The following is a 65,756-nucleotide window of genomic DNA, read 5'->3' on the forward strand; positions in this document are numbered from 1 at the left end:
CACCTGCTCTTGCCTCCAGGAAGGCAACAACTGGCTAAGCCTGGGAGGAAAAACAGTCCTGAGAGGGTAGAAAAGAAAACCAATTTATTTGAGAGCAATGTATTTAAGTGCTTTTGCCCTTTCTTAACAAGACCAGCTAAGAAGAAGAAAAAAGGGGGAAAGCAAAGTCTTCTTCTTTCCCCCTCCCCCCTGCAAAATCCTACATGCCCTTTTGGCAGAGATCCATCATTCACTTAACGTGTCCTGCTGAAATCAATTCATGTGTCAGGATTTGGAGAGCTAGAACAAAATTTGTTTGCTGATCCCATCCACAGATCACTCAAGAGGATTCATAAAGGTTGGCAAAAATTCCCACAAACCCACGTTCAATTTGCTGTGTAAAGTAATGCATTAGGGAATGACAGATTCCAGCAGGGAGGGGGGAAGTCTGATTGTACAAACCTGTTGGTCAAAGTCCACAAGCACCTTGAAGCACATGCAATTACATGAAAGGGGACTTGCCTCCTTTGGTGATGGAAGAAAATGGACTTTATAGTGAGAATGTGACCTGGTGAGTGAGGAAGGGAAGGCATGAGGAGGTGTTCTGGGGCTTGGGGCTGTGTGACACCACAGGCTGGGGTGGTCACACAGCTCAGGGGGGGAGTAGGTCCCTTGGCCACTGCACTCTGAGACAAAGCCAGCTCCGTGTCCCTGCTGTCCATGGGGTTTGGTAGCACTCCTACCTCCACATTTAGTCATGTGGAGAGAAATAAGCACTACCTAACCCCTCCAGGGCAGCTGAAGGATTTTCTCCTGCAGCTCCTCCACTTCACAGACCTATGAAGTGGCTCCTGGTTTGGGATTCCCTGGTCTCTGTCTGGGCTGACATAGAATCACAGAATCAGGACTGTCCTGAGTTGGAAGGGACCTCCATGGATCATTAAGCCCAGCTCCTCAATACACATCTCCAAAGCTCCTGTTCAATTCTCCCAGCACAGAACCAAGCAAGAAAGAGTCCAAGTGCCTGTAAGGGCTAAGGAGGAGTTCTCAAGGCCTGGCCACAGCCTGCTCTTCTGTCTGCCAGGGTGCTGGGAGCATTGTGTTCTTGCAACAGATGCAAGTAGGACCTTGCTTTCTGAAATTATTCCTAGCTAAAATGCAATTAGCTGCATGAAGTAGAAAGTGCCTTTTTCTAATCTCCCATCTGAATAAAAAGAAATGCTGTGGTCATGCTGTGGTTGGTCAGCAGTGCTCAGGTGCTCACCTAACAACAGCCTCCTCACTTTCCTGGGCTCACAGAGTGCAGCTTTGTGCAGAACATGAGGCTGGGAGGGCAGAATTCTCCTGATTGTAGCCGAGCCCACACCAAGTGCATTAACCCACCCACAGCTGATGTGCTGCTCTGCAGCCTCACTGTGTGTAGTTCCTGTGGTAAATAGTGTGGGCCATGATGTCACTCTTGCTTAAAGCAATTTGTTGAGTTGTAAATACCAATCAATTGCTGTGACTGAATCCTGTGACCTTGGGTGTAATCCATGACAATGCTGACTTTAATGTATTTTCTAGCCTTAGAAAAACTACTTTTAGCTGCACTTTCCCATTAACTTCCCATGTCACTAATAAAATACTGAGAGAATTATATTCACCACTTCTGCCAATTTTAACCGGAAGCAATTCTGACTAAGGAATATTAAATGTTGCACATTGACAAATCTGATCTCTGCTCATCATCGATGGGGTCAGCAGCCTCCTTCTTGGCCTTTCCCAAAGCCAGACATACTTTGCAGCCCAGGGTCACTTGACCAGTTTCAAACTCAAATTTAAAGGGCTTTTTATTTTTGCCCAAAGCAGGAGGGGCTATGTGATCCCTGTGGGTGTAAGACTCCTCCAACTTGAAAACTTCCTTCTTTGCGCCCAGTGTCTCCTTCCTGCCTCTCCTGCCCTCCACCAAACTTCTGAAAATGATTGGTATTTGTTTCCCCTCGGTTGTCTTCTAAAGCAGAAAAAATCACTGCCCAGACTGAAGGGGTTTAATAGGTTTTGGAAGGGTGGTTTGGGGAGGATGGTTGAGGACAGAACACACAAACTCTCTGACAGGAAGGATATTTGCACTCAGAGGATATTTCCCTGACATCTGAGATGATTCCAGTGATACAGACCCACATGCTCTGAGCTGAGCTGCTGTCACACAGAGCCTGGGAAAGAGCAGCTGAGCTGGGCAGGTTTCTGTGGCTCAGGGCTGCTAAGCTCTGTCTCCACTGCAGTGCCACAGACCAGCACCCTGGGTCTGAGTGTGGGACAGAGCTCAGAGGCAGAATGTAATCTGACAAAATCTCTCATCTTTCTGTCATGACATGAGGAATCTCTGCATATTTGGCTTTTCTTCTAGAACTGTGACAGAAGCACAGGCACAGCCAGCAGCAGAGCAGATGCAGCCTTTTGGGGCTCTAAATCCCTGTAGTCCCCATGGAGATTTTACACTTGTAATTCTCACTTCTGGCTTTAACAGCTTTGCTGGCTGCAGCAGAAATCCTCATTGTTCCAGCACGTCAGGGTGAGAGCTTGGTGTTGCAGAGTTGTCTTTCATCTCTCCCTGTGCTGCTGCATCCCCAGCCCAGCCCTGCCTTTCCTGCCAGGTGCCCTGGCCCTGCAGGCTCAGCAGAGGCACCAGGCTGCTCCTGCCCTGGGAGCCTGGTGGGCAGAGCTGCAGCTGGGTGACGTGGGTGCGTGGACAGAAGGGCCTGCAGGGCTGACAGTGCTGCTGGAAAGTTTGTTCCCTGGAATCTGAACTTCAGATAAATAGTACACGCTGGCTGTAATTTAAATTCAATCAATATTCAGTTAAAAAACAAATAGAAAGCTTTTTAGATGGGTGATGTAAGGGAATGTTGGTTCAAGGAAGTAATTACATATTATGTAGAAAAAGTCAATTTAAGTCCTCAATAATTTACTTAAGTGATTTACTTGACTGATGTGTTGTCTTGACCCAGTAGGGCAGAGTGACAGACACTGAGCTGTGGCAGAGTTCCAGCAAAACCAGCCGTTGTTACCGTCCAACATAAATCATTAGCTACTGTCTTATTCCAGGTGTACACAGGTGCTATTTAAAACAAAAAAAAGGTGATAAATTTTATGTTTGTAAACATAACTCTGTCAAAACTAATCCTGTTTCTGGCAGATGAAGATGTTATCCATACCTCTTGCTTAGGCAATATCCATTTTCAGGAAATAAAGTTCCTAGTGTATAATTAGCTGAAATTGGCTGACATTAGGGCAGTCAGGGTACCTGGTGGGTTTAACTGGATAGATGGGAAAGGAGCTGCCCTCTGCCAGTGCTGCACAGACCCGTGGGGACAATGACAGAATGGCTGCTGGTGGGGCTCCAGGACCTGCTGCTTTCTCATGGCAGTGGATTTTTAAGGATGCTCTTTGGACTCTTCCCAGATGACATTCCATGCATGTGGAAGACAGAGATTGCCATTTGTAGCCATGACAACAATGCTGGCAAGTGCTGCTGTTCCCTGCTTGCTGTACCTGAGACACAAGGGTCCTTTTAAAAATTTCCTTTTGTGCTGTGCTTGTCCTTTAAAGCTGAGAGTGAGCTTTGGCCCCTGAGGAGATGAAGCCTGGGGCACATTGGGTGGGTGTGCTGAGCTCTGAGCTTGGTCTTGAACTGCACCGAGCCTCAAAGAACAGCACCCAGTCCCATGTGCTTGCTCCAGACAGACCTGAGAGCAGCTGAAATCCCAGTTTAGGATTACACAGAAATATCTGCTGGTGCTTCTGGGGAAAGCTGTATGATTCAACAAATTCAAAAGCTTCAGACAACCCATTAGTCCCCTATTATACCTATTTCCCTGTTCCTTGCTGCCTTGAGTGCTTGTAGCAGCAGCTACAACAAAGCAAAAACACCCTACTAAAAATGCCAAAAGACCCCAAAAGCACTCCTCACCTGCACTCTCTTGAAAATTAGTGGAATATGATTCAACTAATACTGCTCCATCACTGACACTAGTATGTGTGACATGCCTTTAATTCCCATGGACTGAAGATCATCAGCTCTAAGAAGGATCTCTGGGAGAAGCAGGACCAAGGGGGAAAACCAGACTGATGGCAGCTGGACAGGGCAGAGGTGAGCAGCAAAACTCAGTAGCTGAATTCTTCATTAAACCATGTGGCTTTGCAATTATAGCATGAAACGGGGGCAGATAGAACCCAGGAAACCACTGTGGGGAGGGGACTCCAGAATGTGTTCAGAATGTAGCAAAAAATGGCTCCTGGCAATTTTTCACATATATTCTTCCAGTAATAAATAGCTTAACAAATTTTGAGCTTGGTTATGTAAAAAGATCATTAGATCAGCATTTGGGACCTATTTACTGTGACAGGAAAACAATACACCTATGATCTATTGTGGGCTGGGTTGAGCTTTCCAACTTCAACAGTAGTTATATATGGTTGATAAATGAAATTAACGTGATAGCCTTGACATAGTACTAGTAGTTTGTGTATTACAACTCCAATCAGGTGTTGAATTTCATTCTCAAAGAATTAACCTAAACTTTAGCCCTCTCAAGTCTTCAGTCTCTTCATAAAGCCTATAAATACCACAGACAAGGCTTATGTCATTAGCCTCTTAATGTTATAAACATTTAATGAGGTTAAATTTGAAGTACAACACATTGTAAAATCGATCTGATCTTGTTGGGGAGACAAAGGGAAGAAAATTGTTAGAGTCGTTTGGAAAACAAATTAAGAATTACATTCACTTAACTTTGAAGTGGATGAAAAATTATGGCCAAGATGGATGGAGCCATTGTGTTCCAAAGGCAAAGAGGGCTGGGAGCAGGGATCCTCTCTCTCTCAGAGGAGGATGCTGCCTGACACAGATTACCAGCACCCTCAGTGGCAGGCAGCCCCCATCAATCACCTGGGCAATGGCAGGCAGAGCTTTCCTAGAAATTGGAGGAATTTCACTCCAAATATTGCAGCTTGGGCGCCTCTCCCTCCAAGCAGCCCCATCAGCAGCTGGGGATTTCTGTGCCTTTGGGCACAGGTCTGCACTGTTCCCCTCCAGGGCTGCTCCTGTTTCCAGGGATTCTCACCTGCTCCTGGTGTGGCTCCTGCCCCCGAGCACAGCCCTCAACACGGGGCTGCCTTGTCTGGTTGCAGGACAAAGCCATTCTTGCTGCAAATTCTTCCCTGGAATTGCCTTTCTAAGGAATAGGTGGCTGAAGTTCTCCCAGCCTGTCCTGAAGTGGGGGTGAGGGGCTTTGCTGGCAGCCATCTCAGTGTCCTGGCATGGTTTACCAGCACCCAGGGTCTCCTCCAAGTGCTAAGCAGGCAGGAAAGAAATAAATAAAAATAAATAAACCCCTATTAGTGAAGGTTTACTGTGTAAAACTGCAAGACAATGAACAGGAAAAAGTGAAGGGCAGCAGACGTGTTAAAATGCTGCAGACAACAACCTGCTTGGAGGAAAGTGTATTTGTTCTTTCTTTTTAAAACTCATTATTTATTTTCTCTATTCTTCAGACCTAATGTCTCACTAATGAATTCCAGGGGGATTTTTGAATCATGGTGATATCATGGGTTAAACCCCTTCTCTACTTTTTGAATGTAAATTCTTTTTGGCATTCTTAGTTATTGCAGAGCATTGACTTCTTTCCTACAACAAAACCAAACGCTCTTTGGTTTTGCATAGTTAACATTTTGCTAATGGGTAGCCAAGATTCTCTCAGCAGCTCAACAACATTTTCTAAAGCACGCTGGCGTTGTTGTAGCAACTGGTGGCTGATCTGTGAATAAAGCAGATGTCATTGTGACAGGATAAAGGGAGAATAATCTATCACCCGGCCACTGCCACTCCTGCCCAAACAAGTCATCAAAATGACAACTTTGATGCGTAGCCATTAATTCAGGTCTGTGTATCCCCTCATCTCATCTCATCTCATCTCATCTCATTATTATATCAACCAAGGGTGTGTTACAAACACCAAGAGTTTCCCAGCCCCTCTCCCTTGTCTTTCTGAGCAAGTGCAGCCTGGATGTGCTGAGGCACTGACGGTTTGCCAGCTTCCTTTTGGGCTCTGATTGATTTTGCACTGTCGTCCAAGCTGCTCTGGCCTAAATAAACACAATATATATTCTGAGATGCCTTTTTTCTTTACTGTTTAATCTGAATTCAGCTCATGTGGCTCACAACTAAAAATGGGCAAGCATCAAAATATTCTGACAGGTGCCCGAGCTGAGCACAAAAGGAGAGACAGAAGCAGATAAATTGCCTTTCTAACTTCTCAGAAAGGCTTTAATAAATTTATTTTTTGTTTTAGCTTCTGTTATAATTCTCATAATTTGTATTTAGTTGGTACAACTCATGACCCTAGTGAGTCATCTCACATCCCCCTCTTTTGGTGGCAGCAAACACCGTGTTCTTTAACACCATCCTATTAAACGCTTTCCAAAGAGTATTCCCCAACTTTTTTCTATGCCTCCAGTGCTGAGGCATCAGAGCAATGTGCTCCTGCTTTGTGGAGACTTTGAGCTGAGTTTCAGCTTGCCAGAGGCTGTTTGTTCCCTCTGTGGAACTGCTGTCCACGTCCCCTCCCTCAAAAAGCCTGCTTTGCTATCTCCTTTGCTATCTCCCAGCTTTGCTGATCACTTGACTCGAGGAGACAAAACATGAGACCAGGTTCCTTCCATTTTCCTGGTGCATGACTCATACTTAATGTGGAGGTTATATTAATTACTGCGTGCTCAGCATTTAATGAGCCTGGGAAGGAGTCTCCTCTCTTCAGCTACCCAGAACACACAGGGAAATCACTGAATGCAGTGAATACATTTCCCAAACACTCAAATCTGGATATGTATTTTACACAAGGAGACAAATCAGTCATTGCTCAAGTTCCTTTAAAAAAGGGGTGGCAGAAACTGAGAAATCTGGGCCATAATCCTATTTCTCTCACAGGCTGCCTTTGTGCCTGCTGGCCAACCCTCTTGGGCTCTGTCTCCTGATTTCCTGTCTGTTTGTAGGGATAATAGTGGCTGGCTGGGACCAGGCTCAGCTCAGAACTTTTGTTCAACTTGACATCACACCATTAGAGAAGGCCAAGAGGAATTATCCTGAGGTTTTTTTAATATGTGGATTTTTTTTTAAATAAATGACCTATCTTCCAGTCCTGTGTGATGGCGTTATAGTCTAACATGACCGCCTTTACTGGATCTTCTGTGTCTTTCTCCATTGACTTCTTTCTCAAGGTGATGGCTATTTAACATCCTCTGAAGGATTTTACACTGAAAAATACACTGTATGTGATGTCCATAATGCATATTGTACAAGAAAAGTTGCTAAGTAAAAACTTTTGTGTGAGAAACAACTCACAAAACAGGTTTCTTGCTGGTTCCAGGGAACAGATACTTGGATTTGGCTTGATGTGAATGAAATTGGTCTATGAGCTGTGCAGCAGCAGGTAAGCTCAGCTTTGCTGCAATCTGGCCCTTCTACTGAGCCCTTTCTGTTCCCTGCTGCACTCAGTGGTGTGCCTTCCGTGCATTGGTTTGTTCAGGGCTTTTCCTTCTGAGGCTTTTTCCTCTGTACTCCAAAGCATTTCTGGGGTGCACCCTGTCTGTTACAGGCCATTAGTTTCTTTATCTTTCAAATGTCTTTTTCTGCCTCCTAGTTAGAATCATGGAACATCCTAAATTGGAAGGGACCTGCAAGGATCATCGAGTCCAGCTCCCAGCCCTGCACAGGACACCCCAACAAACCCACCCCGGCTATCCCTGAGTGTTCTCCAAATGCTCCTGGAGCTCTGGCAGCCTTGGGGACATGACCAAACCCTGGGCAGTCTGTTCAGTGCCCCAGCACCCTCTTGGGGAAGAACCTTTCCCTGATATCCACCCTAAGCCTCCCCTGGCCCAGCTCCAGCCATTCCCTGGGTGCTGTCCCTGTCCCAGGCAGCAGAGATTGGAGCTGCAGCCCCTGGTGAGGTCTGACCTCAATCTTCCCTTCTCCAGCTGAGCAAACCAAGTGCTCTCAACCACTCTTTGTAGGGCCCCTCCAGACCTTTCCCCATGCTGTGTCCCTCCTTTGAACACTCTTTTTTATATTGCAGTGACCAAAACTTCATACAATATTTGAGGTGCGGCCATGCCAGTGCAGAGCAGAGAGGGATAATCCCCTCCCTGGCCCAAATGGCCATGCTGGGCCTGGTGCCCCCCAGAACAGGGATGTCCCCCCTGGCTGTCAGGGCAGTGCTGACTCATATCCAGCTTTCCATCCAGCCTGCAGCTCAGACTTGGAGACCTTCTTGCTCCATCGTCTTCTTTGGTTACAGGTTGGGGACAAGGGACAGTATTGGTTAATATGCACATTTGGGACATTCACAGTGCATATTTCCTCTATTATAATGACAAACGTGAAAATATTGTCAGAAATACTTGTACAGCATCCTAATTTGAATTTGTGCATCCTGACTTAAAATTGATTTTGAAGTGTGGTCGTCTAAATAAGTTTCGTAATCCACATGAGAGTTCATTGAGAGCCTCGTGCAATATTGTTAGTAGCCATTATTTGCATTTTCTAGGTTATTGTGTCCCCTTACAATAACTTTATCAAATGAATCACATAAGAGTATATTTTAAGGATGTTTTCAGTTTAATTATCACTGTTGAAAGACATACCTCCATTAGCTTTGCACATACTTGGCAAAGAAAACTTAATCATGGACTGATTCATATTTTATGTAAGTGCTTCTAGTATCAAGCTGGGTGAATTGTCCTTTTAGAAAGGTTGAGAGGTAAAATCCTTAAAACTTACTTAGGAGGCAGAACATCCTGAGGCAGAACATCTTCATTTCCACAAACTGGGGTTCCAGTACGGGATAGGGGAGGGAGATTCCACAATTAACAGGTTCCCAACTTGCAACCAGGCTTTTCCTCTTCTGCTTCCCACTGCTCTCCCTGCCCCTGCTCCTGGGCTGTGTTTCCTCTGCCCCATCCAGGTTGTCCCTGTGCCCAGCACTGCCCGGGCAGCACACATGAAAAGATGGATTTTCCTTTGAGGGCTGCATTGTCCTGCACTTGTGTGGATTTCAGCGCCATTGTGAGCTCTTTCCCCACCTAAAAACAGAGCTCCTCTATCCCGGAACACAAAGACCAAGCTGTTGTGGGGGGAGAAATATCCACAAACTCGTAAATCTTCCTCCTTCTCCTGTTTATTCTTCGTGCCATTCAAGCCCATTTAGAGAATGACCAATTAACTCCACATTCATGAGACATTCTGATGGGCCCAATTTCTCCTATCTAAGGTGACACAACCAAATTTCTAAATACTTTCTAGTTGAATGCAGGATTTGGTTTTCCTTGCTCTTTAATTCATGGTTCCCAAATTGTTATTCAAGTTATTAAACAAATTGGCAGGGGTTTTTTTTCCTTTTTTCCCTCTCCATTTTATCATCAGCAATATTTTAAAATATAGGGAAAATGTGTATCAAATTGAATTACTTGTGCATCCAGTTTTTTTATTATTGTGAGTAAAACTGTTTAAAGGTATTTGTCCTTCAATAATTATTCTGCCAGCTGTACATGGCACATCACACAGGAGTTTCGCACATTACTTTTCTATGGTAAAGACATACTGCAAAAGTAATAACTTGTAAAATAACTCTAATTACTGAGGAAAACACAATTTTAACTATGATATGGTATTCACTAAATCAAAGCCCAATACAAACTGAGGGGCAGATTCCAATAGTAAATGTTAGATCTGAATTATTTAACCATAATACAGAATTATAATGAACCATCCCTACTGCATGTGGTTGCATTTTAAATCTAGTTGCATGGAATTGAGGAGGATTAAGAGCAGTGACTCAATGAAAATTGACAAGTCAATAAGATTGAAAGTAAATTACATTAATAACTTTATTTTGATACCCAATTCTGGTGCCTGAATTGAATAAAAATTCTATTTTGTGTTAAGTGGCAGGTCTGCAAAGAATCTGTGTATTAACCCCTGATATACATTGCTAGGATTAGGTACTGCATGGGCTTGTGTTCTTAAATAATATATATACAAGGAGTGAGTCAAAACCCGAGTCCTAACAGGCAAGTTGTCAAACTCTGCAGCATCTTTTGTGATGCTTCTGTTTCCCTTCTCAGAAATTCTGTTTTCACAGTGTTGGGTGGGAGTTTTGTCTGAGAAGGATCAGTGTACACAGGACAGAGCTGTCTCACCTACCCCTGGTGGCACTTCCTGCAGTGCAGGGAATCAGTGACATAGTCCCATCACTGATGCCTCATTACCTGGGGAGATCCTGCAGTCTGGAAGGAGCAGAGAACCTGATCTGTCCCAGACAATGTGCAATATCATCTGTAACACTGGGCCACGTTTCTTACCCAGCGAAAAACAAAAACAACAGTAGAATTAGACATGTTTTTTATCAGCCACAAATGAGCTAAGCAGTAGGAACAGAATGATTCTAAATGCAGAGAAATATTTACCACTCGAAGGTCTGAAGAAATCAGCAGCAATAAAAAGGAAATACCACAAAGAGAATGCAAAACAGCTTAGTTGGGCTCTGAAAAGCAAGTGAGTAGTCTTTAAATTTGCCTCTTTAAACTTGTCTGAATGTTTTTCTGTATTTTTGGGCTCTGGCCTAAGTGGGGGGGAGGGTTGGAGGGGTGGTGGAAGAATAATGTAAATGCCAAAAGGAGCTGGACAAAAAGTAAGCTTTGTATCCTATCTATGAGAATCAGACGATGTGTGTCATGCAAGTTATTACAGTCACAGTCTACAGTCTTGCCCTGATGGGAATCAGATTTGACAGCAGCACAAAGCAGAGGTTTAACTGACAGCACACACAGCACATTTGCGAGTCATAACGCCACAGTTTAATGACTGACGCATGTGGGAAGCTAATTCGGATTTTTTTTTTCTTGAATGGGATAAATGAGCATCCAGTTAATACCAATCATGAATTCAAGCCATGTGACAAAATTGATGCTACATACCCTGTTCTTGTTTTGCATATTCTGCAAACTGAGCTGCAGGAAAAGAGGCAGGAGAGAAAGTTCATCCTGCTTTCTGACACATCCACCAATTGCAGCTGAATGCATCCAGCTTGCTGCTGTTGTGTTCTCAAACTAATTACCCTTTCTCTGTTAAATAGCCTAAGAATTACAAATTGTATGCCTGTTTTGAGAAAAAGTACAGGTTGAACAAGCAGACGTAGTATAAATAAAATATTTATATAAAAATAGTCTCTTACAAAATATACTCTCTTATCCTATGGTTGATTTTTCCAAAAGATGGAATTTTGTCTGGATTTTCTTATTTTTAGACATATTCCAAACAGGATTTTATTAATGTTTCTTTCTTTAATAGGAAAAAAAAAAAAACAAAACCAAAAAAAACCAAATGCAAAACTGGTAAAGATTTGTAACCCCTACCACTCCACTTTTGTTCCAGACAACTAGCAGCAAACAGGAGGAAACAAACAAAAACCCCAAAATACAGTGTGTTTGTGTATATACATATATATAAAGACGCCAGCTTTTGTCCTAAACATCCAGTACTGTAGAACATATCCTGCAAGTCCAGCTAATAGAAATATCCTAGTCAAGAATAATATGTACAGCTCCAGTGTTTCCTTGCTGATCCTACAAAATTATTCCACAAAGAAAGCCAGTTATCTACTTTAATTGCAGAATAGTTCCAGAAAGGTTGGTAAAGTTCTTCTTTTAATTAAATAAATTAATATTAGTTTTATCTGAATAAATTGTTAAATATTGTTATTATTATGCCCAAGTGTCCCAAATCCCTGTGCTAAAATCTGCAGCTCACACACACATGAGAAAGGCAGATAAAGCAGTGTCTACAGAACCCTTCCACAGTTCTTCTTGCTGCAGCAAGTGCTGTGAAGAGGAAAGATGGGCAAGACCAGCAGAAGGTTTTCACGAGTGTGGAAGCCTAAATCTGTGTTATCCACACACTCCCACAGGCAATTTACGGGGAGGCTCTGTCCATCCCATCCTGTGCAAAGCCCTTTTGTAGGGATTTCTCCCCTACCCCTCCCTGCTCCTCGCACACAGAGATGTTTGACCATCCCTTTCCCAAACCAAGAGTTCACTGCCACACCCAGAGATTCCTCCCTGGCCGGTGTCTCTCCACAAGGCAGCCAGCGCTCCTTCCTCCCGAGGGGCAGGCCCACTGAGATGGTCCTTTTCTCTCTCTTTCATGTCTCTGGTGGCCCGGAGAGGGGTTTGCTTGTTTTTGTTTCTTGGCTGACTTTGTAAGAGTCTGAAATGTGTATCCACAGCAGCAACAAACATGAGGAGAGAAGAGAGGGCTCCGTTTGTGAGCGTCTCTTCAGGGAGAGCAGCTCTTCCCGCAGTTCCGCTCAGCTACGAGTGCATGTGCAAATGTATCCAGGCCGGGGAGCGGCCAGGGCAGGCGCTCACTTACAGGTGTACACCTCTGTCCTCTCGCTGCATGTGTTGCATTTCACGTAGCAGCACCAGTGGAACTTGCAGTTGCACTGCCACACCCTGGAGTACTGGTGGGTGTTGTAGCCGCGGCCGCAGCACATCAGGTCGCAGCCGTTGGACTGCTGCGCTGTCTTGTTGCACATCCTGCCCTGCGTGCCCACGCTGCCTGTCACCGGGTCCTCCTCGCAGTAGTTGGGGGATTTCTCGATGTACACCAGGTCTGTGTCCATGGGTTTGCGGTAGGAAAGGGGCTTCTTGATCTTGAGGAAGGTGGGGCGCTTGTTGCGGCTGGCCCTGACGGGCTCCACCTGCACGGCCTCATTGTACTTGTCCTTGAGGATGTAGCCCAGCTCCCGGAACTTGGGCAGCGTTGTCCAGCAGGTTTTAGTGGTGCAGGACCCCGAGACCCCGTGGCACTTGCACTCTAACTTCATGTTTTCCTCCAGGATCTGTGGTTAGAAGAGCAAAGAAGGATGCATTAATAACAGGGCTGTTAGATGGACGCTGGGTGACGCTCAGGGATGGGTTTGTTCTGCACTGGGAGCTGCCACCACACACAGGTCATTCTGCTGTCCCACACAGCAAATGCTCATCAGTTTGACCCAGTTCTGCCTGCAGAGCCGATTCCCCTTCTGCACTGTGAGTTCAGCAGGGAGGATCACTCTGCTTGACTCCACAGCTGAGGGAGCAAAGATGGAATGGGCCCTTCCTCAGGCACAGCTTTTCTTCAACAGGATTGCCCAGTGCCGGACATTTTCCTTTTGAAGTTAACAAGCCTCATCTTCCCTTCTGCCTTCACATCCCCTGAAACTCTGTCCTTGTATCTTCTCCTGCTGCTTACCAGCCCAGTCATTGCCAAATAAAACTGGAGTCCAGCTTAGTCCCTGCTCTGAGTCCTGGGCCCTGCAGCTGAGCCCAAGCAGCAGTGACGTTGGGATAACGCAAGCAAACACACCTAATTCCAGCAATTAATTTCCCTCTTCTTTCACTTGAAAGAGGCCACAATAATTTTGATGATGAAACTCTGCCTAACCTGGCAGAGCCCAGCACTGCAAAGCCCAGCCAGAGGGATTATCAGGGCTCAGGGAGTGGTCACATCATTTTTCCCCTGAGAAACCCGGCTGATCCATGCAGCTCCAAACCTGGACTCCAAAACTGGTCAGTGATATGGAAATTGGAATTAACCCTTTGTTACAACCTCTCCCTTCAGTTTGGGGTGTTGGAAACAGCAGACACTGTCACTGGCCATTTTCAGCAGAAAGCAGCAGCCTGCACTGAAGGAGCAAGTCCATCTCCTAAGCTGGACATGCGTGGGGACCTCAAGCCTAAACCCTCCATGTGAGCTGGGGGAGGCAAGGACAGAGCACTGACCTAGAGGAAGATGTCTCTGCCCACAGAATGAGGGTTAGAATTAGATAAACTTTAAGATATCTTCCCATGCAAATCATTCAGTGGTTCTGTTATTTTTTGATTCTATGAAATAGCTTTATTTTTATTTTAGCCTATGAGCAGATTGTCAGCACATGTGGTCTGAAGACAGGATCACAACCCCCAAAAACACAGGTCCAAGCCTTTGACACAAGTGAACTCAGCACATGCTAGGTCACATTTTGTGCTACTGGTTTTAAATCAGCTTCTCATGCAAACTACCTAATGACTGCCCTAAAACTCAGATGTGAGAAAATTCCATATTCTGATCTACATCTTAACTTCTGCTCAAGCTTTGGCTTTATCTTGTTATCTTGAGTTTCTCTCTCAGCCACTGCATACTTCTTTTATTGCTCACTCATTCATAAGGCAGGACACTTGGAAGATAGATGAGGAGATGGAAAAGGAGTTATAGCACAGAAACCGGAAAAATAACATAAATTCCTTTAGTCTCATTTGTACCTTTTTAAAAGCTCTCTTTTTTGAAATTGAAACTAGCCAGGGATGCATTTCTCAGTCCTAATTCAATCACTGCTCTTGTGGAATGGGCTGGCCTTACATCCTGGTACGATGTTCAAACTTGCAACAAAATATTTCCAATCTGCCAGGGGGATCCGCCAAATTGGCTTGGAACATTAACACAAAACACATCATGTGCCATCTATCCAGGCTGGGTTTTTGCCCTGAAGTGTAGTTAAGTAGCCTAAATTGCCTTTTGGTTTATTTCATTACCATCCCATTTAGAGCCAACAGTCTCTGAGGGATAGGGGCTCCTCAGGAAGGGATGGGGGCTCCTTGGGAAGGGATGGGGACTCCTCAGGAAGGGATGGGGGCTCCTTGGGAAGGGATGGGGACTCCTTGGGGTGCCTCCTCTCTTGGGCTGGGCTCCTGCTGGTAGGGACCAGCACAGCCAGGCCCTGCTCTGCAGCTCTCAGCCAAGCCTGGCCACAGGCACTCAGGGTTAAAAGGGCTGCTTTTGCCTGGACAGAAGGGCAACACCAGCTGAGCTCCAGTGCCAGGGGTCCTTCTTAGAGGTCCAAAAACAGCTGGAAGGGGATGGGAAGGAACACAGGGATGAGAAAGTTCTGCTTTGTTGTTCTCTCTCCCATTTATTGTTTCTGTATTTTCCTGAGGTTTACTGGCTCCCTCTCCCTTTCTCTCTGCTCTTGTCAGAGGTGCCAGAGGTTCCAAACTGTGCTGGAATCTCTCTGGCACATCTGCCTCATTTGTGTCCCTTGCCCTCTGCAGCTGAGCTCTCCCCTCCAGACCTGCCTCCTCTAATCCAGCCTCTCCACCTGTGGCTCATAACCCCTTTTGTTGCTTCTGTTCTTGCACACAAATCCATCATCCTCTCTGGGCTTTCAGGGCTGTGTCCTGCAAATTCAGTAAGGCTGAATTGGCTCCCCAGCCTGTAGAAATGAGGCTACATGGAACTTGAACTGTCTGGCCTCAGCAAAAGCAAACCCAGCAGTGGTGATCTGATGGTTCTGTTGTACTCTGATAGCAGGTGCTTGGACTATTTGTTTTACATTAAAATACATGGATGGTGTCATTTTAATACTATTATATTATTCCAATACCCTCTGATGAACCAGTGCCAGTAATATGAAATTCTTTGGGTAGGGACACAGACCACAGTCTTTTCCTTGGTTTCTATGAGCCGAAAGCAGCGCCCTTCCCTTAAAAACTTGGTCTGTGTTAAAACCAGAAAGCATTCTTCACCTTGTATTTCAGGATTTGTTTCTTTGAAGGAATTATCCAGCAGCTATACTTTTTACATCAGATTTAAACTTTAAGTGTGTTACAGACGGACTTTTCCTAAAATGTAAGAGGCTGGAGGGCACAAAATGTCAATCCCAGATCCCATGTCTCTTAGCAAATGACCATATCCAGCACCACCAGCCATGGGAAGTAAATCTGTATGCACCAGTGGGTGCTCTGAACTGGATTAAATGCAGACAAAGAGGTGGAGTTCTTTTAGCTTTGTCCACTTTTTCTTTGAGCTCCTACAGCAAACTGTCAGTACTTGTTTCTCCCTCTGTCTCCCTTTGCCATTTGCCTCTGGGAAATAGTTTGTGTGGGGAAAGCTGGGCTGGCTCTCCCTGCTGATGTTATCTCCAGATGCAGCACCTTTGGGCACTGCTATTGGGAGCACAGCGTGTTTGCTCTCCCCCTTTAGCTTTGCAGGGAACGTGTGGGGTTGGCCATGGGAAGGTGACAGCAGCAGCCCAGGAGCTGCAGGTGCTGTTCCAGCTCCGTGGTCCTGGAACCTGGCTGGGGCTGTTCCAGCTCCATTTGGTCCTGGAGCCTGGCTGGGGCTGTTCCACCTCCGTGGTCCTGGAACCTGGCTGGGGCTGTTCCAGCTCCATGGTCCTGGAGCCTGGCTGGGGCTGTTCCAGCTCCATGGTCCTGGAACCTGGCTGGGGCTGTTCCAGCTCCATGATCCAGGAGCTGTGGGGGCTGTTCCAGCTCCATTTGACCCTGGAGCCTGGCTGGGGCAGGCTCAGCCAGGGCTCCTGGCTGTCCCACCCTGCTGGGGGGCACATGGAGAGCTGTTTTGTGCCTGGCATGCTCAGACACAGCACTCACATCCTCACAGGGCTTTTCTCAGCCTGGAGTCTGTCCTGAGTCTCTCAGTGGTGTGTCCTGGGCTCCTGGCACCAAAGCACGCGGGGTCAGGGACAGCCCAGCCCCAGCTCAGCCAGAGCTCTGCAGCTCTTGATGCCAAAGCTGTGCTGAAGGACCTGCACCTCAAACCTGGAGACCATCCCACCTCCAGATCATCCCCCCTCCAGCAGGATTCCCATGGGAATGGGATCAATGCAGGGCTAGGCACGCTGCAGTGCTGCAGCCAGAATAACCCTGGCCCCAGGCTGCTTCTGCAGCCCAGGTAATTAGTGAGACACTGACTCCTGCCCAGCAAGGCCAGGGTCTTGCCTAATTTTGTCTGACATCAGATCACCTGGGTCAGGAAATTCCTGTCTCCTGCAAATGTCTGCACACACACACCCTTCACTAAAGGTCAAGGAAAGTGTAAGTATTGGCAAAATCAGTGAGATTTTCACTCCAGAAAAGAACATGGCAGGGCTTGGAGAGAGGCCACAACATTTCTGTGGGCTGGGGAGGGCCATGGGGAGGTGCCCCTTTCAGCTGGTGGAAGGTGAGGATTGGTGAGTTATATTATTACAGAGGCAATTGTAGCTCCTTAAATAAGACAAAGCTCCTCAAACTTTGGGAATGATGTTGAGATACATTTGTTTTGCTATTGGAAAGATTCATTGAATAAAAAGGATGCTTTAAGCTAATAAAATGAAGCCATGTCTTACTTAGTCTTTCAACAAAATAATGTGAGAACCAAATGATGTGTAGAGTGAGAGCAGGAATTGGAAAGGGCACTGACTGGACAGACAGCAAAAGGACAATGTCTCTTAAAGTTATTAAATATCACTGCCACTTGTTAAGTGTGAGATTAATCTCAAAAGGATGCTACTGTTTATGTAACTTGCAGGACTGTTCTAGCACCAAAGCTCTGAAATCTGAGTACAAGTAATACCTGGTGCTTTTTGATTGGAAAAAAAAAAAAAAAAGAACAAGAGAGACCACAAAAAAAGAAAACCTGCTGTCAGAGATAAATCCTATGGAATCTTTAAGAAATGTGAGAAACTGCATAAAAGCCATTCAAAAGCAAGTTTAAAATTAGCAAAGGTGAGCTTAAACAGAAAAGATGGAAAATATTCCCATCCCAGTGGATGGTCACTAATTATATACACAGAGCTGCTGTCAGATGTCTTCTGTAGGAGCACATTTTGCACTATCTCCTCTGGCAAACTGACTGGGATGAGCTTGGAAAGGATTGTGTCCCACAGAGTGACTCATTCCAAACAGGCTTTGATACCTCACTTGAACATCTTATGAAGATCTTCTTAAGCACAGCCAAAAGATGTTTTTTCTCATGTTTTTGATAAGTAAATCCATGCAAAAGAATATCTGAAGTCAGTATCAAACAACTTTGCTCCTGAACACCATGAGCTGTGACTATCCCAGAAATCCTGCTACCCCAGGCAGGCTGAACCCTTTTTTTCATGACAAGAATTTTTGTGTTTTAAATAAAAAATGAGTGGGGAATCACCACAGCATGTGACCCACATCAGTCAAACCACCTTTGCATTTTCCTTGGAATAGGTGTCTCAGGAAAATTGGGCAACCTGCTGCTCTGAGGGCTGGTTATGCAGGGAGCCAGGAGCATTCTGATAAATGACACCCTGCTGCAAACACCACTGCTGGGTGGGATTTCCCAACACCACCTTCACTAAGGCATATCCTGTTTTAAAGAGCAGAAAAAGTTTTTCCAGATTTGAAGTCATGAGACCCTGAAAAATGAAGGCTTCAGAAATTTTATACTCTCATAAATTCAATCCTTTTTTTTTCCTGTTTCTGACCTTTCTCTATGCCACCCAAAGTAGGAGATTCCTTTTATTTCTTGTGTGCCCTTTATAGGGTTCCATATTTATTTTTGTACTTTCTGCCTGAAATCTTAGTTGCCCTTTACATCATCTTTATAAAAAATTTATCATATGCTGGAATTATTTTTGAAATGCAGTTTCCCCAGTATGTCAAAGAAGTAAAAAAGAAGTATTAGTTAGACTTTTTGCATGGTCACAGTGCTCACACAGTGCTGCCAGCACATGCAAACAGAATGAGATGTGATCTTCTCTCTCTGGGCAAGTTGTGTTGTTTAAATCACAGAGCTGGTGCCTTCAGTCACTACCTAACACTGTGCAGAATAGCAAATGAACGAGAGCAGGACCAGTAAAAGCTGAGAGGAATGCAGCAAAAAATATTTTCTCCTGCATATTTTTCTTCTGATAACCTTCGTGACTTGCTGTAGACTAAATCAATTTATCACCACTTCTGGGTCCAGAAAATAAATTTCACAGAATGCTTTTATAGTTGTTATTTTTCAAGAATAGCTGAACTTGGGACAAAAAGGTGAGATTTAATTAGATGGATTTTCACAGAACCTAATTAATGCTCTTCTCAAACATAAGGCCCTTGCCTTTTTCAAGCTGTAGGAGCTGCTCTGTGAAATAAAACAAGGTGTCACAGGACTTCAGGGCCACAGACACATTTAGAGGGAAAAGCTCTCCCACACCATCCAGTCCAAGCTGTGCCTGTTCCCCACCTTGTCCTCAGCCCAGAGCCCTGAGTGCCACATCCAGGGTGTGCTTGGACACCTCCAGGGATGGGGACTCCAAACCTCCCTGGGCAGCCCCTGCCCATGTTTAATAACGCCTTCCATGAAGTTCTTCCTGAGAATTCAGATTCTTCCTCAGCTTCTGGCATTGAGGGGTCCATCTAGGGGAGCATCTTATCTGCTCTTGGTTGTCACTTCTGCCCAAGCCCTCCTGGTTTCACAAAAGTAACTGTGCAAGGGATCCTGTGCATGTGCCTCAGGCTCTGAGCTTGCACAGCCCTCAGGAGTTTGCTCTGCAAACCTGATCAGGCTGTACAGAAGTCAAGTGAGGGTCTGAGGTTTGTCAGGGTCCTGCCTGCAGAGGTAGAGGCCATGATGTGGCAGCCCCTGATGCTGACAGCTCAACATCTGTAGGGGTTTTGCAGAAGTGACACCCCCAAAATCCCCTGTGCCCCTGGGGTCAGACCCTCCTGCCTCATGTGCCCCCAGGTGCCCTCTCCTCTCCTCTCCTCTCCTCTCCTCTCCTCTCCTCTCCTCTCCTCTCCTCTCCTCTCCTCTCCTCTCCTCTCCTCTCCTCTCCTCTCCTCTCCTCTCCTCTCCTCTCCTCTCCTCTCCTCTCCTCTCCTCTCCTCTCCTCTCCTCTCCTCTCCTCTCCTCTCCTCTCCTCTCCTCTCCTCTCCTCTCCTCTCCTCTCCTCTCCTCTCCTCTCCTCTCCTCTCCTCTCCTCTCTTCCCCATGGTACCTGAGAGCAGCTGCAGGACCCTGGGACCCCTCTCCTTCTCAGCTCTCTCCCGAGCACATCCCACCTCTCCCCAGAGAGAAAGGATCTGCACTCTCATCCCTCTTTGGTCATCAAAATGCAAATCAAAGCCATGAATGCCCGAGCTGGAGCCTCAGGTTGGGTTTCCCGTGCTTTGAAGGGATGTGGCTGGGACAAAGTTCCTGATTTCTGGGTTTTCTGTAGTGCAAAACTTCCTCATCCACCCTTTTGGAAATGCTGTTAGAAAACTACAAATTTCAACTACAAATTTCCAAATTAATGCTTAGGTAGGTTTTACATCAGGACAGAAACTGAGAGCAGCATTTCCCCAATATCTGTTGGAAGTAGCTGGGAAATGGGGGAGTCCTTGTGTAGCACTTTGTGCTTTCTCAGTTGCTGTTGACAAAGGCTCACTATTTGAAAGGTGGCCTGGCAGTTTATTGAGGGGTCGCTGCTGTTCTGGCTCCTGGGTACAGCTGCCTGAAGCACCACTTGCCTTTTGGTCTTGAGGGGTTTAAAAGAATTAAAACACTATTTAAAAGAAAGGCAAATACTTTTAACAGAAAAAATTAAAATAATTTGAAAATATAACTCTCAATGGGTTTGATAAACTACTTGTTTTTGAAAAGTAACTCTTGTGAGAAACATTATCACCTAGATTAGACTGGATCAATGCAGTGCCAAGTAAGTGTCATCAGGTAGGAAGTTTGAAGATCTGTCCTAAAAAGGAACTTGGAATAAAATAGTCCTGAAAAAAATCTGGTTTCTTTTATGTGATTTCACTTATCAGAATTATTAGAATATAGCTGAATTGTATTAAAGACATTCAACATGTGATTTTATATTCTATAATTGAATGAAAATGGGATTTCCTAGCCCCTTACTGAAATGGGATTGTGAGATTAAGGGAAAATTTATCTAGGATCATTACTTGCTGCTGTCCAAGCAAAACTGACACTGTGGACATGATGGATTTTAGCTTGTGAAATACTGAACAGTCTTGTTGTCTGGCCTACCTGAGCACTTTGTAGGATGAAGCTGAAATAGGCTGGGAATGGGGGTGGTGGTACAGAATTACAGATAGAGTTGTTGGTTATGTTATCTAGCCTTCCTTCCTATCACTACATAAGTTTTCCACAGTACATATCTTCCTTTCCAAAAAGATACTGGATAGAAGGTTCATGCCAAAAGTGAATAAAAGATGATGATCGAGGAGTTTTGAAATAAAGAAACAGCATGGTGCTCACTGACACTGAGACACTAAGTTTAGAAAGAAAATGAGGCAGCAATTTTTCTGCCTTTTGACATGCTACCCACATAACACTTCTTCTTAGGTCATATCTACCTTCCTTACATTCTGGTCACCAGTTGAAAATCATCCTAAAATGCTGATACTTCCAATCAGGATTCTCTAAAATAGTGAACTGTGTGGTATTTTGCTATGTATTAAAAATGCTATGGACGTCCATTGTTAAAAACACGATTTTCCTTAATCCCTGCTTCACCCTACAAGCTCATCCCTGCAGCCAGTGCATGGATCAGAGCAGTGAAGTCAATGAAGTCCAAGCTGAGCCGTGTCTGCTGACCCTGACCCCTTCAAAGTGAAGGCAATCCTGCCAGTGTCCTACGTCCAGAGTGTCTGCTCTAAGTTTTGATCTTGGGACAGTGATCTTCACCCATTCTCTCGGCCTCTGAACTAAGATGGCACTAAGAAGGTAATTGTGCTTGTACTTTATGTTTTAGCATTATATTTCTGAAGAAATGGGAAATGCCCCCAGGTAAGAGGAAATGAATTTAATTATGCTCCTCACTTTGGGTACACAATGAGTTAAACTCTTGGGGTTATTCAGACAAGGACGTCACTGCTGCCCCTTGCTTTGGGCTTTGTCATGGAGCCTGAGTCATCCTGCACATAAAAATGGTGCAGGGAAAACAAGAAATGACACAACTGGAATTTGTCCCCGTCACAGTGGTTTCACAAGGAGAGGAATGACCCAGGTCTGACTCATTCCCACTGAAATTCACCTTCTGTGGGACCTTCCCCAGTGGAGGGGAAGCTCTCCAGTGAAGTGGTGCTGGCAGTAAAGATGGTGTATAAAGAACTGGGAGCCACCAGGTAGAGCATTTTGACAAATGCTGAAGTTGTCAAGAGAAAAGTTTCCAAAGAGTGATGGAAACCAAGAGAGCAGCCTGGCTGGTTCCAGACAAGTAATCAGGAAACACCTCTTGTGCTAAACTAACAAAGCCAGGTACTGGCAGGAGCATGAGCTGCAGGATATTATCAGTTCATATTGCTTCCAAACATTTCCAACCAATAGCCACACACAGTTAATTATAGGTTCATTTGGTTGCATACCAAACTGTGAGAGTTAACCCCTAGGGTACCCAGCAGATGATACTACAGAGGATATTATTCATCATGCTGAAAAATGTCTATAAATTTTGGTTCTCCAAGACAGTAGTTTTAGCTGAAAGAGATGCTTTTCCTTTCTATCGGCTTTTTTAGGTAATGTCAAAGTAATTCTTCATCAATTTTGCAGTACTGCCTTTATGAAAACACAAAGTCTCTTAGCTCAACTTCTCCATTAACTCCTTTGGTCTAGAATAAAACATGAGCTATGCTTGTATTTGATCCAGAGAGAGATATTTAAACTTCAGTCCTAACACTGTTCACAGCTAATGGCACTGGAGAGGCACCCATGGCCTGCTTTGCCTACCTGCCATTCACTGATCTGGGAAGAGCACCTGAGCTGCCTCACAGCCATTCCAATCCCTTCCCACTCCCAGCCCCACTGTTCTCCAGGGATAACATCACCCTGGCTGTGGCAGAGGCTCCAAGCCCATTGCCATGGGTGGATGTACCCTGAGTGGGATCTCACCAGATTGGGACACCAAGCCACAGCTGCTCAGTGAAGTGAGAGCCATTCCTGTCAGTTTAAAAGAAATGTCTCACTATTCCACCAGATAATCTCCATGCAATTGTGTTAGTTATTGGAAAGCAGAAGCTGGATCACAATGACAGAGTGTATATTGTGTACAGACTTCCGCACATTTTGTGTTTACAATTCAAATTACTCATGTTACCATAAAGTAACATGATTTTGGTGTTAATTGTAATATTACAAAGCTGACTTTCTAATTAAGTTTGATCCATAAGTGCTTTCCCCCTCCTGCTGCAGATGGGACAATAGGTCCACACTTCTACGTTTTCAAATAGCTCCCACTTATCAGAGATAAGATCCTACCAGCAGAGCCTCTCTCTGCAGCCCTGCAGCTGCCAAGAGCAGCATGCCCAGACCCAGGCCAAGAATTTTAACAGGGATCTTCTGGCCTCTTCTCAATGAAAATTTTCTCCTATGCAGAAGAAAGTGGAACTTTCTAAATGTATGTGTAATGCTGAGTGCAGCCTAAGCACAGGGTACCCAGGGGAGCTGTGGCTGCCCCTGCATCCCTGGCAGTGTCCAAGGCCAGCCCGGGACTGGATGGGTTTAAGGTCCTTTCCAACCCCAACCATCATGTGATTCAATAGTTGAAGCTTTTTTCTTACAAAGCAATCACATGCTAACAGAATTCACTTTTGAGGTGTGCTGTGTGGTTGGGTGGGGTTCTCCTGAGCCAGCTCACCTCACACCACACAGTGCTGCTGCTTTTTCTGAACTGATCTACCTGCTCACCACTTACACACGAGTTCAGCAACAGCAGCAGCCTACAATGCCTTTGATGGTTCCTCTTTATAAGCCATGCACAACTGAGTCTTCACCTTGAGATGGATGTTTTTAACAAAGGGTTAACCAGTTGCTCCAGGTCTCCAGTTCAGAAGACCACAGGATTCCTGTAACAGAGCTAAACACCAGCCCCACCAGTACATGAACCATCAGCTAAAGAAACCATGCATGTCTGTAGTGCACCTTAAGTGTTTTAATCTGATCCGAATTTTATAAATCTCTCATTAAGGGGTACCTTAATATAAGCAGAAGTCTGTTGGATCAAATTAAACAAATATCTTAATGCTAAGGTGCTCCTTAGCATAGTTATTAAAATCTACAGTTTTCTAGAAAATATTTTAAGTCTGACTACACCTTTCAGTCTAAATTTGCACAAAGTATAGCAAAGCAGACTTCTCAGGCTGATTCCCTGGGAAAGCAAAGCCTAAGCACTCACTTGGTGTCTGGCTTCCTTTTGCCTTCTCATTTCCCACTGGAAATTTCAAAGTAAATTCAACTAAATATGACAAAGTGTAGATATATTGAAGAAACTTTTGTGAAGTCTTAATCCATGGTTTTTGGACACATTCTCTTGACTCCTTGTTGCAATTCTTTACAGGCTACTGCACCCTCTCAATGGTTAATTGTTCTACGCCTGCAGGATTTATCCACCCAAACACAACAGTGTGTGCTGTGGCTCAGGGAACATCTCCTGGGGGAGCAGCTCTGTCTCAGGCTGTGTGGCTGTCCCCTGACTGTGTGTGGGCTCATTTTTGGTACAGGATCTGGAATGCTGTAGGCAAGGCTGGTCCCTCAGTGCAGGCCACCAGCTCGCTCCCACGGGAGCCTGGCTGGAGCTGCAGGATGGAGCTGGTTCAGATCTGGGTTACAGCCCATGCCATGGCATTCCTGCTGCTTGGCCCAGGGACACCCTTTAGGTGCAGCTCCCTTTCAAGTACCAGAAGGCTCGGGCTGGTTTCAATAACCAGCACTAATTCAAATTAATCTGACACTAACTGGCCATGAGAGCCAGGCATCCTCAGTGCAGGTCCTTGAAACCTTTCTGTCCTTCCATAGCTCAGTTCTGCATGCTTCCAGTACCAACAAGCCTTGTCTGTGTCCTTGGACTAAATGGTTGTTCTTCATTAATTGATTTTTTAAATTGTTTACTTCGAAATACCTGGAAACCCTTTCCATTAAAGCAAAAGTCTGTTCCATTTGCACAGCACATGCTAGCAATTATTTCTCTTGGTGAGTATTCAGGGCTTCATGAGCTCAGAGTTTTCTGCCACCCTGTGTTAATGGCAAGGTTTGAACCAAACCTTGGTTTAACTTTCAGTTTGACCAAAACCTCTGTTGAGTTACAGGCTTAGCTCAGGTAACTGGGTTCATGTTCCTGACTCATCATTGAGGCTCTTGGAAATATTCCTGGAGATACTTTCAGCTCAGGCTTAGGAGGTCTGGGCTGTAACTGCAGAGGATTCCAGTTTCTCACAGCATGTAGCAGAGATCCCGCCCCACATCCGAGTTTAATTTGTCAGAGATTTAGTGAATGAGGCTGCAGAGTGGGAGATCTCCACCAGAATTTGGTGAACACTTCATGTATAAACACCACCTGTTTCTGCATTAAAAGTGGTCTCAGTGAACTGGTCTAACCATTGGTTTCTTGCTGACTTGGCCAATACCAACTTCTTTGAGTTTTGCTAAAGCGCGGATATGGAAAACCCCAATAACAGGCAAGGAGATCAGTCTTGGGTTTGGAAACCTGAATTTCCAGTGTGACAAATGACAACTGGAAGAAACAGAACAGTTCTCAACCACTATTTCTGATTTTTTTTTTCAACAACTTAGGCCAAAATTCAGGTATGAAGCTCAAAAATCTTGGATTATGATCTCAACAAAACATCAAGGAGCACAGGTTAATAAAAACATTACAAGACAGGACAGCCAAGCTCATAGGTCACAGTTAAGGTTAACAAGTGCTGGGTTTTTCTTGCAACTTTTCATATAGTTACAGAATGGTAGGAAGAGACCTTGAAGCCCATCTTGTTCCAGCCCCTCAGGTTGTTCTTTTTTCTATGACCAGGATAAGTTTTACAACCCCCAAACACAGCAGGAATTTGCTGTGGGATGACTGTGCTCTGTGAAAGCTGCATATGCGTAAAATCATTAATGTTTTGCTCTGCTGCAGGAGAGACACCAAAGACTCTATCAAGGCTCCAAAGGTGCTGAAAATCCTGGGAAAAATGAATCATCTACACAGCACCTACTTTTGTCTAGCTGATATCCCCTCTGAGCACTGAATGACAAGCATAGTCCTATGGGAAGTGTTGCTAACTGTCCAAAGAGAAAGGTCAGATTAAACCAGAAATTGTCCAGAAACCTGTGCCCCAGCCAGTGGCTTTGCTGAGCAAATTAATCACCAAAGCAAACACCTGATTATTGCCATTATAAAAGGTGCCCACTATTAAATTTGGAATTTGAGATCTCTGTTATTTATGAAGAGAGGCTGGCCCTCAGTCCCAGCCCTCTGTCAGCAGCATGACAGACTGTCAGCTCCAGTAATCGCGCACATGAAATGCATGTTTTGCTCATAATGCCAGAATCCTCTAAAACTGCGACTGCAGGAGAGTGATAGCATTTATCATTCCCTAATCTCCAGTGTAAATCAGGAATTCAGTCTTCAACCACATGAGATATAGGAGGGAGCTGAAAGCCAAAATACAAGTAGGACCATGTATCACCATTTCTGATTAGCTGAAAGTGGAGGACAAGTGGAATGAAAATTCATTTTTGTGGATTACAGTTCTTGTGCAGTCCAATTCCCTCTCATAATTTAGACCAACATTAATGCTTCCTTTATCTTTACTCTGGGCTGTTGAGAAGATGCAGAGCTTGTCTGTCAAGCTCAGACTTGCTTTAAGACTATTATCTAAAAAGTAGGAAAGCCATAAATAGTGCTTTGATCCTTTCAAACACAAACAAAATGCTGTAAGGCTGCAAGGCATGTGTATTTCTTTTCACACCTAGGAGGCTGCCCAGCAGAGCCTTGGGGTGGAGTTGGATGGGATTTTGGAAGCACTCAGCTGCACCCTGTGGTCCCACCAGTCTCAATGGGAGCTTTCCCATTCAGTGAACTGGATTTACTCCAAACTCAGAGCTTGGCCTTTCTGGGAATCCTGCTGCCCCAGCCAACAAAGCTGCCAGGACAGACTTTGTGGCATTTAAGGCTCCTTTTCTAATTGCACTGAAGTACAGCTGGGATGCCAGGCCCGCCAGTGCTCGGAGGGAAGGCAGGGCCTGAGCACTGGGTGTACCTTGGATGGATGGAACTGGGTCCAGGTCACTGGGTGGACACTCCTGTTTGCCTCCACAGCCACATCGGAGATTTGCCAGAAGATGCTTTTACAGATTCTGTCTGGTCGCATTGAGGTGCAAGCCCTGCGTGTAAACCTTCTCCTCAGCATTCTCTGTCTGCCTGGTTTTAATCTAGGCCAAATATTGTACCAGGAGAGCTCCTAGGACACCCTACACAGGCACATCTCCTGCACCCAGCACCAGGTTTCCTGGGTTTGTGTGTCGTTTTAGCAGTGGAGCCAATTTTTTATCTATTAATGCTACTGCTCTGTGAGTGGAAATGCTGTGTGTTGACCTGGCTGAGCAAGGTTTGGAGGATGTTTTGGGCATGGCTGTCTCCAGCACAGTGGTGCCATGGCCAGGCTGTAGGTCAAGATCTGCCAACCTCCCCTGTCACAGCCCTGACAGTGGCAGTGGGGTCTGGCAGAATTGTCACTGCCCCTATCAACAAGGGCACCATTCAGCTGAGTGTTTGAGGAGCATCCCCAACATCAAGAATAGGAGTTTCTCAAAAGGAAAATGAGGAACGTTTCTGTGCCCAAGCCAGAAAAAACAAACCAAACCAAATTAAAAACCAAACCAAACCAAAAAAATCCCACCACAAACAAAAACACATTGGAAAATGTGAAGTGCAATTGCAAAGGCATTGCTAAATCCTGAACTCCAGGAAACATGGCTGTGCTGCTGGTACTCCAATATCCCTTGATTGCTGGTGCCAGGATTGTCAGGGCAGCCTCTCCCAGTCCTGCTTGGCTTGATACCACTCTCTGAGACTCTCTGGAGTCTTCAGCAATTGTGAGCAGCTCCAGACACTGGAGTTTTATTCTGTGTGCCATGAGAGCTGTTCCTGCTGAGGGAGGAGCAGCAGGGTAGGTGTGCAGGCACAGCTCAGGGCCAGCTTACAGCAGCCACATCCCTGTGGCAGGAATCTCCTGGCTCCTCTGTGCCTCTGTGTCCCCCTGGCACCCAGCTGTGCCTGCCAAGCAGACCAGCATCCCTGGTCATCTTTTGGGAGCAGAGCTCCTACCAGGAGCTGCTGGAATGCTGGGGTCCCTCTGCAAGACTGCTCTTCCCCAGGCAGGGCGACTCCAGTGAGGCTGCAAGCCCACAAGCTGCATTCCCCTTTCACTGCATATTTTCGTGCTTTAAGATTTTGCTCAGGCAGAACTATTAAATCTTCAGAATTTCAGGCCTATATTCAGAAAAATAGAAATGCCATGTTGTTTGGCAGCCTCTTTTATCAGCCATGTCTTTTTCCTAACATGATGCTCACAGCTTTTTAAGTCATTCATCTGCAGGAGGTTGTGTTCTGTGCTGCTGCTGCTGCTGGTAGTCAGGTGAAAGGGTAGTTAAAGAAAAAGTTATTTTTAGAGAGGTGAAATAGCTGTCCCCTCCAGAGAGAGTTGATTGCAGTGGTGATTGCACACCCCCCAAGAAGAGGGACATGTTCAGGAAGTCTCATGGCAGCAGTGTCCTCCTGAGGCCAAAGAATCAGCAAGTAAAGACTCCCACAAGTGTGGCTTTCCATGACAGCCCTGAGCTCCCTGCTTTCGGAATGCCACTGTGCCACTTCAGCCTTGCTGCAGTTTTTTACAGGATAAAACATTAAACACTCTAGCCTATTGTGATCTCTGCATGATCCATTTCATGAACACCTTCTGGTGCTCCCAGCTTTGCTTGCTGTTTGCAGCAGCTCTGTCAGGCACATCCTCCACATCCCCCGGGAGCCTCAGAGCTGAAGGGGAAATCTGAAATGCTCCTGATGCAGAGGATGGAGAGACATTGCAAAGTTAGTGCACCTACACATGCCTCCAAAGAGAAATGCTGAATAAAAATCCACCTTGATGTGCTCTTGAAGGCAAAAGCCTTCTAATGCAGCCTTTGCCCATGATTTATAACAATGACTCATAATATTGCATTATACTTAATATGATGTAACGCTGATGCAAGATGCCATTTGTGGAATTTCAATGTCACAGGGAAAACGAGAGGAGAGAGCAGTCTGGTCATGTACCTTGCCATGCAGTCAGAATGAAATGCTTACAGCCAGAATGTGTAGAGCCTTTCAGTATCTACTTCGTTATTTTTTAGCAGGATAACCTGGAGAATAACATTTCTGTTTCCTGGAGTATAAATATCTCTCAGACATACATTATTGTGTTACTTACAGTAATTTAATCAACTTCATATTTGAGAAGACAAATTTGCTAACAGACAATTCAGTCTTGCAATTATATCCCCTCACATGGAAATTTGCAGGGCAAATAAGGATTATGCCTTTAAATTAATTGAAGCTTTATCTCCCTTTTCTGACCCAGCTGTTATGAATTCTCCTCCTGTTCTCACTGTACTGCCTGCTCCTTCCTGCAGTGAATCAGCACTTCAGGAAACACTAATTCAAAGAGGAAAGACACCCTAAACTCTGATTCTGAAGGTCAGGAATTGCTGCTCTCCGGTAGGTTTGACAAATGAGGTAAGGCTCTGGGGCTGCTTGGGCCAGTTTGGTGGGGTGTTGGTGACCCCTGCTCAGAACTCTGCCTCTGCCCTTCCAGCAGCCCAAGGAACTTGTGCTACACAAGTGAGTCCTGCTGGGTTGTCCCCCAGACAGACAGAGAAACACAGAGCCCTGTCCTTCAGCTTGAGCAAAGCTGGCCCTGGCTGCGGGACCCACGGGCACCCCTGGCTGCATTTGTGGTGGGGAGCAGCTGGGAATGGCTTGTGTCCCCCACTCTGCTCCCAGGGCTGCTCCTCACTGCATCCTGGGCGTGCCCCGGGGCTCTCCAGGCACTGCATGACCCGAGCTGTTCAGCAAAGGAACAGGGATGTTCTCCACCTATGACCTTTGAAATCCTCCACATCTGACACCCTCAGTTGTCTCACTTCCAGCAAGAACTGACAGACTGTGGAATTACAGAGAATCCTGAGCTGGAAGAGACCCTCAGGCATCACCCAGTCCAACCCCTGGCCCTGCATAGGCACCCAGCAATCCCACCCTGGGCATCCCTGAGAGTGTTGTCCCAAGGCTCCTGGAGCTCTGGCAGCCTTGGGGCTGTGCCCATTCCCTGGATAACTGTACCCCTGCTCTGTCTTCAGGATGTTCAGAGGCTGCTGCTGGCACCCCAGGGAGCACAGAGAAATTGCCTGGGTAAGACAGGACTGTGAGAGGCTGGAATGCCTTGAACTGAGGTCTCCACAAATCCTGGATCAGGCTTTCCCTGGTGGCTCTCTGTCAGCTCATACCCTGCAGTCCCTTCTGTGCCCAGTGCTGCCAAGTAAGCCCAGCAGACCATTCTCACCTGCCAAGATGGAATGGATGACTTTATCAGTGGTTCTCAAGAAGACAACTCGATATTGATGGATCTGTGCTGTTCTAGAGTGCATCCTGAACCACTTGCAGCAGGTGTCACCATGAAGAAGGAGCTTGTCACAGGTGAGCACCAGGTGAGTGGGCACAGCACAGTTTCACATTGCAAGACCAAAGTAGAGGGACTGACTTTTGAACACCGTAGCAGTGCCTACAGGTGGTGGCAAGAAATCAATAATAATTGATTTATTTTTGGAAGCCTGGTAGGTGCCAGTCTGTCTCCAAAGTGTATAAATATCATCAAAACCTAGCCATGGGCAAGTGAAACAAGACAAGAATTTGTAGCCCAGAGGAAAGCCACCATGAATAGATTGTGTGGAGGCTGATAAGATCCATATTGCTCCAAACTGGAGTTCCACCTCACAACAAGGCTGTCTTTGTTGTGGAAGAGTCAGGTTGTGAGAGTCCTGGCATGCCAAATACCTGTAATGGCCTTCCCTGCCAATTGTCTTTAAATACTGTGATCTTTCACACAGAGGCAAAGCCTGAAAGAAATCTCTCTAGCAAAAACATAATTTGTTCATTCTCTACAGGACAGTGGAGCAGCAAGCCCTCTCCTCAGTTCTGTTACTCTTTCTTTTCTCTCCCCTGCAGATTTCAAGCAGAGATGTGTTCAAACAAAGATGTGCAATTTTGCTCTGTGAGGATGCAGGAAGAAGCGCAGAGCTATCTCTAGATCAGAGCAGTTCCTGAGCCTGCTGGAGAAATGGCAGATGGCCAGAGATAGCACAAACCACTGCTCTCCCAGATTACAATGTGGAGAGCTGAACCTTCCAGGCACAAGTTTCCAGGACAGCAAATTGTGCACAGAAAGGTGAGAAACACGAGGAGCCTGGAGGGGAGGCTGGGGAGGCTCCTGGACCCGGCCTTCCCACAGCCACCTCCAGCACCAATGGCCCTCCTCTGCCCAAGGTCCATACCTGGAGGACAACCGAGATAAAAAACCACAACTTTTCTATTTGTCTGCATTTTTGAGCTTTGCTTTGGGGAAACATTTCTGGCCAGTAGGCAGTTCCAGCCGAGTTTGCAGTCTGGTGTAGGCTGGTGTGTCATTTCCTAGGAATCTTTTACTGCCAGCACCCATCAAATACAAGCAGACCTTTCAAGGAAGTAGCTTTGCCACAAAGGTGAAACTCCTCTGCTATTTTTTGTTTCACTGGGTCTATGCTTATACAGCAGAACAGACTGTGGGTGTTGGTACTTCATCAGGATTTTCAGGATGTGCCTTCACGCTACCAGAAACTAAGTAATAAAGATCTCAGAACCATTCATTTCGCAAATATTAATGCTCAATCCTTGAGTTATTTTTGGAATTCAGGGTTCATTTTGCTGGTGTTGAAGTACAAGTTTTCTCAGCACAAAGCCAGACGGGTATTTGGGATACTACACAGAGTAAAACCAAGAATATCATCTATAAAACTCCTACACTAGCATTAAATTAAAGAAGGGTCAGGCTTTTGTTTGGGGTGGAAATGGCTTTTCTTCAATACAATCTGCCTGGCTCCAGCATAACTGGAGATGTCTCAGAGCCTACAGGTAATTACCACAACAAAAATAGCATCCACAAATTAACTGCTGCTCCCAACTTCCTTCTCCCATTTGCCTCTAAGTCACACTCACATGATGCTGGAATCAGGACTATTGCATAGGAGGAGGTAAAAGGAGAGCTGAGGAAGCAAGGATTGACATCCCTGGGAGATGGGATCAGCAGAACTCCTGCAGAGAGAGCCCTGCTGGGCTGTACCTGGGCTGTGGGGAGCACACAGACAACCCTGGCTATTCCAGCTGCTGGAATTGGAGCCACAGTCCTACTGGAACTGCCTGGGAATGCCTGGCCCACAGGCACCTGGGGAGCATAGCTCAGACCAGGCTGGGTCCTGTGCCTGGCCTGGCTGCCACTGGAGATCAGAAACACGGCCAAGACAGCAAACCCTGGGTGTTCAGTGCCTGGGATCCCCAGGAAATCTGTGTGTGGGAGCTGCTGAAGTCCTGCCTTCCCCAGTGCTGCCTCTGCAGCAGCTGCTCTCAGTCCCAAAGGATGGGGTGTGTGGGAATGCTGCTGTTCTGAACCCAAATCCACGTCACAGTGTGACACGGAGTGACAAGGACTCAGCCCAGGGTCTTGCTGCTGAAGCCTTTTCCTCCTTGCAGGGGCGGCTCTCACACAAAGAGCAACATTTGAACAACAGGGTTGAAAATGATCCCTTTTCAGCTGAGTGAGACGTTCATGTCTGAACCTGACAAGACTCCTGCTCACCCACACAGCAGCAGGCAGCTTTTTACCAGAAGTACCGTTTGACTTCCCAGATAAAACGCTTGTTTGATTTTTTTTTTTCCTTTCTTACAGCTGCAAAGAGTAACATTTAGACAAATGCTTGATGAGCAGACCGTCCAACAACCTGCAGAGGTGCCTACTTGTCTGCTGTGAACGATGGCAGCACAGCAGCGCCGTGGCTCTGCTGAGCAGGACACCAAACCCATCCCAGCCCCAAGACAGACACGGGGACAGCAGGGCCACTCACCTTGCGCCCGGCCTCATTGTTGTGCAGGTTCATGAGCGTCCTGGCATTCTGCTTGATCTCCCGGGCGTCCACGAAGACCTTGGCGAAGCCGATGCCATAGCGGATGTCGGCGGAGCAGCCGCCCCATTTCCAGCCCTCCTCCTTGTGGTACTGGCCCTGCTTCTCCTTGTCGCAGCCGCAGTCGCTGAGATTGCCCTGCGTGCAGGCCGCCGTGATGGCGTGGGCCACGCCGGCCGCGATGATGGCGTAGGTGAAGGCAGCCTCTCTGCTTCCTGCAAGGAGAATGGCCGTGAGCAGCGGGCAGGGCACGGCGAGGGGAATGGCAGGGCCTGCGGGCACACAGCACAGCCTGCTCCTGGAAATGCTGGAAAGCCACTCCATGAACAGGGGAATGGCAGGGCCTGTGGGCACACAGCACAGCCTGCTCCTGGAAATGCTGGAAAGCCACTCCATGAACAGGGGAATGGCAGGGCCTGTGGGCACACAGCACCGCCTGCTCCTGGAAATGCTGGAAACCCACTCCATGAACAGGGGAATGGCAGGGCCTGTGGGCACACAGCACAGCCTGCTCCTGGAAATGCTGGAAAGCCGCTCCATGAACAGGCTCTGCTCCTCTGGGATTCACCTGCTGGATGCTCATCTCTAAAGCAATGGCCATCCAGGAGGCAGGGGGAGATCAAGTGTTGTTCAGGCTGATGCCTTTGGAGTTTAGCTGTTATATGTTTCAAATCCTGTACTGATCAATGTATAACCCTAAACTCCATACAGAGTGTTAGTTAACTGTCTCCACATTTTGGTCAGACAAAGAATCCCTCTAGGCCTGAAACTCAAGGACATCCTACAGCCTCAGGCTCTGAAAAGTATAAACAAAAGTGAATGGGGAGGAGGAAACTGGGAGTAAATGACTTCATTACCTGCAGCTGTAATTGAAGAATTAACCTGTGATATATAAATGGGCCAAATTTACAACTGTCTGAAAAACTCATGACCACCGTCCATCCTGGGTGCAGCCTCTGGGAGGCTTCTGGCTGCCTAAGGTGTCCCTATTAAAGGCCTTTAATAAATTCCCACTTTATTCTCTTAACCTTGCCTAGCCTCTGTTCTACGTAGTCACTCCAAAGAATCAAGGCAGCTTCATCTCTATATTACCAGATGATATTAGAAGTAGGCAAACTAAACTTAAAGCAAAAGGATGAGGTGGTAAATGTTGGAGCTCAAAAATAAAGAAAGAAAGAAAAACAAAACAGGTGGGCTTGGGGGTTAAGTTGTTAAAGCACCCATATTCAACCTTTTAAAAACTCAGCTCAGAAGCAGGATTTTATTTTAAAATTTAATTCTACACTAAATTGTATTTTTACAGGACTACTGCTTCTGTTTGACTCGAGTTCTGAAAACATTTTAACTCAACTGGGACAATTTCTTCACAGTGCAGGTGTCAAAAAGTTTTCAACACTGACATCTGTGCTGACTCAATGAAATAAGTCTTGGGTTTAGTTTCAAAATTTCTCATAAAATAAAAAAAATCCTGACCTGTTGTAGGCACCGTGACCAGAGCAAGGTGAAGTAACAGCCTCGCCAGAGGGCTGCAAGACAGAGGTTGGGCCAATAATACTTTGTGCAACAAGGCCATAATGACAGGTTTCTGTTTCCTGAGGGGGGGTTCTCACTTTAAATCTAAGATTTAATTTCTCTTTTTGAAGTTTTGTTGCATCCTGGTGTATTTCCCACACGTGGGCCCTACGGGATCTGTGAGGCTTTTGGGGGCCAGTTCAGCTGAGAGAGGGCCCTTCACAGCCTGAGGAGGTTTGCAGAGGTTGCCCAGGTATGTCAAACAGCCCTTAAAAATTTTTGGATCTCCCAAACCGAGAACTTGTCCTACTCTTATTTCTCCAATGTCAAAACGCACCCTTGTTGAATAGGATCAGAATCAGGCTCTTAATTAGGGGAGTGCAGATGGGAAGATCTGCTTCCCTTCTCCAAGTGCTCATCAGTTGAGTCCTGGCAGACCTCAGCTGCTGGCAAGAGTTTGTTACCCATGAAACAAGCCCATTTCTGCTGCTCATTGCATTTCACAAAAAAATCATCACTTGGGAAGGAAACCTTACGCTTCAGCCTTGGCTGCATCCCTTTCTTGTAATATGATCTGGATTTCTCTGCTTGTCTCTTTTAATGATAAATGTTCATTTCCTTGTATCGAGGAAGTAAAATGGAAAACAAGATGACATTATCACAATCTGTTAATAGTCAACCTCGTGCCCTCTATTAGCAAAGGCAGTATCCCTAATGCTGCAACATGCTGCATTTATTAAAGAACTTAATAAATATTAAGGAACAGTCAATTATCTGACTTCCTCAAAGGATTCCTTGTTTCTCCTTACTTAAACACAAAAAAAAAAAAATCATAACATGATTTGTTTTGACCATGGAAATTTCAGATGAAGCTTTCTAGAACTCTTGGCTTTTTATAAAAATCTGAATGTAGAAGAGAAATGCCAGGCTTTAGGTGTATTTGGAGTTGAGCTCCTCCTCCAGTTTACACTCACCAGCACCCTCACTACTGTAAGCACAACACTATGAAAAAGGCACTGGCAAACAGTGTACAATAAGAAGTCCCCTTTATCTCTCAGAGGGCAGCACTGCATCACACCAGGTTTCTGCTCCACAAAGCAGCAAATGGGACATTGTCAAAGAAATATTTCTGAGTTGAATTTGCATGCGGTTCTTTTTTTCCTTTTGATTTTGATCAGATTATTTTTGTTCAGCACAAGTTATTTTCAAGATCTAGAACAAAAACCACTGGGAGATCACTTGAATCTGACATACTCGGCATTGTAGAGGCTGAGCACTTATTTTGCTTTTTAGAGGGGAGAAAAAATGCAATGTAGGAAATACAAAAGTAGTTAGTACAAGCAGAGTCAGAAGCCAGTGTCAAGCTTGATCATAAATTACATTACATAAATTTTTTTATAACTTTGTCTTATTTGGGAGAAAATCTTAGCAGCTTTTAAAACCTCAAATTTTGGAGATTACAAGGTAAACAAAGCAAGTGCTTAGAAGAATTGACCCAAGTAGGAAGTGCCTTGGCACTTGTGCAGTAGTGATAAAGTGATGTGGGTTTGTCACGTCTGCATCCAACTGTTCCTGTTTTTTTCATAAATGATTGACTTTTTAAGTCTCATTACCCTGGCCTGGCTCACAGAAATGCCAACATGGGAGGGAAGCTCACACCAGCCTGAGTGTCTTCTGTGACAGTGCCTGAGATCCCAGGGGTTTGTGTCCAAACAGGGTGACCTCAGCATGGGGGTGTTTCTGCCACTTTTAAGTAGAAATTCTACTCCGCTACTTTGGATTTCCACTGAGCTGAAATTCCTGGAGGATCTGAGGGGGAAACGTGGCTTTACCAAGGTATGGCCAGGCAGCTGCTCCTACAGATGTTAGGCAAATGTGGAGAGTCACATGTCACAGAATCATGGAATCCCAAATGGTTTGGGTTGGAAGAGACCTTAAAGCTCCTCTCATTCCACCCCTGCCACGGGCAGGGGCATTTCCACCACTCCAGGGTGCTCCAAGCCCCGTCCAACCTGCTCTGGACGTGTACAAGAATTACAAGCCCTCCTTTCAGCTCCCAAATCACACATTCTTCTCCTTATCTCAGACAAACCATGGTAAACACTCCAGAGCTCAACTCCAAGCACTGGAACCTCCAGAGAAGGATCCGGCAGCAGTCAGAGCTTGCTCTGGCCATTCACAGGACCTGATGGGTTCCAGCCATGGCTCTGCTTCCTCACCCTCACCTGGGGCTCTCCCCAGCCCTAGCCAGTGCCTCGGTGCTCTGGGACCACGGGAGCTTCTCTCCACCTGTTGGACAGAGATATCCGCCTGCTTTTCCTGTGTTTTTCTGGACTGCAGTGAGGCGTGCAGCACACTGCAGCTCCATTTGCTCTGATGGCAGAGAGCCTGGCATTGATGGCTCCCAAAATCTCTGCAGCTCCATCTGCTGATGCAGATCCTCTCCCAAAGCACTGGAGTCCTGTCTGCAGACCCTGCACTGGGCAGAGCACCTTCCCTGGCTCTCTGTGCCTGTGTCTGTGAGCCCTGCACAGCCAGTGTCCATGCTGGGGTGCCAGGTGTCTCAAGGGGAAGCACTGAGAGGGTCACAGGTGGGTGCAGACACAGGTGTTACCAGGGCAGCTTCTCTCCTAACACTGAGCACAGTTATACACACCCCACGCACACCTCAGAGCCTTAATTCTGCAAACACTCGCTGCATGCCTCTGAGTTTGGATATGAATGTTTGCTAGACTGGGTTTGGGCTGATCAGCCTGTCTACCAGCTGCACAGACTGGTCTGCATTCTGGTTTTAATTTAGCTAACTTCATTAGGGTTTAAGTTTAATCTTTAAATTAGAAAATTTTGTAAAAACTTCATTCACACAGACTAGAAATGGAAACTTATTTTTAAAAGGAAGTGCAATACCTTGATGCTCTTTAGGAAACAAAGCCTAAGCCTGCAAAATGCAGAGTGGATTTACTTGCAGGAAGTCAGTAGGTGCTCAGCAGTTTGGGATCTAAGGGTGTTTGCCTGTCCCACCCTATCAGCCCCCTCATAAATTGACTAAGCTGTGAAATAAAAGAGAGACAAATTTCTGTTTATCTCACTGGAAAACATTGGTTGTATTTTCTGCTATTTAAAGCCAAAGGGTCAGAGAGGGAGTTATCTGTAGTGACATGAGCTGAAATATGATTGGGAAAATATAAAGATGGAAAACACAGCATACCTTGCCAATTATGTGCCACAGCAAACATTACTCCTCATCTCTCTATAGAGGCCATAACTCACAGGCTGGAAAAACGCAGAGCAGAGCCCATCCCCTGCCTGCTTTGGGCTTTGCCTCCTCCTTCTTTGGTAGACTACAAATGGTCTGGCAGAATTTTTTATTTTAATTTCTCTTTAACCTAGCATGAGTAATTAACAAGAATGGAAGCTTAAAAAAAATCATTGAAGTATCCTCTTCCTAATTTTTTCTTCCTCTTCTGCATAATGTTGGGGGGGGTTGGTGCCTTAAATTATTGTATTCAGTAGGAATTAAAAGGATGGTTCCCTATAAAACAGCACTGTGGCTTTACAAAGATTAGTTCAAATAAATAAAATAAAATACACAGGGGCTTTAAGAGGCATTTCAAGACTCTGGGGGTTTAGGCCCTGCCCACTCTCATGAGCTAAAGTTCCTTTCATCAACACATGAAACTTTTGCAGAGGAAACACTCCAGCTAAAGTGATTATTTCTGAAAATACCCCCAATAAATTTATAAAGTTACTACTCAAGACATGCACTGGAAAAGCCAGAGCCATTATTTTGGAGTTCGAATAAGTCTCCCCTTTTTCAGAGGGCTCTGAGCCCCCACACCCCAGCCCTACTGAGGAACCCTGCCCCTGCCACAGGAGATCTCCCACCTTCCCCATCAGATGCAATCTCTCTGTTTCTCTGGAACAAGTACTCACAAGACACATCTGAAGGCAGGTATGAAAACCTTGTGATGGGAATTCCAACTGCAGTGACCTTGGGGCAATGTTTTATCTTGTAGTGACAGTCCCTGCTGAGAAAGATTGACTTTTTGGCATAAAGCAGCTTTGGATGATCAGGCCATATTTCAGCCTGGCCTCTGTTTTGCTTGCAAATTACTGTTCTTAAGCAAGATACTCACAGTAAAAACTGATTGTAGGGGATGGAAACCTAGCACAGAAATTCAGACTCTGATCTCACCTGACTAGATAGCAAGACTCCAGTTAATTACTTTTTTTTTTCTGTGCATTTTGGGGGCTTCCTAAAGCAGTGGTTGAGAAAACAGAGTACTTCTCAAACTTTCCTCTAAATATTGACCAAAAAAATAGTGCAGCAGCACTCAGAACTTTGTTTCCCACAGACCTGGGCAGGTGATCTTCCATGCAATACAAAAACAAGAAGGATTTTCCTGCCAGAGCTCCAGGAGCATTTGGACACCGCTCTCAGGGATGCACAGGGTGGGATTGTTGGGGTGTCTGTGCAGGGACAGGGCTGGACTCCATGACCCCCTCAGGGTCCCTTCCAGCTCAGGAGATTCTGGGAACTCACCAGTAGTTGTTCACTTGGTCTGTTATTCTGGAATTCAAACAATGAGACTTTAAAACCTGGCACGAGAGGCTACAGCAGCGTTTAAAATCTAAATACTCCCTGAAATGATTGAAGATTATATCTGTTCTTCAGCACACCTGTACTGGGATGTTTTCACAAGTGTTTGTCTATAACACAGTGACAATATGAAGATTTACTCATAACTTTCCTGTTGATTTTTGTGTTAAATCTACCCATCCAGAGAGGAAAATGTCCTAGATCTTCTCTTTTCCATACCAGTAGGAGAGCTGACAGCTCTGAGCAGGTTAGTGAAGGCTTTGCCTTGTAGCACAGTTGCCATTTGTTTCAATAGGCAGGAGTGGGAATGTCCCTCTTCCCTTACGTTGTTTGAAGCCATAGAAGAAAAGCCGATTTTAGTACCTGAAAAATGAACCACTGCTAAATTCAGTCCAGTGCAGAGCCAACAGTGCAGTGGATAAAGGAAAGCCAGCAGACTCTCCTGGTTTAGTGTGTGCCTCAGGCAGCCTGGGATGATCCCTGAGCCAAAGACATTGGCACAGTGTGCAGAGCTGCTGGGCTGCCCTGCTGTGCTCATCAGCTTTGGGACCAGCGTGTCTATGGGGATTCTTCTTTGGATTTCAGCTTTCCTTATTCCCAAGAGTAATGTCAGGTGGGTGAAGTACAATGTGATTGTGCTGAAGCATTTTCCAGGGTAGAAGAGAGCAAATCGATGCATTTTAGTAAGGCCAGGATGAAGACCTGGCTGAAATGTTTTGCTGAAATGCTCCTTGCAGACCACCACTCACACCTCAGGACTCCCTCCATCCTCCTCCCCTCCGCTGGGTCCTTGCAGCCTCTGCAGGGCTCTTGTGCCTCTCTTCTCTCAGATCTGTCCTGAGGAGTCTCCACTTGGCCGTGTCCCTCTGTGGAAGTGCAGTCAAACAGTTTGTGCCACTTCACTTTCTTGTTCAACAGTGCCAGTGCTGCTCACTTGCGGCAAAAGGAGATGGGCTTTTGTTCCCCTATGATGCCAATGTGGTGGTGTCCTCCAGATCCCAAGGCAGTCCTTTGAGACACCAGCAGAGTCACTGTTGTCCACCTGCTCACGAGGTTGCACCCTGCAAAGCTGACCCCTGAGGCACCTGATGGAAAGCCTTTGCCACAGCTCTCACTCTTCCTGTGATCCAGCAGAGCCCAAATTTGATTTTCAGACTCTATCAAAGGCATCTCTGGCTGTTCAGATCCTTAGGCTTGAACCACGTTTCACCTGAAGACAGACAGGCAGGAGGGTTTTGGCCTATCCTGCCTTAAAAACCTTGGTTTTGATTGTGGCCGTCCTCAGGAACAGAACTGCTGACCACCATGGCAAATATATTTGGTTTTAAGTGTGTCCATAATTGCAGCGTTGCGTCATCTCCACTGTTATTTTAGAAATTCTCTCTGCCACTCTACATTATTAATAAGGTGTCTGTGGAATGGTCTAGAAGAATTGTCCCTGTGTCGATCTGGACTCCCTCGCTCCCTCCGTGACCGGAGCAGAGCAATCCGATGGCACTGGGGGACCTCTCTCCATGCTCCTGGCACTGCTGTCACCAGCTGGCACGGGGTTACATCCACAGGGTGTCAGGAGGGGACAATCTCCCTTTGGAAGGGCAAAGCAGATAAAATGACCCAGGAAATGGAGAGTGAGTGCTGGGCACTGGCTGGAGCTCACTGCCACCAGCGGGGAAATCAAGCCCATGAGCACAAATAGGCTCTAGGATGAAATCAAATGGTTGCTTACTGTACATCTACAAATAAACTCTACAAATAAACTCCACAAATAAACTATCACTTCACTGGATGATAAATTGTATGTGAATTTTTAAAAATACACACATGCTGCAGGTTAGAACAGGGAAATATTGTTTGATGCTTTCCTTCTAGAGAATTCCAAGTGTTTCAATAAGGTTAGTATTCCTGTTGCCATTTTAAAGATAGGAAAAGAGAAACACAGAAGAGAGTGCCATGATCCCTATGCTACACAACAGCAGGGCCAGAAGGGGAATCACTTTGAACAGCAATAAGAGAATTTAAATAATTGCAGTACGTTTGCGTAACATTCATAGATTAGATTAGCCAGCAAGAGTAAAAGCAAAGAAACCTGGAACTGAAGATGTGGCTTGGTGTGCCATCAAAGCTGTGGGCTGGAAATTAGATCACAAGACTCTCTGGTACCTACTGGAGCTTGAAATTCTTCCTATAGGGCTTCATGGCCCTTCATGTCCCACATCTCTCTTTCCTATTCAGGTAAGGCCCTCAGGCCTGATCTCCTGTTTGTGGGTACCAGTTTGACTTACGGCTTTATGGCACAGAGGTTGCACCCTTTTTAACCAAAGCAAGATATTATTTCTCTGGATGGTAACCTGGAGCACACCCTGGCAGAGATCCTTAGGAAAGAGCAAGAGATGCCTTTTCCCAAGAGCCATAGAGTTTCTATACTTGCTGATAGGGAAGAAGCAGAACAAGGAGACCACCTGAACAGGAACAGTTACATTAATATATTTCGTGGTGTTTGAGAGCCTCAGTAGTTTTATCCTTGAGACCACAGGAATGTCTGTGCAAAAGAAGAATTCCCCTCTGTGATTTTTACCAAAGTTTACTTTAAAATTAACATGTACAACCTGTTTAAATTTGAGGGGTTTGTTATTCTTTAAATTATTTTTATGGAGTTTTGTAATTTGGATGCCATTCAACTCTTGACTGTGTTCTGAAACCAAGGAAGAATTTGCCCTATCCATCTTAGCCTTGTAATGGATAGATAGAACATATTAAGAGTTATCACCTCAAAGACAGATCAAAGTCTACTTCCTTTGATATTGACTTTCTTTAAAAGGACCTAAATATAACCCGCTAGCTAAATAATTCAATTTTCGGAGGCAGGGAAGGAACTGAGAGCATGTTTACACAACAGACCACAACAACTCTGCAATTTTCTAATTTCTGGGAGAAGAAAACTCCTCACATTTTCTGTTTAAGGAAATGTTACTCTTGGACTAGAAGAGGCCAAACCTGCCAGCCATCCAAATGGACTCTTCACTGACAGAAGTGGCAAACACTTGCCTGCATCGCTGACAGGAAGGGCTCAGCTCAAGGAACAGAAACAATGAGCTAATCTGAATAAATGCTCCATTTTCACATGTTTCCCAGTCTTGTGCAGCTTTTACCTTGTCTACTTGAGTCACTCTGATTATTAAAGGTTTTGAAAAGCAGGGTTTCCAATCCGAGTCGAGTTCTTCTCTTCCTGCTCTTTCCTTACCCATCTAGGTTCTGGAGAACACCTACCAGTGTGCACTGCTGTGGTAAAACACACACGCAGTGCTCTCAGGGGCTCCAGAGCAGAGTGACAAGGCTGAACCTTTCTGGGTTTTTGCAACTTCATTTTACATGGGGAAGAGACTGGAAACCACAGATCCTTCTGGACGTGGAATGCAGTGCTGTGAGTGATTAGCTTTCAGTGGTGGCTCTGAAAAAGACTAGCCTGTACTTGGAAAACACATTCCTTGGTCTTTGCATTTTAAGTGGAATCAAAGAAATGTTGGGTAAATTTCACTACAGTGTTTTGCAGATGGGGGCATGAGAGTTTTAATCTCATACCCCATTTCTTCAGGTATTTACGTTAGTTATTATTAATGCTGCTTTAGTTCAGAATTTGCATATATTTTGTACTGCTGCAATAACTGAAGGCATGGAAAATGGAAGAGGGATCTTCTGTCAGTGGATTGGACCAGCGTTTGTGAATGCCCTGACATCTCAAAGCAGAACACACCCACTCTTCCTCATGCCACAGAGGCACAGCTGCTGTGGAAGGATTTTGTGTGCTGGGAATTTCTCACAGCGAGACTCATGGCTGTGCCTGGGTCCCACCAGGCACAAACATCAGGCCGGTATCCCTGGGGGTGCCTGCATGGCAGAAGTGCAGTTCCAGCTCTGCTCAGCATTCTAGCTCCCACCGCTGCCTTCAGCAAGAGCCAGCCCCCTTTTTTTCCCGTCCCTAAGTACATCAGGTGCTGTGCACACAAACGGGACGCTTTGTGGAGAGGATTTCAGAGAGCAGGGCTGTGAAATAGTGCGGTGGGAGCTGGCAGGCAGGGAAGTGAAGCACAGGCAGGTGCCCTGCCGGGGGGGAAGCAGGTCGGCAGGGGTGCACACCCTTGCAGTGCCCGTCCTGCCCGTGCCCCGGTGCCCCCCGTGCCCTCGGGCGGGCCGGCCGCGGAGCCGAGAGCACGTACCCACTTTGAGCTCCTTGCCGAAGACCGTCCGCTCGCCCAGGGCCGAGCAGTTCCAGCGCCCGTTGCGGAACTGGAACTGGCACTCGTTGATGCCCATCTGGGACCCTTCCCCGATGACAATGATCGCGTCGGGCCTGCTCTGGCAGATCGCCCGCTGCCGGGGGGCGAGCCCCGGGATCTTGTTACAGATGATGCTGGCTCCGAGGGCCACCACAGAGGAGAAACCCCTGCAACGACAAGACACCGGCGGTGGCTGAGGGCAGGCTGGTCCCGGCGGCAGAGCAGCACCCGCTGCCTCCCCGCGCTGCGGCTCCGGGGCGGGCAGGTGCCGGGAGAGCGCCCGCCTTTCCCCTGCCCTGTCCCTGTCCCTCTCTCCAAGCCGAGCCGGAGATCGGCAGCGCGTGGGCTCCCACCAAACAGGACCAAACTTCCTCCTTCAAGAATTAAAGCGCATGCAGCGGCATTGTCTGCCCAGGTCGCGCACAGGCAGAGGGCTGGGAGGGTTTTCCCAAACCTGCCGAGCAGTCAGAGGAGAGAGGGAAGGAAGGGAGGGGGAGAACCCACTCTCCCTGCCCCGGGGCCGCGCCGCCTCCTCCCGCACGCAGCGCACCTGGCCGGGGATGCTGCGGGTGCGGATCGCGGCCGCGCTCCCTGCGCCCTCCCGGGGCGGGCGGCGTTGTCTGCGCGGGCGGCAGCGGCCGAGGGATGTCCCTGCGGGAGCGCGGGCAGGTACCGGCCAGGGAGCGGCCGGGACACCCCGCACCGGGCCGCCGGCCGGGCTGGGGAAGGGACGGCTGCCCAGGGATCGCCCCGGGGTCCCTTCCCGGCAGGGACCACCGCCCAGCCCCTCGCAGCTCCGCACATCGCCGGGGCCGCCGCCTCGCCCCGCTGGAGGCTCGCTCCGAGGTGCGCTTTACCTGTCTTTTGAGAAATAATCGTGATCTCCACCATCATCCTCCCCCTTTTTTTTTTCTTTTCTTTTCTTTTTTTTTTTTTGAGACTTCTCGAGTTAAATAGTAACAGGTCTGGGCAGGTTGGGCTGAGCGCGAAAGAGAGCGCGATTGTTATAAAGGAAAGGAAAAAAAAAGTTACTTACCCAATCTTGATATACACAATCCCCAGGCTCAGGAAGATGTGGAAGATCCAGCGCCTTGTTTTCCTGTTCATATTCCTTGCTTGCCGTGGCTCAGACCAACACGCGAAACGATGCCCGGCGCGCTGGGGGCCGGGGCCGCTCCGTGCCTGGCGCTCACGGCCGGGCGGCCGAGCGGGGCAGCCCCCGCCGCACCCCGCAGCGCCCGCGGCTCCGCGCCGAGCCCCCGCCGCCTCTGGGCATGGCCCCGCCGGGGCTGCGCTCCGCCCGGCTGCCGGCCCCGCTCCGGCCGCGGGCGCTGTCCGGGAGCGCGGCGCTGGACGGGCTGCGGCGTCCCGCGAGCGCCAGCCGCGTCCCCACCTTCGGTGTGAATGGGCTCTCTTTCTTCTTCACACAACACCCCCCCACCCCCTTTTTTTTTTTTTTTTTTCCCCTCTCTTTCTCTCTTTTTCAGCTACTTGGGCGTGTTCTCCAGAGGAGGGAGTTGTCCAGCCGGGGGGGCAAAGCGCGGCGGGAAGGTGGGCAGGAGGGGAACAGGAGCGGCAGACGGATCACCTGCCGGCGGGCAGGCTCAGCGCGATCCTCCTCCTGCGGGCACGGCCCGGGGGAAGGCGGCGGGGGCTCCGGGGGGTGTCACCGGGGGACGCCCCCGGGGCTGGCCCCGGCCCGCCGGGCGGCATTGGGGGCCCGCACCCCGCGCTGCTCCACGCCGGCAGCGGGGCCGCAGCTTTGACTCCGCGCTCGCCGCCCGCTCACCGGGGCTGCCGAGCACCTGGGGCCGGTTTTATGCGTTTGTCCCGACGCTCCTCCCCCCGGTCTGCCTCCCGCGTGTCGCGGGCTGTCCCGCAGCCTCCCGGTCCCCGCGCAGAGGTGAGCCCCGGGCGGCCGCAGCATCCCCGGAGCGCTGCACCGGGGGGCGAGGCGGCACCGGCAGGTGAGGGGGGCCCGAGAGGGAGCCCCGAGTGCCCGCAGTGACCTCCCCGCCGGTCTTGTGGCCGATCCTTCCAGTGACAGGGCAGGGCTCGGTCCCCGTGGCAGCGGGCGCACGTCCGTGTCCGCGGTCGGAGCCCACGCCGGGGGCGGCCCGGGGGCTGCGGCCGCCCGGGAGCTCCGCGGAGCCGCCCGCCTGCCGCGGGCGGGGGCGCCGGCCCGGCCGGGAAGAGGATCCCGGCTCCTCGTTGCGGGAATTTACACGGATATGGTGACTATTTTATTATCCACTTAAAATATTTCAAACAGGGAGGTTACCTAAATGATAACAGGGGTGTGGTGCGGGAATTGTTCTGCTGATAATGTTTTTCTGATGACAGAAACACGATGACAGGATTCCTCAGCGTCCCTCAGAGGAGCCGGGCCAGAGCCCCCCGAGAAGCCGGGCTGGAGCCCCTCTCGAGGGGCAGCGGCCGCACGGACCCCCTGCTCTCCCGAACCATCCCGGGGGGTCCAAGCGGGGCGCAGCCGGCCCCGGGCGTGCGCCGGGTCCGTCCCTGCCGACTTCCCGGGGCAGGGAAGGGGTGTCCCAGTCCAGCTCTCCATCGCTCCGCGTTGCCTGGTGCGGAGGATGATTCCCATCACCTCGGCGCCCCACAGCCTCTCCGAGCAGCCGGGCCGGGCTTCCCTCTGCGCCCGGAGCCAGCGGGCGGCCCGGGACGGAGCACGGAGCGAAACGCGGGGGTGCGGGGGGTGGGAGTGCAGGACTGCGGGGTGCGGGGAGTGCGGGGCTCGGGAGGTGCAGGGTTTGGGGCGTAGGATCTCGGTTTGGGGTTCGGGGTTCGGTTCGGGTTTGGGGTTTGGGGTCCGGGGAGCCCCGAGCCCCGCGGGCAGCGCCCGCCGCAACCTCTTTGTCAGAGCGGCACCTGGCGGGCACGGCCGGAACTGCAGGCGGACAGCGCAGCAGGGAGAGAGGGAAAGGGGAGAGGGAAAGGGGAGAGAGGGAAAGGGGGAGAGGGAAAGGGGAGAGAGGGAAAGAGGGAAAAGGGGAGAGGGAAAGGGGAGAGGGAAACGAGAGAGGGAAAGGGAGAGAGGGAAAGGGGAAAGGGAAAAGGGGGAGAGGGAAAGGGGAAAGGGAAAAGGGGGAGAGGGAAAGGGAGAGAGGGAGAGGGAAAAGGGGGAGAGGGAAAAGGGGGAGAGGGAAAAGGGGGAGAAGGGGAGAGGGAAAGGGGAGAGGGGGAAAAGCGGGAGAGGGAAAGGTAGAGAGAGGGAAAAGGGGGAGAGAGGGAAAGGGGGAAAGGGAAAAGGGGGAGAGGGAAAGGGGGAGAGGGAAATGGAGAGAGGGAAAGGGGGAAAGGGCGAAAGGGGGAGAGAGGGAAAAGGGGGAGAGGGAGAGGGAAAGGGGGAGAGGGAAAAGGGGGAAAAGGGGAGAGGGAAAGGGGAGAGGGGGAAAAGCGGGAGAGGGAAAAGGGGAGAGGGAAAAGCGGGCAGCAGCGGGCAGCCCTCAGCGCCTCGGGTCATTTGGGGCAGTGGGAGCAGCTGCCCCGAGGCTTTTGCAGCCTCCAATGTAATGAAGGCTCTCAGCTCTGGAGCACACCCAGCAGCAGGGACAGGGGGATGGGCCAGAGCCCACAGGTGTGAGTAGAGGGCAGCAGGTATTGATGAGAACAAATCCAAGGCTTGAAGCAGGTGCTCTTTGGGTGAGGAAACCCCAGCAGAGTGAAGTGCCATTACGAGGCAGCAGAAAGGCCGTGCTCCGCTCCCTCTGTCACCAGCAGGGTGCTGACAGAGCTGTGCTGCACCCCAGTGCCACGAACAGGGGGCAACAGGGCACGTGTGCCACAGCCAGAGGCTTGGGAATCTGGGAGAGCTGCCCTGCCCACGCACCACAGCTCCTCCAGCAAACACATCCGCAGCTTTTTATGCTTCATCTTTCTGATTTTTTTTTTTCTTTATTTCTGATGTGGAGCTAGTGATGGTAAGTATAATTCAACCTCAGCTGTTTAATACAGCACACTGGTATGGGACAGGTCAAGGAAAAGCAAACTGTTTTCTTGGGGTTCAGAAAAAGTGGAGAATGGCTAACTTCCCTGAGAAAATAACTTACTGGACTAATCAATGAGTTTCTCTTCCTCTGTTCATTCCTAAAAAAGTCGTGACCTAGATGCATTTGAGTAATACATAAAATAACATTCCTGTGCAGATTACAGGAGGTAGTTTGGCTTGTTTGGCAAAGTTTCTCAGGCTTTTTTATAATTTTTAAAATGCTGTAGATCTTAAATCGTCCTTTCAACCACAATGTCTTTTGAGTGGTCTGTAGTAACTAATCCTTACCTACCATTATAGGGTTTGCATATCCAGCTTCCTTTTTTACACTGTCTTCATATTTATTACTTCTAACAAATAGATTCTAATATCTGCATAATAAAATCAATATTAGGCATTGTGATAACTGATTCCACTTCTCTTTAGAGTAATAAGTTACAGGCAAGTTGGTAAATTAACACAAAATTTAGAATAACAATTAGAGATTAATGACAGAACAGTAGGAATCAGGAAACTGCCTGTGGCAAGAGAAATTAACTCAAAACCATGCTCTTAAAAGGATTTAAGAGAAATCTCAGAGCTCGTGGCAGAAGGAGGTTTGGCTCTGCTGCTCCTCCCAGTGCCTAAAGGGGAAGGCTGGAGGGACCTTTCCACAAGGATTGGGGGTGACAGGGCAGGAGGGAATGGCCTTAAGCTGAAGGAGGCCACCTTTAGATGGGATTTTGGGAGGAAATTCTTCTCTGGCAGGGTGGGCAGGCCCTGGCACAGGGTGCCCAGAGCAGCTGTGGCTGCCCCTGGATCCCTGGCAAGGTTGGACACTGGGGCTGGGAGCAGCCTGGGACAGTGGAAGGTCTCCCTGCCCAGGGCAGGGGTGAAACATGATCATTAAGGTCCCTTCCCACCCCAACCATTCCATGATTCCCTGGTGCCTGGCTGTTTGTGATCACAACCAGAGCCATGAAGCTCTCCTGCCTCTCCTGAGATGCCCAGTGCTGTGAGAAACACACCCCAAGCAGAGCAAATAGTTTTATTCCAGATACAATCTCTCTGCTCTCACCTTTTACTACTCATGTCTTTATTTAGCAGCAGCAACTTTCTTCTGAACAAAGCTTGGGCCCAAGCTGCACCCTGGAGCCATCCATCACTGGTTGCCACAATGGTGTTTCCATTGTTAATTGTTTGTCAGGACAGCTTTTTGGGGTTAGACAGTGCAGTGATTTAGTAGGGCAGCTAATCAGCTCTGAAAATGTATTCTCAAAATAAATTAGATTTTTTAAAAAAAGCTTGAAAAGTCTATTCTATTGGTCTGGATACAATCCTTTGGGACTGCTGAGCTCCCTCATGAAGCCACAGCTGGGTCTGGGAGCTGCAGAGGCTCAGTGCTGCTCTGCTCCCATGGAGCTGGCTGGGGAGATCTGCACAGCACACACTGCTCTGTATGTGCTTCTGGTCAGGGCTGTTAATGACCCATTTTTCATAAGCATAAAGAAATACAAGAAACATCCCCATCTAAAATGAAAAAGAAAGGTTGCCTTTTTTGTTTCTTTTTCTTTTCTTCTTTTAAGATGGCCTCTGATAACAGGAATTCGCAAGGGAAAATGTGGTTAAAAGCCCATTTTGTAACTAGATCCTACATGCACATACCATCAATACTCCAACTCTGGCTCCCTTTTATCAGGCTAATCATAGCTGCACTGTTTTGTTGTCAAAATATCTCCTGTAGAAGTCAGACCAGAGAGTCCTTTCAGTAGCAAAAATGTGAGGTTAATATACCAACCCTCCCTGTATTAAGAATCTCCTAAAAGCACGTGGGGAAAAAAAAATACAATAAATAAATAAAGAACATTAGCAAAGCCAGGTAATTTCCTGGGCTCCTCTTGGCCCACTCCTGACCTGTGCTACCATCAGCCCACGGCGACTCCTCAGCTCCCGGCTGCACGGAGCTGTTCCCCCGGTTAATTCCACGAGGGGCAGAGCCAGGCAGGCTGGGAGCAGGACTGACACAGCACCTGCCCTGCCCGGGCAGCCCTGGGCAGTGCCAAGTGCCGGGTGCCCCGCTGTGACCCACCACCCATCACCGATCTGGTCACACAAACAGCAGAGAGCTCTGGCCAGCGGTCAGAGAGCCCAGGACAGGGTGGCACCCCCTGAGAGGGCAGCTGTGACCCCCACCCCACCCAGGGGAGCTGCGGGTGGACCCCCGAGCCAGGGACACCCCCACAGTTACTGCAGCCAGGAAGCAGGAGGAATTTGGGCAAGCACAGGTGCCTGTCACCTAATTACCTGCAGCTTCATCTAATTAACGACTGATGTGCTCAGAGGGCTGTGGGGGCGTGATGGGGAGGGGGATGGATGATCAGAAGCCAGTAGAAGGTTTGGGATGAGGAAAGAGGTGCTCTGATTGGAGCATTTAGGGTTTCACTGGCTGTTCAGTGGTGTGGGAGATGCAGCTGGTTTGTGGTGCAGGGTTGTCCAGCAGCAGGCAGGTTCTCCTCTGCCACAGCTTCCAACACATCTTGTGGCTTTTGGAGCTGGACATGGCCTCAGAAGCTCCTGAAAACATGGTCTGTGAGTACAGGATTTTCCTGGGTTTGAGTTTGCTCTGACTTTTTAATCCAAGTACAAATAAAGGGGTACTTTACATCCAAACCAAAGTAATGAAACAGCTTGTGAAACTGCTCCAAGCCTGAGTTGCTGAGCTCCATCCAGGCTGGTGTCTCAGGCAGGGTTCTGTCTGACAGCTGAGGATGTCTGTATGAAGCCACGACCATCAATTCTAAAAACCAGTGTCAAAAACCACAGGAGAACCTGGAGGTTGCTCCTGTGCTGTTCTGCCAACCCCTCTGTGTGTCCCTGTGCTGCCTCTGGAGCAGCTGTGGCTGCACCCAGTGGTCTCCCTGGCTCCTGTGGCACACCCAGACTCACCCTGGGCTGGTGCTGGTCCTTGATCCCAAATGGGGATTGGGATTGGGATCAGCCCTGCTGCCCTGCAAACTGTATCCCCCTCCCATGGTACCACCTAGAGTGCCTGGAGTTTGGACCCTGCCTTGCTGCACACACCAGGGAAGGAGCTAATCATTAATATATGTGAAGAAAATTCTCTCTCCAACAGTAATACTCAACATCAGCAGCAGAACTGGATAAATAAAAATTCTTCTTGCCAGTCATTTGGTCTGCACTGTCTGCTCCTTCAAGCAAGGTGCAAGTGTCACCAGGTGCCCACTGCACGTCACTCAATGACTTCCACATCTACAGGGGCTCATTTCTTTCTTTTTGTTTACCCTTTATTCCCTGACAGGCATAAACACAGCTATTTGTTCACAGGGATGCTGCTCATCTAGACTTTTTAAAATTATTCATTTCCTGCACAGGAGACTTTCCTGATTCCACCCTATAATGTGTTACTTGTTGCAAACACACTGGGGAATATCTGGTATTTGCAAAAAAATAATATTCCTTCATTATCACAACATGCACTTAGACAAACTCTATTTTTGCCTTTTTTTTTTTTTCTAAAGACATGACATTTCCTTTACACATTTATTAATGGACACAAGGGTGAAAAGATGAACTGTCAAAGCAGACTATTCATTGCCAAAGAAAGGTTTAAAACACCATGGATCTGATCCAGAAAACATGACACAGTCTTCCAGGCAGCGTAAGAAGCAGAGAGCTGTGGATGCTGTTAAAAGAAGGTTCCAAAGCCATCAGGGTCTCCCCAAGGCTACAGGGTGGTGGAGCAGCAAGAGCATGTGTGGAGGGAAGGGAGCTGGGCTGCAAAACTGCATGTGGATGGGCATCCTTGCTGCCTGCGGCCAGCTGAACTCCTGCAGGAGCTTTTGGTGACAAAACCTGCTGGGAACCAGGCACTGGCCACAGGAAAAGCTGAGCTCTGGCAGCTGCTCCAGCACAGGGGCAGGGGGAAGGGGGAGGAGGCTGAGCTGGGCACTGGGCACTGCAGAGTTGGGCACTGCAGGAGCACTGGGCACTGCAGGAGCACTGGGCACTGCAGAGCTGGGCATGGGCACTGCAGCACCCTGAGCTGCTCCTGCCTGGTCAGGCTGGCTGAGTGACGTGCCCAGCACGTGTGGCTGGGTGGGGACCAGCCTGGACAACAAGGGTGGTGTCCATTCCCTGGCCATGGCAGGGAGGAGTCCCCCGGCCCTGTGTGGAAGGGGTAACAAATAGCATGAGGAAATCATGTGGAGAGGAGGGGAAGCAAACTCATGTTCATGGCAGGAAGGAGAGAAAGGGTGGAGAAAGTGGAATGATGGGGAGGAGGGCACAGAAAGGCACAGGTCCACTTTGTGTGGTGACGAAGTCTGACCTTGGGCTAAAGCATATTTACAAATCTGACAATCAGAAGAAGACATTTTGAGACTGTGACTAGATTAATATCTCCATATAACTATAATTAAAATGACAGAACTCAAACCCTGTCTTTTTCCAAAACAAAACTTCCCTTTACATCTATTCAAAGACTTGAGATGCACTTTACAAGGCTGATGTCAAATGTCAATAGAAATGCACGAGGCCATGGTGATATCATGGTGTGAGAGAGAGTCACGAGCAAAGCACGTAAACTTTATGAAATATTGTCATTTTTTTCCCTTCCGTTTTGGCCATTGCCTAAACTGGAACCATAAAATTCATCTTAAAATAGCACTGCTGGTTAAAAAAAAAAAAAAAAAAAAAAAAAGGGAAAAGTACTGAACTAGATTTTGTTTTCCAGCCAAGTTTGTCCAAACAGTCTGCTAATAGGAGAGCTTTAGGGCAATTCTGTGAACCCTACAAAAATAGTTTGTATTGCAGATATCAGGGTTCTTATCAATAATCTCCCATCTCCTTGCAAAGCTGGGAACGTATCTACCTGTGCAGAGATAAAATTTATGTCCAGATGAAGGGCAAAATGAGTCTTGCATTCAGCATTTAAAGGATGTAAACAGCATTAACCAATTTGTCAAAAATGCCTTCATGGGAAACCCTTACCTGGGCTGATTCCTGGTTTTGGAGAGGTTGCCTGCGCAGAAACTTCCCACATCTGGTGCCACAGGCCTGGTGTGCTCAGCCATGCAGTCACACATCTCCAACAGTGGCTGTGGGGTGAACACTTCAGAGGTTTGGAGCAGCAGTGGGCTCTGGGATGGAGCAGGGTGCGGTAGGACAAGAGGGAAATCAAGAGCCTTCCAATGCATTTGATTCATCTTAAAGAAAGGAGATGCTAAAGTATGTTAGTGAAGGGGAAACTGCAGAAGTCAAGGTTAAGTGAGAACAGCTAAACATAATTAGAATTAAAAGGGATGAAGGAAGGATGAAAGACAGTGAGATGTCAGGGAGATGCTTTTGGAAGGGAGAACAGACAAGTGTCCTCCTGGAAACATGAGGAAAACCAGTCAGGTCAAATTTCCTGAGAGAACATGGGAGCCAGGAGAGAGCCACAAGTGAGAAATTGCATCAGATGGGGTTGCAGATGCATTCCTTCAGATTCAGCTGCATCTTACAGCTGCATAGCTGGAAAGATAATGGTACAGAGGTAGAGAGTGGTTTGGTTTTTTTTGGCGGGGGGGGGGGGGGGGGTTTGGGGTTTTGTTGTTGTTGTTGTTGTTTTTGTTGCTGTTGTGGGGTTTGTTTGTTTGTTTGTTGTTTTTTTTTTTTTTTTTTTTTTTTAATTTTCTGCTGTGTTAAAAGCTCCAGGGGGATAAAAAGCAGTGAAATTCAGTCAGTAGGCCAGAGTCTGGGAGAACAGGATAGACTGGACTGAAATGAAGCTTGAAAGCAAATGAGCAATTTTCAAATTGAGAAAAGGACAGGGAGGAGAAGTCTGCAAACAGAGGAGGAGAGGAAAACTAATTGAATTATCTGGATGAGCAGTGAGCAGAACACACTGCACATCACAATTTGCACAGCAGAGGTGAGGAAGAGCAGTGCAAAAAGCAGAATATTGCAGATTAACCATTTCAGATTGCCTGAAAGAGTCAAACAGAAGCTGAGCTCAGCTGAAGGAGCGAGGAGATGCCAGTGTGAGGAACTGGCTGGGCTGTCACTCCAGAGCCTGAGAGCACCAAGAGTGTGTGTGGGAATCTGGGAGGAGAAAGAAGAGCCTTGACTCAAGCGTGGAGGGGGATGGGGAGAGGCTGGGCAAGAGCAGGGGCTCAGAATCAGCAGGAACAGGAGGGATCCCCAAGCATTTGGCCCATTGCTCCTGACCCAGACAGCTCGGAGAAGGAAGGTGCTGGAAGAGGAGGAGAGCACAGGTGAGGTCCCGAGAGCTGGAGGAGCTGCGGGTGCCTGGGTGAGCACAGGAGTCCGTGAAGGGACAGAAAAGGAGGGGGGTGGCAGAGGGGTGGGACAGCAGGACAGGGACACGACCCAGAGCCGGCAGAGGAAGGGATGAGGAGCACGGTGGGGAGAGGATAGGCTTGGCACGGAAAATGGGAGGGCCCAAGGAAGATAAGAGCGCTGGAGCTGGAGGGACAGAGGGTGAGGTCAGAGCCGCGGCAGACTGGCGCGGGTACCAAATCACAAAACAAGAGCAGCTCCTGACTGTGGCTTCCAGGTACGGCTCTCGGCTGCCTGTGAGCAGCAGTGATTGATTACAGACTTAGGCTGCTGCTATTTTGGCCCTGTGACTTCAGATGCTGTAATCTGAGGCTGCCGTGAGCTTAACCTTGCAGCAAGGATAACTCTTGAGGCATAGGGATGCTTTTGGGGGAGACACGTCAGAAAGCTTTTCCCCAAACTGCGTTTGTAATCCTGCCACTCCTCTCATCAATCACCAGGCGAGCACAAAACCGGCGGTGTGCTTCCTGCTGGAGTGTTGTGAATTTTCAAAGGCAAAGTGCACTATTGTTTGATAGCCAATTATTCACTGGCATTGATAAACAGGCTCTGCCCGCGATTACTGCTGCAATTACTCACTCTCCTAATTTAGACACAAGGAAAAATTAATTCAAGCTTCCAGTTGATCATTTATATCTTTGCCTTTTGTAATACACATCAGAGCAGGCTGAAAACAACTCCACCATAAAGGAAACTGATCTGTCCAAATTGATAAGGTGTTTTACTCCCGTTCTGTCACTGAGGGAGGCATGACTGAGTCCAAGCTGAAAGGCTGTGGCTGAATGTGAGTTTTTTCATGTTTTGGGGGTATAAAAAAAAGAAAATAATTTTGTTAAACCTTAAATTAAAAACAGAAGGGAGGGATGTTACTGCAGTCAGATGGGAACTCCATGTACAGCGAAGGAAGCAAATAAAGCAGTAGGATGTTTAAGTGGTTTGACATCATCCTGCACCCAGGCCACCCTTCAAGGGCTGACAGACCTGACTCCAGCCAGCAGACATCCAAGACATTCAGGGGAGGCTGGCGGGGAGAAACCAGAGTGTTGGCACTGCAGCTCAGGATGAAGTGGAACTGGCAGAGGCACACAAAGCTGTTAACAGGCTCAGTAATGGTGAACTACAACCATCTACTTACTCCTTCTAATAATTCAGGAGCTGCGAGGTGGAAAGGAATCCACGTCCAACCGCAGCAAGGGAAAAGATTTTATTCATTTTCTTGTTGTCATTAAAGTTCCTGCACAGGTCTCAAAGGGCACAAGGACGTCGTGGTCACTGTGAGCACCTGGGAAGTGCCTTCTCCAGCGCCTCCGTGGCTGTGCTGTGGTTTCACTTTCCCGGCTGCTGGCAGGGGTTCAGCCGTCTGGGAGAGGAGCAGGAGGAGCCTTTCTTTGGAACGCGGCTGGCAGCACATCCCTGCCCAGCTGCGTGCGAGGTGAGAAGGGGCAGGGCAGGCGATGCCTGCTGCTCCCAGGGCAGCAGCCCCTGCCTCTGCAGCGAGCACACCTTCCCTGGGCCAGCTCCTGCCTTCTTGCCCCAGGTGCTGTCACTGCAGAGAACCTTCCTGCCCAGGTGCAGGGCACAGCCTCAGTGGCCCCGGGTGGGTTTTTCCCCTTGGGTCTCCCCCTGGGAAGCACCCGTGACAGGCAGCATTCCCAGAGGAATGCCATCACTTTATTCAGCCTTGTGGGCAGATGGGGTGAAGCATGGACAAGGCTGTGGCACCTCTGCTGCTCAAAACACCCTTGAGGCAGATAATAACTGGGTGTAAAACTGAAAGGCAGCAAAATATTGTCACCTCCCAACATCTGTTCTGACTGACAGCACGGGAGCTTGGAGCGTTCAGCCCAGGCAGCCCAGGCAGGGCACAGGATTGGCTCAGTCTCGAGAATCAGAAGATTCTTGCACTTGGGGGCCAGAGCTGGGCTTCACTCACGGTGCTCCCGGGCAGAGATGTGTGATGGGCAGCCTTGTTCTGCTCAGTGGGCAGCCTGGCAGGTGCACTGCCCACTGTAGTGGGCTCTGCAGTGGCTGGAGGTGCTGCTGCCCCTGCCCAGGTCTGCTGGGGACCCAGGCCCCGTCCCCTTGCTGCCAGCATGGCTCTGCCCATCTTTGGGACACCTGAAGCTCCTTGGAGCAGTGTGAGAGCCAGGAGGCACTCCTGCTCCTGTGCCCGAGGCACACCGGGTGGGCTGGGCAGGAAAGGACACTGCTCTGGGAATGTGCTGTGGCCAAATCCCTGAAGGGGCTGGGAGCGGGCACGGTGCTGCCCAGGGGAGCTGCTGGCTGGGAGCTCTGTGCCTGTGCATGGCACAGCCATGGGAAATACTCACCAGAGGTACGAGCAAAGACTGCAGCACCCCGAGATTCCCAGCCCTGGTGTTTGCTCCAGGTGTGCCCAGTCACAATGCACTGACCATGATGTTGTAACTGGGCTGATGAGAAAGGAAAGAGAAAACTATCTGAGCTCATCTTATCTGAGACAATCATGCCTGATCAGGAACTGTGTAATTCAGTTGCCCTGCTTAGCCAAAAGTTAAAGAGTTTCTAAAGTTTATTTCCTGTCTTTATAGCAACTGTCTGGCCCTTTATTTATTTTCACTGAAAGCTCCTGGTGTGCTAAAAATAATTTTTTGAGCAATTCTTATGGCAGATTGTATAACAATCACAGGCTGAAGTCAGAGCAGTTGGGAAGCGAAGGATGCCTCCTTGGCCAATCTCTTCTCATGAACTTCCATCACTTTTATTTTTAAGCTTCGTGCTATAGCGTTCTGTGTCCCTCACCACCGAGAAGAGCTGACGGCTCGCATTGTTGTTACCTTGAAAGGGCAGTTATCACGGCTAATCCACCCTCCAAGGTTTTTCCTCAGGATAATTATTGTTTTGGTGATTCATCTTGCAGACCCTGCCCTTCCTTATTCGCACAAAATATCCTACTCCCTGCAATATTTCTGGGTCAGGCTCGTGCCACACATGTGATTTCCTCTTGGGCATGCAAACAACACAAGATGGATTTAAAGGTCAGCCAGCACCGGGCTGGCCACCCTCGGCACTGCCCCAGTGTCACCTGTGGGGACATCGCCACACGGGGAGGGTTTGGGCATGGGGTGGTCAGGTAAAGGTCACTCTTGTGGGGTGGGAGACAGTGCCTCTGTTGTTGTGCTGGAAAATTTCACCGCTCCTGTCTTCTTCAGTGGAAAACATTATCACCAGCACATCCTGGCATGTAATTTGGCCTCATTTATTATCGTCGAGTGTTGGCTTAATGCTTATGGTGCATTTCTAAAGTACTTAAGAGAGGGCTGTGGCTTTTCAAGGAAGCATAACTCATGGAGGACAGGGGAGGGAGAATCCTGAAAGTTTTTGGCACCCAAATTTTACTGAACATGAAAAACATAACCTGGGCAGGCTTTAGCATGATCTCTTCATGGCCCAGAGGCCACGGGGAAGGGAATCTGCCCGGCAGGCAGGATTAACTCCTGGGAGAGCTGGGCTCTGCTGTTGCTGCCAGCGTGCTTGTCCGGGTCTGTCCGTACATCCTGTGCTCCCCACCTCGGCTCGGAGCAGGCACGTGGCTTTGTGTTCACCTCAGCACACACAGACAGGATGAAACCCAGAGACGGCACAAAAAGGTGGGTCAGAAGCTTGGTTTGGGTTTGTTCGGGAGCTTTTCCCCTGCTTTGCTGTTTGCACTAGAGGGGTGGGCTCACAGCTCCCAGTTTGTTTCACTCTCCCTGATGGTGTGACACAGCAGGAAAGAGGGAGCCAGGAAAACCTCAGGCTGGATTGGACTGGATTGACCACCTTCACCTGGGGAACTGGAAGTGTTTGAAGGTCCCCAGGGCAGTACAGGCACAGCTCCTGCTGTGACCCTGTCACACACAGGTGGAGCACAACGCCCATCCCAAACACAGGAGGTCACTTTTGGTATTGAGCACACCCAAAGCTGACACACAGCGAGGGAAACCTGCACAGGTACCAGCCAGAGCAGGCTGGGAACAGAGTCTGAGCAGCTCCAGCCTGCCAGCAAACAGTGGGAGGCAGGGACAGCCCCAGCCTGCCCTGCTGCCTCTCCTGGGTGCTTCATGAGCCAGGAGCAGCTCCTGGAGATGTTCCTGCCTGATGTAACTGTTTTTAACACCAAACTGATTTTATATATGATGGTAGTCTCACAAGCCTTGCCTGCACGGTACACAGTTATGACCTGTTTCATGGGAAAAAACACAAAATGGACTATTTTCCTGGCTTTTACTTGGAAGAAGTTAACATGAACTGTGACCACACTGATCTGTTTTGAAAACTCTCCCAGCAGCCTACACTTACATTTACAGTTTCTTTGGATGTGTAACATCAACAGCTCAGAGAAACTGGGGCTGTAGTGGCACAACAGATTCAATCTGCTGCTGCTCCCTTGAATGTTAAATGCTTTGAATTGGCTTCACCATTCTAAAATGCTATTTTTTAAAATGTTCTTTTCCTGGCACAAGAATTCTGAAGCAACAATTCTGAGAACAGCTACCTGGGCAGGGAAAGTTGCTTCCAGTGCCTAAAATATAAAAATCTCTTTTATTTGGGTAAACAGTGCTAAAACACCGATGTTGTACAGGTACACCGTACAAAGATTTGCTTGGGATTTTAAAATTGTACAAGAAAAATACCCAAACTACCCAAGCAATAAGATATCCACTAAATGTGGCCAGTAAATAATCTAAAAATATGAGGGAGGGTTATATTCACCATGGCTTAGGCAGTAGAGAATACAGAGCTTGGTTTGGTTACTTGCCTTGTCTGTAGGTAACAGTTTTCAAAATGCTAGGTTGGAATTGACTGGGTTTTGATGAAGCTCCCAAAGATGCATGTTAGAAGAAGCCACCTGTGTACTTTCTGTTAGGTATCAAAACAACACTTTCAAAGCTTTGTATGGAACTGTCATATGAATTTAATTTTCAAATCCATGTTAAAAGCTTTGCTCACCATAAGCAGAAATGTGGAAACTCAACAAATCACCTCTGGAAAAATGGCATTTGTGAGTTATATTCTCAGAAGACTAAAAATAGAGTTCCATCTGTTTGTTTTCCTTTATGAAGTGGCCAACTGTAACACTCCCTTACCAGCCCTAAAAAAGAATTTACATAAAAGATGGTGACGCAAACCCTTATCTCATGACTGTGTCTCATTAGGTCATCCATGGTGGGCAAAAAATTACTTCACTTTTAAAGTGTCTTTGCCATCTTCCCTGACCATGAATCAACTCAAGAAAATATTTTGGGGCATTATCTGCTCAGCAACCTGTTACCTTAAATAGTGCAAACGTGTCAGTGGAAGCTGCAGTACAATCAGAGTTGTTGATCACCTGTAAGGCAGCAGTGACACAGAAACCCTCCCACGGGCAGTCATTAACAGAGCTCAGAGCTGCCCTGGCCAAAGGGCACCAGGCTGCTCTCCTGGGAGAGCTCCACAGCTTCCAACCCTGCTAAGCAGAGCTTGTGGGCACCCAGACCTTTCAGCTCTATTTCATGTTGTGTTGTTTTATTTTATTGTAGGAAAAACACTTGTCATGGCTTATCTGTCTGACAATGAACGTGTTTGGTGCTCGAAAATGAACATCTAAACCCATGCCAGGGCCTCACCACCCTCACAGACAGGAATTCCTGCCCAAACTCCCTTCCATCCCCTCTGGCAGTGGGAGCCCTTCCCTGTGTCCTGTCCCTCCATCCCTTGTCCCCAGTCCCTCTGAGCTCTGCCTGGAGCCTTCTCCTCTCCAGGTGAGCACCCCCAGCTCTCCCAGCCTGGCTCCAGAGCAGAGCCAGGAGATGCTTTATTGTCATCCAGTCACAGAATTTGTTCTAAATCTAAATGCAGCATTGGACTATTTTCTGTTGTCAATTTTGATGGAGAGGGCTGTGTTTGGATTGGAGAGGGATGGCACAGTGATCAGCTCAGTGCTGCTCTCCACTGAGTGAAACACCCTGTTCAGTACTGAATTTACCAACCAGCACTTCTGACTTTGATTTCTGGAGAGTAATTCCTGAGCACTTGCACTCCCCACCAGTCACCTTAGAAATCAATAAACAGAGTTCCAGAGCAGCTTAGATTTGGCTGCTGGCAGAGCTGCAGCTCAGTGGAGTCTGAAAATCCCTGGGATATCCCTCTGGGAGCCAGCAGTGACATGAATGGGTCCCTTCCAACTCAGGACATTCTGTGATTTTTAGTTCCTACATTTTAAGAGCAGTTCAAAGGAAAACTCCTGTGTTGGCCCTGCTTGAAATACAACACTGTGGTCACTGAATGGGATTTGAAGGACAAGCAGTTTAGTGGTTATTTTTTTTCTTTAAGAAGGTAATCTTGGAATTTCTTGGCTTCATTTCAGAATTTCTGCAACACAATGGAGTGTCAGAGGCATGGCAATCCAGTGGGAACACAGGTTTTGCCAGGGCTGAAATGTGCAACAGAAAACAGGTATTTTATTAAGAGTAAAAACTTTATCACACACCTCAGAAATATACTTTAAATGCTTTGGAGAATTCCATATGGTCTAATTCACTTCACAATGAATAAACAAACAGCCTGGTTTATGGCAGGTGTCCCTGCCCATGGCAGGGGTAGAACAAGATGAGCTTTAAGGTTCTTTCCAATCCAAACACTTCTGGGATTCTGTGATACGGTAATAATTAACTCCTGTATCCCTCAGTGTGCTAATAGCATCTTTCTCTTCATGGCTGAGCTAAGCAGACATGGCCAAGCTCCTTAAAGCCAACATTCTGAAAGGCACCAGTGCCCCAGCAAGGGCCAGCAGCCTCTGCCCTGAGTGGTCCAGGCTGGCACAGGGCCCCTGGAAAAGTGCCCAGTGCATTTCCCACATCCACACCTTCCTGCTGCCCACTCAGGCAACAATAAGCCTTCCTAGCGCTGAGTAGATTTAAAAAAAAAGTAATATTTTATTAAAAGCTAATAATTATTCTAATAATTTTAATTTAAAATATTTTAATTTGTAATATGTTAATTAAGAATACTTAATAATTAGTATCTTAACTAAGTCTTCTCATAATATGTTAATTAATGTAATGAGTTAATTGTACACTTTATCTCAATCAAGTGTTCAGACAACACCTTCAGGCACAGGGTGGGATTCTTGGGGTCTCCTGTGCAGGCCCAGGAGTAGGACTCAATAATCCATGGGGGTCCTTTCCAGCTTGGGATATTCAAGATTCTGTGAATTATTCTGAGTTCAAAATGAAATCCTGCCCTGAGATTAAGGGAAGGATTTCCCTTGACTCAGCTGAACCCAGGTTTAAACAGGTCTGTTCCTTTCAAAAGACAGCTCACTAGAGCTGCTCCCTGGCACTGCCCCCACTTCAGCTCTCTGCATAGGAGTTGGACATATTTCATTGCACCTGTGTGACAGTCAGCTGGAACTTGTACCAGCCTTTAACAAGAATCCTATTTCCTGCCTTTGTATCCCTCAGATGCTCATGTACTCTGCTTGTTTCACACTCTTTAATCACTCTCAGGCCTTATGTTCCACCTATTTCACTTACCTGTAGGTTTTCCCACTGGTCTGATGAGGTTTGCTCCAAACTGGGGAAGAGCTGCAGAGTTCTGTGCATCCCTTTCCTTGCAGCACGCAGGCAATTGGGGCAGTGCTGGGCAGCTGATGAACCCATCAGGAATTACATCAGGCTCTGAGAACAGCCTCAGCCTTGCTCTCTGTAAACAGACATGAAGGGAAGGCTCTGGCTGCTCTTTCAGCATAAACACTTCAGTGGTTTGTACCAGGACCCAACAGCTTCAGCAGCCACAGTGGGAGTTGAGACAAATTTACTCTTGAAGGAGTTGGGAATTTCAAATTACACCTCTCCTTTTCTTCCTTATCCCTCCTCATTTTAGGGAGCTACTGCAGAAGCCACAGGGAGCTACTGCAGAAGCCACTTCCAGCTGAGAATCAGGGTTAATGTGCAGCATTTTGGGACACTGGGATTGATTGACCACTGGTTGCCCCTTTCCCTTCATTTACAGACTTGTTGGGAGCGTACTAAAGGCTGTGTAATACATAAAGTGAGGTACACAGGGAGTAGCAAACTCCCTCAGAGAACTGCGACTTCCATGACTTGAGCCTTTTCCTGCTTTTATGTTGTGCTGGGTTTAAGTAACCAGCTCAACATCTTCTGTATATGGAGTTTTAATGTCAAAGGAGTATTTTTTCAGAAACATTCTCCTATTTCAGAAAGGACCTTTTCAGTCAACAAAAATACAGTCCTTAGTAGCATTATGTGGCTTGCAATAGCTTTATTTTGAAGACTGCTTTAATACAACAGGCTGGAAGAGAACAGTGTCTGATTTTCTAATGCCTCTTTACTGGAGTGGTTTCAAGTGTCTGAAACAAACCAGCCTAAAAATCCAATTCTACTACAACCAATAGAACAAATAAGAACAAATCTGATTTCTTGTGTTGCAACAACACACACACTGACATCTGATGCCTCCAGTAGCTCCTGCCAGGACTCATCTTTACAGAACTATGACATTAAATTCACAGCTTCAGCTTGGGGGCTGAAGGCCACACCATGCTCTGATGGCTCTAGAATTGAGGGAGGTCTTTTGTTCTTTTGGGAGGCTCAGGTAAAAGCAAAAACTTAGCTGAACTTGTCTCTTGACCAGTGTACCTGAGACTTGTCTTCCTCTCTTTCAATGATCTTTGTTTTCCCCTTGCATATGTATCAGGTGTTTTATCATTTGTCTTGTAAAGCAAAAACCTGTCTGCACCTATGAATCCAGCTCGCTGCTTACCCAGGGGCAGAGCAAGAGGGAATTTTTGGCATAAAGATGTCACAGAATCTTTCAGGCTGGAAAAGGCCCTTTGATAGAATCTAACCATTAACCTAGCACTGACAGTATCTACTATCCCATCTGTCCCTGCCCCTCCATCCCTTGTCCCCAGTCCCTCTGCAGCTCTTCTGGAGCCCCTTTAGGCCCTGGAAGGGGTTCTGAGCTCTCCCTGGAGCCTCCTCTTCTCCAGGTGAACATTTCCAGCTCTTCCAGCCTGGCTCCAGTCCTGGGAGATGGTCCAGGGACTCCTCTGGACTCTCTCCAGCAGTTCCACATTCCTCCTGTATGGGAGACTCTCAGCTGCCACACCCCAAGTTCTCAAAAAAAGCATTACATTTTTAATGCACCAAGCTCCCCTGTCATGACCATGGCACGAGCACCCAGAGCCCCTATGCAGGCAGAGGGATGTTCATTAGTAGTGGTTTCTCTCCCAGAAAAAGCCCAACAGGTCTCAGGTTTCACACCACAGGGGGAATTCAGAGCACACCTTTCTGCATGGAAGGGCACAGCACACAAATCACTCTCCTGGGATGTGGATCTGGGCTGGGGCTGTGTATTCTATTTTTGGAGCAATACTGGAATGTTTCCAACACCACCGTGACACAATCACGCACTATGGGTGGTAAACAAGTCCCCACTACTGCTGCAGCCCTTCCTGCACTGCTTGCTGAGCATTCTTTCACCACTGCCTGTATTACAAGGGTTCTTGGCATGCTGTCACCTCATCCTTGCACCCCTCAGAATACACACATGGGAAAGGCAAACCAGCCTTGAGCCCACTGCACAGCTCCCACCCACTGGGTGGAACCCACAGACACCTCAAGGTGAGAAATTACCTGGTGAGACAACACTGCTGAACCAGCAGCTGCAGTGGGTAGCACAGGATTTAAACCTTTTGTAAGCATACCACGTATGCCTATAAAATGTTAGGTATCATTAAAGCTTTTAAGGCACTTGGTACTTCCAAAATCAAACTCACAGTGTTTCTCTGCCTGAGCCTTACCTGTAGATACTTACCAGCTGCAATTATGTTAGGACTAGTCAAGATTTTTATGCAGCAACTTAAACTCAAGGTCAGAAACCAGGTCTGGAATAAGCAGAGCTCTTGTACATTCAGCAGTAAATAGATGTTCCCTACCCAAGCAGTGAAGCCTTACATCAAAGATCTTAAACAAAAGTTAATACTAGAAAAATTAACACTCTAATTATGAGTGTTGGAATTATAGTGAAGACCAAACATGGCCTTGAGTTTCTTTCAATGCTGGCACTGTTTTTTCCTCTAAACTTCACATCTTCATTTAGGAGAAAATAAAGGCAATTCACCATCAGTTGCACAAAATGCTGTATTTTATTAACTAAATTTAAAAAGTGCAGTTAAAATCACACAAAATGTTCAATATAAGCAATACTTAACATGTTTATAAGCTAGGACTGTGTCTGATTTGCAATTTAAATGTGGCTGGTGTGAGCACAGCACATTAATGCTGCAAGGTGCTCAGAACTGACATCACACTATCCCACAGAACAGTGCCCTACCAGACCTACTGCTGTGGTGCACTGCAATTACATCAAAAACATGGACTGATTTTAACAATTCCATGAGAAACCACACCACCATTTTTAACTGGAAACTTCCCTCCTGCACTGTAAATAATGCACCACTGAGAACTTGTTTCACTGGGAGTGCCCATGCCTGGTGAGAAAGCACCAGCTTTCAGGGGAACTGGAATCTGATACTTTTGGGGGAAAAAAAAACCTGGAGTTTTTCCACTTGAAATGCACCAAGCCAAAGGAAGATGTATTTCAGCTCCCTGTGAGCACACAGTACCAGTACTGTGATATTCAGCTCACACCACCTCCACCCTAACCTCAGGGGCCTCCAGCTCACTCTGGAAGGAGCTGCCTTCCCAGCACAGCTCTTACTTACCCCAAAGTGGCATGTGCAGCCCCAATGTCATCGTGCTGCATTCTAGCCAGCATTCCTACACTTCCATTGGGGACCAAATCTGCTAAGACACAGTTTTCATTAAGCCCCAGCACGCTTAGAAATACCTTGTCCTTTCTCTCCATGTCCCAAAGCTTCAGAGTTTGCAGGCTGGAGCCCAAAAGGTCCTGGTGTTATAATAAAGCCCTAAGAAAGGCAGCAGGTTGTATAGTTACCTCCTTGTGAGCAAAATCCCTGCCCTAAAACTATGCAACCTACTACCTCTTCCTAGGAGCCCCACGCTTCCTCTGTGCAGTTCTTCACTCTGCAGGACTTAGCTCCCCAGCTGCTCTGCTCTTCTGCCCTGGCTGGGCACACACTCCGAGGTGACACTGTCAGCACTGACAACAGTGGCTCACTGCCTGTAACACTCACCAATGGCTCCATTTTCACTCTGCCTAAGCTGAACTTCCCATCCCAAAAAGCATTTATTTCTGTGGGGTTTTTTGTTACTACAGCAAGCTGCTTGCTGGGCATGCTAGCACAGAACCAGTTACAGACTGGGTACACCAAGCACAGCAGGAGGAAAGAGAATGCAATAAACTTTAAAAGTATTTTCATAGAACAATACCACCTCAGAGAAAAATTCTGTCTCTTGGATGCTCAAACTCCATAGCTTCACAGAACCCCAGAAAGGTGAGAGGTCAGTTTTGGCCAACACTTAAATTTTGCATTAGATCTGGAAAAGCTGCAGAAAAACATGCAGACTTAATAAAGGGTAATTTTAAGTTTTCCCTCCAACTTTTGTCATGGAGTTTGAATGTAAGATGGAAACTGGGGTGCCAGAGGAGTTTAAGTCACAATGTACAAGCTTGAACTTCCTGTATTTCACGTTCTTCTAAGTGGCTTGGAATTACTTCCCTCTGTGGAGTGTTCTACCCTCTACCTAAAGCATGGGCATTTTCCATTCCCAGACAGCACTATGCCACTCAACTTGGGAGCAAAGTCAAGGATATTCTGTGGGGGTTGTACCATTCAAACTGACTGTCAGTCCTATAAATTCTGGCACTGCTGCTTTCCAACCCTGAATTCATCTGTTTTCACTCCATAGTGTTTTTAGGCCACGACTGGCTGCAAGGGAGCGCAGTTTGTTTTACTCCTCAGGGAAGGCAATAGATTGTATAGTTATCTCCTGAACAGGGTAAAATAACTACCCTACAACTATACAATCTACTACCTCACTCTGACAGAGAAGCACAGACTTCAGCAAGAGCTCAGCAGCCAACCTCAGTTTCATTCTGAAGGATGTTTGATAAAACACCTCAACAACTGGAACATCAAGAATCTGTATTTGATTACCCCACCATACACATACAGGAATAATCTATTCTTAACATTTTACTCATTAGGGCAGAAAAATT

At 47.5% G+C, this 65,756-nt stretch overlaps 1 protein-coding gene and 1 long non-coding RNA gene across 2 annotated transcripts; one reads left to right on the forward strand and one right to left on the reverse strand.

Annotated features, from left to right (window-relative positions):
* Positions 1 to 9,331: 9,331 nt before the first annotated feature.
* Positions 9,332 to 44,878, reverse strand: WNT7A (Wnt family member 7A). The gene is made up of 4 exons (XM_064432173.1): positions 44,277 to 44,878; positions 43,181 to 43,407; positions 32,798 to 33,069; positions 9,332 to 12,917 (listed from the first exon to the last, which is right to left on the reverse strand). The coding sequence occupies exons 1-4, from the start codon at positions 44,345 to 44,347 to the stop codon at positions 12,438 to 12,440; spliced, it is 1,050 nt and encodes a 349-aa protein (XP_064288243.1). The 5' UTR covers positions 44,348 to 44,878; the 3' UTR covers positions 9,332 to 12,437.
* Positions 20,824 to 32,785, forward strand: LOC135307741 (uncharacterized). Its single transcript, XR_010368406.1, has 5 exons — positions 20,824 to 21,565; positions 29,230 to 29,366; positions 30,005 to 30,352; positions 30,870 to 31,089; positions 32,623 to 32,785. It is a non-coding gene; the product is annotated as an uncharacterized LOC135307741 (long non-coding RNA).
* Positions 44,879 to 65,756: the final 20,878 nt, after the last annotated feature.

The sequence above is a fragment of the Passer domesticus genome, chromosome 9 (genome assembly GCF_036417665.1).
Source record: "Passer domesticus isolate bPasDom1 chromosome 9, bPasDom1.hap1, whole genome shotgun sequence".
Taxonomy (NCBI): domain Eukaryota; kingdom Metazoa; phylum Chordata; class Aves; order Passeriformes; family Passeridae; genus Passer; species Passer domesticus.

Coding starts and splice junctions, on each gene's coding strand:
- WNT7A (XM_064432173.1), bottom strand. CDS start 44,347: ATGAACAGGAAAACAAGGCGCTGGATCTTCCACATCTTCCTGAGCCTG. Junction 43,408..44,276: donor ATTGTGTATATCAAGATTGG/GTAAGTAACTTT, acceptor TTGTCGTTGCAG/GGGTTTCTCCTCTGTGGTGG. Junction 12,918..32,797: donor ACAATGAGGCCGGGCGCAAG/GTGAGTGGCCCT, acceptor TTCTAACCACAG/ATCCTGGAGGAAAACATGAA.